Source organism: Centruroides sculpturatus, unplaced genomic scaffold, assembly GCF_000671375.1.
Source record: "Centruroides sculpturatus isolate CEXI.00-Female unplaced genomic scaffold, Cexi_2.0 scaffold3, whole genome shotgun sequence".
Taxonomy (NCBI): Eukaryota; Metazoa; Arthropoda; class Arachnida; order Scorpiones; family Buthidae; genus Centruroides; species Centruroides sculpturatus.
In genome coordinates this window covers 1,323,219-1,395,307 of record NW_019384366.1, presented here as the reverse complement: position 1 = coordinate 1,395,307, position 72,089 = coordinate 1,323,219, and the positions used below count along the sequence as shown (strand labels likewise).

The 72,089-nt window shown below is 28.9% G+C and overlaps 2 protein-coding genes and 1 non-coding gene across 3 annotated transcripts; 2 read left to right on the top strand and 1 right to left on the bottom strand.

Moving 5' to 3' along the window:
- Window positions 1-19,231: 19,231 nt before the first annotated feature.
- Window positions 19,232-35,301, top strand: LOC111642579. Its single transcript, XM_023388939.1, has 5 exons — window positions 19,232-19,497; window positions 19,574-19,723; window positions 20,606-20,709; window positions 34,951-35,029; window positions 35,150-35,301. Exons 1-5 carry the CDS (start codon window positions 19,326-19,328, stop codon window positions 35,299-35,301), a joined length of 657 nt encoding a protein of 218 aa, XP_023244707.1. The 5' UTR covers window positions 19,232-19,325.
- Window positions 35,302-56,006: 20,705 nt separating this feature from the next.
- On the bottom strand, window positions 56,007-60,197 carry LOC111642569. Its single transcript, XM_023388929.1, has 3 exons — window positions 60,188-60,197; window positions 56,493-56,723; window positions 56,007-56,128 (listed from the first exon to the last, which is right to left on the bottom strand). Exons 1-3 carry the CDS (start codon window positions 60,195-60,197, stop codon window positions 56,007-56,009), a joined length of 363 nt encoding a protein of 120 aa, XP_023244697.1.
- A 10,594-nt stretch (window positions 60,198-70,791) lies between these two features.
- Window positions 70,792-70,873, top strand: Trnas-cga. Its single transcript has one exon. It is a non-coding gene; the product is annotated as a tRNA-Ser (tRNA).
- Window positions 70,874-72,089: the final 1,216 nt, after the last annotated feature.

Sequence of the window (72,089 nt, the reverse complement as noted above, 5' to 3'; positions counted from 1 at the left end):
ATGTTTTTTAAACAAAAAAACAATTTTAAGTGACGATAATTGAATTAGAATGCATTTTATTCAATTTTTTTTTTCAAAAACAAATTAACATTATTTTAAAATTCAATAATTTAATATTCGTTCAGAATTCGATTATAGTTTTTTTTCCTTCTTTTTATTATTGAAAAAAATTAATAATAATAATAAAGTATTTTCGTGAAGTCTGAATTAAATTAACTCTTTAAAAGTTTTGATTATCAATTCAATTATCAATAACTGCTCTTAATTATGTTTAAGTAATTTTCAAAGAAGCATAGGTATAAGAAGACTGATTAAAGAAATTCATTTAATGAATTTCAGCGTAATCAATTTTAATCACGAAAGGGGGAAAAAAATAAATAAATTTCGAGTATATATTTTATTCCCTTCATATTTTATAGTATGAAGCCCATCGATCTTTCATTTTATGATCTTAATCCCTTCCAAAAACTGTTATCACTCAGAATGTTTATAAGAACACATCAACAAAAAGTTAAAGTGAAGAAAAAAAACAAAAAAGTAAATGGAACATATCCATTAACGTAAGACGAAGTTAAAAACAATAAAATAAAATGCAATTTCAGCTCAAAGATTGAATTTTTGTTAAAATCATACAACTAATTCTTGATAATAACAAGGGCGAAAACATTTAAATTCATCAACTTATTCGTTTGTTCAATTACCGAACAGTTTTCTGTACTCGTCGAAACTAAGCAATTGCATCGAAGCTTTCATCCAATAATGTTTAAACAGCTCTGTAATAAGGAAAACTAAGAAAGACACGCGAACTATCCATTAGTCACGTTGGCAAACAACATTTCATTAAATGCTCTGGGATGTGACAACAGGGTAGACAAACAATTTCTTTTTTTTTTTTTTAGTCTCTTTTGACGTTTGGCTAATCTTCTCGGCAATTCTTTATAACACGAACTCTTTTGTTTAATTAAAACAAAGCTTCTTTAGATGATGTTTATCGTAATCGAACTTAATGTCATTTAGAATTTATCGAGAATCTCCTTTCGGCACTCTAAAAACGATAAATCGATTGAAAATTTTATAAATGAATATTTAAAATGATCAAGCTTAACATTTTCTGAACAAGGATTGACACTACTTAACTCTCTTCCTGACAATTTATATCCCATCTGAATTGTTCTCAACACATGTTTAATAGAATTTTTCTATTTAAAAAATACAAAATTCATAGATTTTAATAAATTTATAACTATATAAAGATTTAATTTTAATTTTAAATTTGATGATTTATGTTGACATTAAAATCTTAATCGATCTTATAATTGCTTCGAAGTGTTCATCCTTCATACACGAAATTTATAACCAATATTCTATGAATATTTAAAGAGGCTAGTTAAATAGAAGTAAATAAACCGCCGTTTCTACCACATTTTAATGACAATCGATATATAATTCTGTTTGAAACGCTCATTTGTTATTAGTATCAGCTAACTGTATTAGATCCAAGGTAAACAATTGCAGGAAATTTCGAAAAATTTACAATGCGGGTTATACACGATTTTTATATTTATTAACTACGTTTGCACTTTATTTTCTTCTATTTGAATCTCATTTTTTATAGATAAATAATACAATATTTTCAAATGTAAACGATGGTTCTTCAATAATAAAAGCCAAAAAATTATTTATTTCTTTAGTTTGACTTTTCAAAAAAAAAATCGAAACATATAAAACAAAATAAAGGTTTTTTTTATATTCTGCGTTGTTGGCGTTGCTTTTCGGACACGATAACGTTTAGTTGTCTAAAGGGAGATGCTAAAAAAACTACCTCAAAAAGAAAAAAAAAAGAAACAAACGACACGAGATTTGATGGCCGAAGACACTAAATCTGTCAAGCATGGTATTTTCTGTCTAGTTGAAAATACTTCCAAACATAAGAAAAAAGAAAAAAATAACAAAGAAAATTTTGATTTGATCTCTAGCAATTCTGTAAATTTTCCTTTTCCTTAATTAAATTACATAAGAAAAAATTTAATTACAATAGTGAAAGTTATAAATAATTCAAATATTGCTGTTATCAACAAGTAAGAAATCATGCGAAAAAAGTAATAAAAAAACATTTAAATTAAATTTTACAAAAATTAACAGTTTTTTTTTACGAAGAAAAAATTATAAATAAATTACACGAATTAAATTTTTAAAAAGATGTTTTGAAGTCGCGCATTGAGTAATATTTTTGAAAGCTTTTTTTTTTTCTTTTAAAATGTTAAAATAATTAGAGAAATATGTTATTTTTTAAATTAGTTTATATGTAAATTAATAAATTTTTGAGTAAATTAACTTTAAATATATTAATTTTTACTTAAAATAACAAAATTGTGTATATAGTTTTACTAGCAAAATTTTTTTTAAAAATTGCAAATATCATATAAATTAAAGTAGTTTCGAAAGTAATCCCTGTTGAATAAACGGTTTATTGTATTAAATTTTTAAAGAGGGTATATTTTTCCTCGCCAGCAACAATATACGAAGCAATAAATCAGCAATACTTCGTAATTTAAAGAATATCTTTCTAGATATTATGGCAGTTGCAATTTTTACAACGTAAGCCTATAACACCCAGGTGTAATGATAAAAAAATTACTGTTATATCTGCAGTATTGCTGAATAAAGTAGAAACTTTAAGTCGAAGCTTCCAGATTTTCCCAAAGGGAAATGTTCAATCGTCAAATCCAATTTCTTTCTATTCCGATGTGAGCAATCGGAATGTTACAGCAAATCTTCGTTTGACCAACTTCGCAATGATGCCACTTAGAGCCTGTCGAATAAAGGGGTAAAAAGGGAAAAAAAGAAGAAAAAATAAAAGAAAGAAATGTACTTCGATCGAAGTGAGACATTGTCGTTCGATGTAAGACTTGTTCTCTACTTTATTGAATTGGGAATTAGAGATGTTTGAGTGAGATATACGAGAAAGGATAGTTGATGAAGACGTTTTATTTTCATGAGAACTAAAAAATAAAAAATAAAAAAAAAATGAAACTGTTAGAAAACTTTCGAATGGATGTTTATGCATCTTAAATCCTAGAATCGAATTAAAATGACACAAATTAAACTCAGTTTTTAAGTTAGTTTAACGGCCTTTTTAATCTAATTAGTAGCAAAATCAATGAGGATCTTCTTCATTATATGTTTTAATGAATCATTTTACATTCATTTAAACACTTGAAACTTGTTCCGATAATATTTTTTTCCCTCGTTTTTCTTTTTGTTCTATTGGAAACGTATTCGATCATTTAGGAGAGAAAATTTGAGTGAGCAATAAATAGAAGAGTGTTCGAAAAGAATATAGCATTACGAGTAACGTGACAGTGTAGAAAAATGGATTATTGCTAACAGAGACATAGGAAATATTGGCAGAACAAGATGGATTGTCAATAGCACAAATAAAAGTCTAGAGACTTAAAAGTTGTATTAAGCAAATCGAATAAAAACGTATAGTTCAAAAACGTGCTACTTTGTAAATTAAAAAAAAATGAAATTTATCCAGAACAGAAACTCTTTTAATGTATAAAGTATTGAATTTCAGTCGAAAAATTTTTAATGGCCTAATTTATCCTTACTTATTTCGCGTTTTAAAAAAACTCCTAACATATTTACGTTGAAGTTTAACTTATATAATTATTTAAATTCATGAAATTTTTAATGTAAAGATTTTTGATAATTTTTCCTGCTTTCTACAAATTTTTAAAGTGATGTTGGTAATTGATCACGTATAAAATGTGAGCGGTTACCAAATAACATCGAAATCTAGTAATTAACAAATAAATTGGAGATATAAAACGCTGTTTTAAAGATTTTACTAAACTGGATGACAATTAAATAGAAAGCCTTAAAGTAAATTACAATTTTTTCCCCTTTTGTATTCTAAGTAATCTTTTCGATACACTCGTCACGTAAATAAAACTTTTGGTTCGAAGAACGAACTGAATATCCGATTAAAATCTATTTTTTCATCTATTTTTTTTTCTTTTATTTATTTTTTACTGGGAGTTGTTGCAGTTGGTAGAAAAAAAATCGATGGTTTTGGTAGATGCACCTCTCTTATTCCATCATATTTTTCAATCTCGCTCTTTCTGCTGAATACTAATTCGAAATTTCTGACTCAAGCATAAATAAATCAAAAGGAATAAGATAAGATAAAAATATAAAATATAGATTGATTGTTATCAACTTTATATAGATATAGTTTTTTTTTTTTTTTTAGATATTTCTTATACGCGGTTATAAATATTCAATGTTATGAAGGTTTAGCATTTAAATCATGTAATAACTTTTTACTGAAATGTATATATGTATGTGTTTGAGTTTTGAAATTTTACACCTTTTTGTAACGGAACAGAGATTTAACTAACTATAAAAACTGTTGAATAGGCTTCAAGAAACTTCTAAAAGTTGCTACAGCATAGAATTCGAGTTATAGTTTTCTATAAACGAAAAAATGGAGTTTGTTTTTATAACCATGCCCTTATATTGCATAAAATCTTTTAACTTTTTCTGAAAAACTTTCAATTTGATTTTAAAAAAAATTTCGTTAAATTCAGATTGGAGAATTTGCTTAGAGTAATTTTTGAATTTTCTAGTAAAAGAATTTGAGAAAGCGCTAAAATGTCTTCGAGCACACAAAACTTTTTATTTTTCTCTGCATAATTCGAACATGAAAGACAGAAATTACAATTGAACAAAGTTTAAATTTAATCAAAAAAAACGAAAAAAAAAAGAATCAAAAAGTTATATTTGAATTGATGGAATTTAAATAATGTATAACTTTTAATACCATTTGAATTATCCAAACGAATATTCTAAAAGCATTTGAATTATCCGAACGAATATGTTAATTTATTGAGAGATATTTTCTAAATTTGTTTAATGTCAAAAAATAAAGCGTTTTAGATTTTCCTGCAATTTATTGAGCTTAAAAGCCACAAAAATTATAGCCGAATTTATATAACTTGAGTATAAATCATTGGACTTATATGACGATTGTATTTAATACAGAAATCAACTTTGCGTTTGGAGAAAAGAATATTTTTCTTCTGACAGAAAACAATAGGCAAGAGGATTCTTTCTCCCTAGAGGTGGAAATACATTTGGGAATAAGGATTTAAAGTAGAGAAGTCGGAATTTTTCCGGAGCAGTCCATTGTTTTAAGCTTCAACAGTTGACGCTCATATAAGACGCATTTCCAAGGCCATAGAATGAATGAACAAAAAAGTAGTTGGGAATGTAATCAAGAAAGAGAATGTGACGGAAGAAATCCATTGGGGAATCTTCCTACTTTAATCTTGTTGGAAAGAAAATAGAAGGATTTGATCAGATAGAAGATATTATTCTTTCTCTGCCGAGTTAGAAAAATATATTATATCTTGTTTATACTATTTATAAATATTAAAAATTTTCAATATTGTTCACCGATTTTCTTGAACAATATTTTTAGTTTAAACTTAGAATAAATATAAGATTACATATATTCGATTACTTGTTTGATTTTGTTCTGGTCCAAAAATAATTTTTTGATTAGATTTCCTTAGAAGAAAAGGTTTTATAATATATATAATAGTTTTCTTTGTTACATAAACAACAAACGTTGAGAATTTATAGAATATGCCTGAAGGTTTGATTAATTTTATAATATTTTCAAATATGTTTTTGTATACATGAGTATATATATTCAGTTTATATATTCAGTCAGAGGAAAAGTATATATTCAGTTTGAACTCCGTAGCCAACTATTATCGAGAAAACCACATCGTTGATCAATTCCCTTAAAATATTATATTATTTTGAAGTTTTTTTGAAAAATTAAAAATTATTCATATATTAGAAAGAATAATTTTCTTAATTTTATCTTTATCATGAATGAATAAAAGGATACCAATCTATTAAGATTGGTATTCTTTTATTCATTGTTATCCGTCTGTATGATAATATATTAATGATTATTTCCATCGGGTATAGGTACAGTTTAATAACATAAAAATTTTGAATATTTATTTGTAAAATTTTTGAAATTTATATGAAGAAAAATGTTAATTATGAATTTTCCAAATTACTTCTTGTTTCAATCATTCATTATTTAGGACCAAATTCTAAGCGTTGAATGTATTAATGTATGTAATGGAATCTATTACCTTATTCATAAATCATAATACGCCAATTATATTAGCAAATATGCTGCATCGATATCATTATAAATTTAACATTTAAATTAATTTGAAAATTATCTAAAGTTCTCTATTTTAAATTTTTAAAAAATATATTTATTTATTTATTTATTTTATTCAATATCAATTATATTTTAAATCGTATAAATAACTACATTAAAATGAAATAATATTTGGTCTAATGCATATATCAGTGTAAGGTCTTATATCTTATAAGAATTCTTATAAGATATGAGAAATGAATATAATAAATCTTATTTCTTGTGTAATTAGTAAAAAATTATATATAATCATAGAAATGGATTTTTATGCATTACTTATGTACTTATAGCGACATGAACACAATGGAATGTATGACCGATTTTAAATTTGCTTATTATAGTTAAGCCTGATCTATTTATACAAAGGCTCGGCCGGAATGAATAAAAGATGGAAAAAGATGTCCCGTTCAGAAATGCTTAGGAAAAATTACGAGATCCGGATTGAATTCAAATCTCTTGGGATGCTAAAAAAATTATTATATAGCTGTTCTGTCGACTCATAAGCTTTATTCGTGCATTTTTTATCTATATATATTATATGTATGAAGTAAGACTTCGGTATATTCATTTTTCTGGATGTAAGAAAATAATTAAAATAGTAATATGCAAAGATATCTACATTCAGTTTTAACTAATAGTTTCATTTAAATACATGTAACACAGTGAAATATTTTTAAATGCAGATACAGTATTATACAACCGCTCTAATGACAAAACATTAAAAAAATATTTAATCTCTGTAAAACTTGTCTGATACTTAAGACTTATTAGCTAACATATCTATTCAAGGATTAGTCTATAACTGAGAGATTCGTTTTTTATTAATATAAATTTAATAATAATAGTAACAATAAATCAGTTTATGATGAACAATGATAAATATTGTTCGTTTATGGAATAATTGATGATAAAATTCATAAAAATTTTCAAAAAAAGTTACAACAGAGCTACGAAGAGTTTTTTAACATTCTATCATTCATATAATATAGTTAAGAACTAAATTAAAATAGTAAAATAAATGTGACTCAGTTGTTCATTGAAGTACTTAACGATAATGATTTTATATGCTATTCATTAAATTTTATAATTTAGAGGTGTCAATAAGTAAAATTAATTTATTTAATCACAATTTTAGCAAGCAACGCCTTACATAAGTGTAAAAGTTGAAGATATTTTTTACTACTTACAGAAGAAATTGAATAACTTCTTCATTATTGATATATATGTAAGTATTTACACTCAAATACTTACATGAACTTCTTACAAATTTTGTTGATCGTGAACGTTAAAGATACACATACCGAAGTACTTCAATACAATAAATTACTTCGCAATATGCAGAAAGCTTTACTTCATGCATACAAACATACAAAAAAAATCTACAAGCATTATCATAATAATATTGTAACTGAATAATAAATTCCTGCAAATATTTTATCTCATAACTTCAAAGAAATGCAAAGAGCAGTTCATTATTAAGAATGCTATTCTTCAAAGAGCACTCAAATATCATAGTATTTACATTTCAAATGTATTGATTATTATTTTTTTTTAATATATTCGATAGTGTGGAACATTTATGAAATTATTTAATCTCTATTCTTTGATAAAATAATCCATTACTAATAAGTTCCTTTCATATGCTCATAACATAGAAGATAATATTAAAATAACAAATAAATATTTCAATAGTAAACACGAGATTATTAGGTATATTCTGGGAAGATTAAATAAGTCCCTATTGTTTTGTGTTGCAATGAATCCATTTTATATTAATGATAATAAATAAGAACTTTAATATTGAATAGAGTTATGTCATCCTTATTTCATGAATATAGACGATAGCAGTTACACGAATGGACAGAACAAACACTTAGAACTTTGCTCTTTTCTATAATAAACATCTGTAAACATCTATAACTACTACAGTCCTTTTAACAGTGTTAAAACTTATTTTTAGAATTTCTTTAAAATTTTTGCTTTTTATTTTGTTCAATGCAATTTTTCAATACAATTTTGATTGAAAAAAGTATATTGAAATTGTATTCACTCATTTTATGCAATACCAAAAGTTAAATTTTATAAAATTATTTTGTATGTAAAATGTCTCACTTCAAAATAATAAAAAACAATAATAAAATTATTATAAAAATCATACTTAATCAATATTTAAACAAAATTAATAATATTTCTAAAGAAACTTAATTAACGTATCTTTAAAATATAGCTAAAAATATCATCAAAATTTTCATTTTTATAACTTCTTTTATTATCATAGATACAATAATAAATAGATACAACAGTAAAATCCTTACCGTTCATTATGTTCATTACAGAAATGAAACTGTTTGTCGTTTGTAACAGAATTAAATTTTAATTATATGTTAGCAATTTACTGTTTATTAGCACTGTGGTACTTAAAAAGCAGTGTTATAAACAACAAAAAGTTTACACGAAAAACAATAAAAGCTGAATTGGCTAATTTAATAAAATTATGCAATACACTATTATAAAAATGAAACAGGAAACATTATTTTAAAATGTACCACTAAGAAAATCAAATAAAATAGGGAAAAATGAGATAAGTGAAGCTAAAACTTAATAAATTATAGTATAAAATGTCTTTTTTTTCAGTTTTATGTATTATGAATTTTCCTAAATCCTAAATATAATTTATCTGAAATTTTAAACGAATCAAAGTTACCCTAGACTTAAGATAATTTAATATTGCAACATGTATGTAGATTTTTATTTCTCTTCAAACTATATTTTATTAAATATTCGCAAAACTTTTTAATAGCTTTTTCATTGTTCTCACCTTTTCCTACTTTCTATTTGAACTAGAAATATCTAGTGTTAATCTAACATAAATTTCTATTTCATCTTGAATGATTTTGAATGATCCTGAATGATTTCCTGAAATCATTTAAGATTTAGTTTCTTTCATGACTCAACTTATCACTCGGTTACGATTTAAATCAGCAATCAGATTCTAAAGAATTAAATATTAATTTAGTGGAATTTTGTGATCAAAATTATTATTTAATGAAGAATTAAATTAATAAAAATATGTTCTATTCGCTTTAAAAGTTTTGTCTGTGATGTTATTTAGATTTTCTCGAATTTCTGGTTTCTTGTAAAATATCAATACTACCAGAAGTTAAAAAAATTTAAGGGAAAGTCGTATATTACCTGCTGTATATTAAATTTTATACCATGTTAACGGGAGAAAATTTTATAAAAATTGGTTCGTATTAAATTCGCAGTTGTTTAATTCATTTAGTGTTTTGTTTTTATTACAAATTAATGCTGATGGAGAAAATTTGATGTCTTTCCTGACGATTATTCGAATTGAATGAAGCCAAAAATTGAAAAATGATACAAAGTACTAAGCTTAATTTCGAGTAAAATATTTTGCAAAATAATTTTTTCTGTGCGTGTTGCTAATGTTTTCCTGTTATTAAGGAATGCATTTTAGATGTTTGTCATAATTTTTATTCTGTTATATTTTGTTGAAAGTGAAGAGAAATCAGTCAAAATAATATAATATTTCTATGGAATTTTACTTACCAAGCGTAGGCACATTTTGTTTTACAGTAAGTTTTTCTCCGTGAAAAAAACTAAACTGAAATTAAAAAGTTGCAACAATTAATCTTACGACATTATGCTAACACGTGGGATTAGTATGGTGTTAATTAACGCATTACGTTAGCAAAAAAAGAAAGACCAATCGAGTGTTTTTCATTTTATATGCTAATTATACATTACACTACAATTTATAATAGTATATAAGAGTTTCTTGTCTCAATGATTGTTAATGAATGAATCTCAAACACTGTAGTAGATACAACTCATAGACAAAAAATTAGAATATTCACCTAACTGAACGTTTAGTGTACATTTTCTCATGAACAACACAGAGTACGAAACTTTTTTTCGACCCTACATAAACAATGTCTATGTATATTTATTATACCCATTAATCAAACAAATTAATTCAAACGTTTTTTGTTACAAATGGAAATGAAATGACATAAAATAACAGTTTGACTATGATAAAAAATTAGAATATTAGCTAAATGTGGGTTAAATATAGGAAATACAACAAAATAAACTTAATATTTTGTGGCGTTGCCGTTTGCCATAATTAGTGCTCGCAATCTGTCGGGCATGGTGCGGATTAACGCTCTTAAAGCAGTTTCGCACGACAATCCTTCTCAAGTTTCTCTCATCCCTCGCAGTCGTTGCTCGTTCACGTCCACATTTCCGGCGTTTATTAGTTAAAACTTAAACACGGTTTTGTTGTTTCAGTACTCTAGAGACTGTTGACTGCGAGCATTTTACATAATTCAAAATTTCTTTTTGTATTCTTCCTACTTTGTACAGTACAAAGCTTTGATAATATCTTTTGTCACCGATGTCGCGCTTACGCCCCATGTTGTACTGTTATACTGCTCTGCCCAGCAATATGGAAATTTGCATTACTATTTAGTTTTTTATGGCTGTTTGTTTGGTTGTTTTTGGTAATATACTATTTTTTCTTTTTTTTTGTCATTTCATTTCCATTTGTAACAAAAAAACGTTTGAGTTAATTTGTCTAATTAATGGGTATAATAAATATACATAGACATTGTTTATGTAGGGTCGAAAAAAAGTTTCGTACTCTCTGTTGTTCATGAGAAAATGTACACTAAACGTTCAGTTAGGTGAATATTCTAGTTTTTTGTCTAGAAGTTGTATAACAGTGTCTTATCAAACTGTTTATAATGATACAAAAGCAGTATCTATAGCAATTATGTTTTTTTTTTTTTTTTTTTTTTTGCAGAATATAAACTATCTTCAAATTTTAGCTGCATTGAAAAACGTTAAAAACGAATATTGAAGAATTCTAAACCTCCTATTAGGCCAATTGGAAAATGGAAAAGCCGACTAATTCCTACAAAAGTCTTGAAAAATAATCTTTCGAAATTCACCGCAAGGAATTACAGAATGATGGGCTTGCATTTTCTGAAACAGCCTTATTATAGAGATGTTTTTGTGTTAGTTTATTTTTTTTCTTACTCATTTGACACGAAATTTTATTTGATATCAATAAATTGAGTGAATTTAAGCAAATTATATAAACATATATTAGTATTATTACAAAACTAATAGAAGTCATTAAGCAATTTTTACAAGAATTTGTAACTGATCAATCATTTTATCCATTACTAGGCTTATGTCCATTATGGAAATTGTTTTCAAAACTTAAGCTCGCAAATTTTTTTATCAAATAAAAATACGACAAACGAAACAGCTTGTTTGAATATGAAATAAACGATACGTCAATAAGTGGAAGAAGAAAATTCCAAATTAAATTTATCAATGAAGTTATAAATGTTACACTATCTTCTTTAGACGAAATATTCGAAATGTTTAGTATAGATAATAAATAATACTTTTCAATTTCTAAACTATATTCACAGGCTATTTTTTTAAAACTCTTTCCACCTAAGAGTAGAAGAACTAAGCAGTACTAAGAAATGTATAGGTATACTGCTAAGAAAACATTTTCTCGGGTCCATCATGAGTTCAGCCAGACTCCCGCCTTGTGGAACGGGACCTGATGCAACGGAATCAGCACGCTAATAAAAATTTATGAACTTAATTAGACTCTAATTCGTGCCTTCCAGAATGATAGAATAGTTTCTTTATTACATAATCTGTCAGCGTTGATACAACTGGCCAATATTCAGGTTACGGCCCCACATGTAACATCATGTAAATAGAAACAGCGAAAGTTAGAAGTTCGAAGGCAATCAGATAATGCCCTAGTTCTAACCATAAACGATACCAACCAGCAATCCGCCTGAGTTCCTCAAATGACTCGGCGGGCAGCTTCCGAGAAACCAAAGTGTTTGGGTTCCAGAAGAAGTATGGTTGCAAAGCTGAAACTTAAAGGAATTGACCGAAGGGCACCACCAAGAGTGGAATCTGCAGCTTAATTTGACTTTTCATTTGAGGCTAAGGCCCCGCCACATCATGTTGCTGGGTATCAGCTTCAAAGGAAAGGTCGTCTCCTCATATAGGAATTCTGTTTTGGAGTAAAAGACGAAAAGAAAGCGAAGTTATTCGCGAAGTTTTTATATTTTTAAATGATTATTACTCTGAAATTTGCTCAAGTAGTAGCATCTACAGAGTGAGAAAATGGATATTTTCAAAATTAAAACTTATTAAAACATTGGCGTTTAGAGATTAGTCAAAATTATCTCTTTGGACTCAACTATATATCTATTGAACATGAAGTCGTCTATTCGTATTTGATTGATAATACTGCATTTACTAAAACTTTTATAATCAACTTGTGACATACATGCATTTTGTACAGTTCATGTGCATTATTTTCAAAGTTATTTCACTCCGTTGATCATTTAATGTTAATTTAATGATTCATTAATGATCAATTTAACGATCATTTAATGATTTAATGAATAATAAGTTAATCACTCAATTTAATGTCTAATAAAAGTTAAGTTAGATGGGCAATTTATGTGAGAAGTCGATCAAAAGATCATTGGAATCATTATTTAAAAAAAGATTATCAAAAAAAGGTTAGGCATATATTAAAACAGCCCTTGATTTATAGGAATATTTCGGTTGTAACGTAAAGAATATGACTGACAATACAAAATACGTAACTTTTTTAACTTTAAAGAGCACTTCAGACATTTTTAATACAAATAAGAAATATTCTCTATTCTCACCATTTAGGTTCCAAGAATAACACTGGTCAATAAATATTTTATTAAATAAACAATACTAATTCCGATGCGCTGATGAATCTTTGTTAGATCAAAAGGATCTTTGTTAGAGGTTTTCGCTGGGTAAATCTAATCTCAGAATTTTTCTATCGGGTTCCATTTATTTGTAACAAACTAATCCTTTTATTGGTAATTATACCTCCAGATCATTTTGATTAATTACAATCATAATTTAAATAACGTGGTAAGACTTCAAATTAAATGTGTAATATAAAACTTCCTAGCAGTTAATTTATATTATACCGGATTTCATTCTTGAATCCTTTTATCTGCATATCCAAACATTTTGTTAGCTATAAGGCCATTGCCGCGCAGTCGAGAGCTTCCTGTTCCTGTTGCACTGTTGATGCAGCATGGAATGCTAATAAAGAAGATTAAAATAATATCAACATACACGTACCAGCCTGCCATCTTGTGACGAAGAAACGGACCCAAATTGTTCTCTTGAATGTCCCTCATCTAATTAACCAGTCATAATTAAATGATCTTGTATGTGATCTCGAGTTATCCAAAACAACAGGCGGAGTTAGGAGTTCCATATTGAAAGAATAGAATTTTCTACAGAAGATATAAAAATATGTTTATTCGAGAAAGGCAGCTTAAAATAGAACACCTCCCAGGCTAATTCTCTAATACAGGGGTCGCAAACTGGCGTCCCTCGGGTCGGATACGTCCCGTTAAGGTTTCATATCCGCCCGCAGCCTTTATGATTTCGTATCTAAAAATCAATGTTTCTAACATCTTGCGGGTATTAAGACCGAAAACATTCAAACTTCTAACTGTTTACGTGAGTCATAAAGACTTGGCAACAAAAGGATCTTTGTTAGAGGTTTTCTTTTTAGTTTACAGTATGTTTTGGTTTATCGAATAATAATGAATACAACCCACGTCTGATATACAACTGTTTGACTGGTCCTTTGCTGCGTTTAAGTTTGCGATCCCTGCTCTAATATATTGCAATGTTGTCGATGCTGTTCTGGAAGCCTTTGGTATTTGGCACAGTCTCGAAGAATTTTGACTTTTTATAGATTCGTCTAAGAAAAGTATTAAAGCAGCCCTGCTGCATATTGGAAACATGTATCAATACGATCCAGTAACTTATGTTCCTATATAAAGGAAACATACGAAAACATGACGTTTGTCTCGAGTACGTACATCAAATTTGATCTGTATAAATATTAGGGGTAGGGTAAATGACAATGAGTAAGAAAATTTTCTCATTGTCGAATTTTGAGTAGATACAAAAAAATGATGTATTTGTTGTTTAAAGTATACTCGTTACAAAAATATTGGGAGTTAAGTTCCCCGAATCGATGCCTGTGCATAAGTAGCAAACAATATGATCACCACAGATAGAATATTTGTGGTGATTTAAAAGAGATAGCTTTATTATTGAGATTATAGCTGGGTTTCACGTGAAGTTCGATTGCATTCTGTGTCTGTGGGACAGCAGGGACTGTAGGAAGCACGGCATCAAACAACAATAGTCAAAGAGAGAAGCACTCACTGTTGAAGAGAAAAACGTACTAAATGAGCCACTTGTCTTCTCGGAGAAAAATCTACCTTTCACCTCTATACGTAAAACTACCTGGCTTGATGAAGCAATTTGTGAAAGCCGTGGATCGTAATAACAAATCAATAAACTTAAATAAGTTCCTACAGTTAGTGACGCTAAGATCAGGGTTGGCATATTTGTTGGTTCACAAATACTGGAACTAATGGAAGATCCTGCATTCGAAGGTGCTTGAATGAAATAGAAATAGCTGTGTTGAAATTCCTTAAGAACGTTGTAAACAATTTTCTTGGTACAGTAGGGCGAATAACTATGAAGTTATTCTAGTTATGAAGTTAGGGAACTACTGAAGAACTATATGCAACTAGGGTGTTGCACGTCTTTTAAGATTTATTTCTTGGACTCACATCTGTATTTCTTTCCCATCTAGGTTCTGTAAGTGACGAGCGCAGCGAAAGATTCCTTAAAAAATTATTGACTATATAAAGCCATTATCAAGGTGTATGGAGTCTAAAAATCCTGATTGACTATTGTTGGACCCTGTCGTATGTTTCCGGTAAACACATCAGGAAATCCATAAAAGAATACACTTTAGATGAGTATATAATCATTTCGACTTGTGTTTTCATTAGAAATGATTTTTGGCAGCAGAAAGAAATACTCATTACTCGAAAACTAAGCCCGATAAAAAAAAAAAATAGATTTATAGATTTGAAGTAAATGTTAAATTTCAATACGATCCAGCTATGATTTCCTTTCAATAGTCATTAAGTTCCATTTTGTTCCTCGGTGTAATTAGTCAAATCCCAAGAAATTATCATGATTCAGTTATAATAAACATTAAATAATTATCAAAATTAAATTTTATAGAGAACTGAGCAATCGACTCAATTTCGCAAACTGAGTAAAAAATTACCGTATTTCAAAAACGGAATATAAGAAACTACAGTAAATGTGATATCGTATTTCCAACAAACAAAAACATGCTCTTATAGATGGTGAAAAATCGGCATTATATTCCGCAAAGTACCTAAAATGCTTATTATTTTTTTCGAAAAATAACCTTAAATTATAGGAAACTTTTTTATTTTTGATTTTTGTTTTTAACAAGTCGAAATGCCCAATGCAGGCATCGGGACATACTAAATTACAAATAAAAATAATAATATACTGANCTACAAGTGCGCTGCTAGAGTTATGACACTCAAAAATTGCGCAGAGGTTTTACGATCGCAGCGCCACAAATCCCGTAGTGGTGAGTTTGAAATTAAAGTTTTTATCCACACAGATTTCTTGCCCATGCTCGAAAACGTCAGCATTCAAACTTTGGTTGAGTTTGGACTGCTTTAAATTAAAATACTTCTAATCAAAGCTAGACAGCTTTGATTAGAAGTATTTTAATTACGATCTCCCTATATTATACCGATAACTGTAATAGTTATAGATATTATATTTGGTATAGGATTGTAAACAAATCGGTAATTCTGCATAATCATACAGCATTATTAATTAAAGATAGCAATTACACCATGTCTATATATACAGTATATATTTATCGATAATCAAAGTTCAGTGAACTTGTAACAATACGATTTATTTAAGATTAAACAAATTTATAATAGATCTTAAATATTTTTAATTATAGCTTATAAATACTGTTACTAAATTCTTGAAATACCAATTAGTTTTCTGTCTATAAAACTCTTAGTAAATACAATGCATAGTTTTCTGAATTATCTTATCATCTTTACCTTCAAAAACTATAATCAAAATATAATCATGCACAGTAACAGACTGTAATAGTATCATCATTTGTAAAAATTTTATCTGGCATATCCAAAATTAGCAAAAATGATCTTGGATTGCTAATTACATGTATAATCTTCATACACGATGAGAGATTAATTTTAATTTTAGTTATCTTTTGTTACAGTCGTATCGAAAAGCAAGATTATATTACAGGTATTATAATTTATACAGATACTGTATCTGTGAAGATCTAGGAGATGAACATAAAAAGGCAAATAATTCTATTCCAAAATTTACACCACTTAGATCACACGTATTAACTAATAAAGATTCTTTTATTTATAAAAAAAATAATAAAAAGTTAATTTTATTAAATTTATTTATCTTTTTTATATTTATAAAAAGGCGTGTTATCGTTTATAACATCGTCTTCAAATTAAGCGTGGCGCCATCTATGAATGTTGTTTGACATAAATAAAATTCTATTTGATATATTTCTGATTATTTTTTTTATCGAACAGTTCAGTATTTCATTCTATTAATTCGTATTAATAATAATTTATTTTTTAATTTTTTTTACTTATGATAATTCTGACAGGAAAATTTCTTCAGTTTTTCATTGAAATTATTACAAACAAGTCGAAAAGCCCTATGCAGGCATCGGGACATACTAAATTACAAATAAAAATAATAATATACTGACTATTATACTGTAAAAATATAAAATAATGTATATTGTTAATTTAAATAATTGTTAGGGGTGTCCTAGTGGTCATTTTTGGCATACAGTGACAGAAAGAAAGAAAGAATCCGGTTTTTCAGCTTTATATAGTATAGATGATTTAAAACAGTAAATTTATATTAAATATAAATGAAGAAATGTTACACATTATTTATAAATTTTTAGAATAAGCATAAGCAAATTTGCAAGTTAAAATAATTCAGCATTCTTCCTTCGTTCATTATCGTTACAATACTGCAAAAAATTATATGAATATTGGTTATTAAATCATAAATAAATATGAATATCAAATAAAATACCAGTTTTTAAATATTTTATTAGATTTAAATTAAATAAACATTTAACTTGATTTTTTGCAATATAATTCAAGTATGCAGTAGAATTTTCCTATTTCCCATACTAGCGGTTTGATATTTGCAAACATTTTACGTATTCGCAAAAATAAAATTCAGTGATTTGCGGAACGATTAATTACAATAATGAAACAACAAATAAAGAAAATATTAAATGATTTTTAATCCTTTTTATCCTAAACATTTTCTACCGCAATTTGTATTCTCTACTGTAACAGTGGATAGCACTAATTGGCTGTATTCACAACCAAGATTCAAGTGTTAAATTTAGAAGAAAACTAGTAATGTATTTTACAAGTAAATTGTAATTAATGTTTCTTTTTCTTACGAAAATCTAAAAACAGGCTCTAATTGCAAGATGTAAAAAAAAAAGACAAAGAAATAGTTATTTGACAAAAATAAAGTGCCAGATCGTTTTCAGAAAAGTCAGTAGATGTTCTTCACACGTTCTTCGTAAATTAATCAAATATAAATTAAGTAAAAGAGATAAAGATTAGAAATGCAGTAACATCCATCCAATGAACATAAATTGCAGTAATAGTCAAAAATATTAATAGCATTTGGACTAAGAATCAATCATAGAAGAATAGCTCTATTGAGTTGCTTTATTATCCAAGAAAAATTGAAATATATGTTTGATTATTTTAGTTGAAATACTAATCAAGATGTTTTTAAATTTATACGATGATTCCGAAGGGTGATTTGAAAAATTTAAGAAAAGAAATGTTTTGCATTATGTAACGATTATAGACGAGAAATCTAATACAGTATTTAATAAAAAAGTTAAATAATGTGACTTAGATTGTTAGAGGGAACTATTGTTTAACTTTCAAGAAAAGGGAAAAAAGGCGAAAAGTACATTCATTTTTTTCAAGAATAAATAAGTACTGTACTGTACATGCAAGCTAAAAATAAAAAATTATTTGTATAAAAACGTGATTTTATTTTCTAGTCATATATTTTTAGTCCCTAACCTTATTTTTTTCAAGTAATTTTTTGTATTTGAGAAAATTTTGCAGAACTTAATCCGCGAGTAAGAAGCTTTTACCGCAGTACTCATACACTTAACTTTTTGTATTTTTTTCTAATTTTTTTATTTTTATTAATTATATTTATTTTAATAATTTTAGTTATACAATTTAAATTATTATTTGTTCGATCTGTGTAGGTATTATTATTGGAATTGTACAAATAAATGGGCATACAATAATTTGTGAATTGTAAGTAAACTATTAGTATAATACTTTGTGTATATAATACTATGTTTATAGAAGTTCGTTGAATTCGATTTTTCTGCGTGTACAAACATACAAGAAAATTTTACTTTCTGCCATGAGGGTGGCTGTGATCTGTTATAAATGTGATTAGAATGGGTGAGGGATGGAGAACGAAGAGCGGATTTGATTTAAGTTTGCTCTTTAAACATATGACGTCAAATCTGCGATTTTTAATGGAATTTAGAGATACTAGACTTAGTTTCAGACACTATGATTTTGTAGATAAGCTACAAAATCATAGTGTCTGAAATTGCATTTATTTTTATAAAGTTACAAATTTTATTCTGTGTGTAGCGTCTTTGCAATCAAAACAATAATTCTGGTAGACGATCAAACAACAATTATTGCCAATTTATTGCTATTATATATTATATTATATTAACTACCAAAATTATTGTTTGGATTGCAAAGACGTTACACAGAATTTGAAAATACAGCAACCATATCTTCTATATTACAAATTTTAGTTTTTGAATAAATTAATCAACGTTTTATTTTTAAATTATTGTCTTTTTCTGAAGTATTAAGTATAGAATATTTCCATTAAAACGACTGATAGGATATACGGTACGAGAAAACAAATAGATAATATAGTTTGATTTTAAAAACGTATCATTTGTTTTCTAGCTCCCACGATGAGAGCAATGCCTCCTATGCTAAATAAAGATGGTGCAATGCCCTTTTACAAGAATTTAACTGTCCTCCTTCCTGTTGTGATATCTGTTATTGTGCTTCTTATTGTCATAATCACCGTAATCGTTTGTTTACGTCGCCAAACGGATGATAGCAGCAGAGGAAGTAGCGGAGGTAAGTAATCTTCCTAGAAACGGTCACAAAGAATTTTCGCGTATTACATTTATTATATTACAATTGATTGTCGTAGATGGTCAAGGTAGAAAAGAACGGAACAGTGATCAAATGGGATTGACAGAATTTTCTCAAAAAGGCTTAAAAGACAACGATCCCTATGGCAAGACTTGGTATTATTCTTCACCCAAGAGAAAGCTTGGTGTCGAATCCAGTTTGCATCGCAGTAGGTATACAAGCGCAGACTATGAAAAGGGAATAGTATTTTAAACATTGATGTAACTAAATTTCTATTGATGATCCAATTTTTACTGAAAACATGTATATGAATGTTTGGACAATAATAATGGAAACTATCCGAAGAATAAAATGGATGTTTTACTTATTATCACTTATTTTGACGAAGTCAATTTATTTCTGCAAAATGTTTAAAAAACAAATATCATATTAAGAATTTTTTACAGCAAACTTTTTGCATAAAAAGTTTTATTTTGAAATTTAAATAATTTACATAAACAATTTTAAATATTCTGACATTGCAATATGGATAGTAATGAAAATTTGCCACATCAAGTTAAGCAACGATAAACGGTTATATACGATTATATCGTTGCAATATAAAATTTATCTTTGAATTTTTTTATTTTCAAGTTCGTCAATTGACCAGAGATACGATTAAAATCATGATTTGAGTAACAGAAAGCTAAACGGATATTTAGATTCATTTTATCGTGATACAAGGCTTGATTTTATTCATAAAAATATTAAAATATCAAAATTGTAAATGCGACGAATCATATTCCCTTATCACAATTCATAAGATTTCGAGCCATTATTTTGTTTAATTTTTTTTATAAACACCATTTAAAGTTATCACGTATTTTTTTTACTTTAAATAAAGGTAAGTGTAGTGCATATGTAATTTTAAAATACGTAAGAGGTAAGTGCTAAATTTAGATAATATAAATTTCGATATGTATTTTATTATTTATAGTTAAAATTTCGGATGAAATCTTAAAAATGAATTAGTAAGTTTCTTTTTACGAGATAATTAACGTGAGATGATTTATTCGGAGTGTTACAGACTGGAGTCTTTATATTTGCGCAGACGGTTCTGAAGAAAACCACGAATATGCGGAACCATATGCCACTGTCCCAACGCCAAGATCTCTGATAGAAGATTCTGATTGCAGAAGTGTTCTTTCCTTAATGGTAATGTACTCCTTTTGAATTTACATACTATACATTATGTTAAATTGACGAAAATAATAGATTTTTGAAAAATTGTAGACTGAAACATATAATATTAGACCCTGAAAAATTTATAAATGAATCAAATAAAGGGGGTCCAGCTCAGACCCTCGTTGATGCTTTTACGAAACAATATAAATAAAGAGCTGGCACGCTAAACGGGTGATATCTAATATTTTTAAAATCGCATTTTTTTATGTTGCTATTCCCTATTGCGATTTGTTCTTTTTGAACAGTTGGATATCAAGGATTTTTGCAATATGAGTGCTGCTGAAGACAGATTAGTGAGGGCAAGGCTCCTGTCGTGTTTTAGAGAATGATATTCAATTACTTCAGAATTACTTTAATTACCTAATCATGCCGAATTGAAGTCATGCGGTATGCGTTATTATATTAATATTTACTTTAAAAAACTGAGTGTTTTGGTAAAGGAGTATACAGTACCATAAGCACCTCATTGGATTGCATCTGTTTATGAAACAGCTAAAACAAGTAATATATCTGTTGTTACTAGCACTGTATATATTGTTAATCTATGCAAATTAGGTTGAATATAAGCAACATCTCCATGTGAAACAAGTTATATCTAAACAGCCAATGGAACTGCTATGTACACGAAAGCGTCAACTCAACAGTCATGGCTGCATCTATGGTGAGAGAAGATTTAACATTTTTTTTTTTTTTTGTCGATAATGGAAATAAATAAACTAAAAGTTTTTAAAAAGACAGAAACAAAAGTAAACAGAAAGAAAAAGATAAAATATATAATTATTCTTTGAAGCAGAATGCGCTTGATACCGCCTTATCAGCACCAAAGTGCGTCATAAACCATCATTTCGATATTGCAAATTGATAAAAGATGATATATTGGCCTTTCAACGTAAACTTTTTATCCATAGAAGTAAAGTTTCACTTTCCACTTTTACACAATTCTGAGATAAACAGTTTTTCCTTGTGCAATTCTAGTTTTATTTTGAAAAAATATTACGGTAGCTTTTTCCTGTTTTACTTTTTTCCTTTCCTCTCCCATGCATTTGAAAACTTAATTTAAATTTATAGCAAAAATAAACAGTAAAGCTGACAAAACAAAAAGAAAAAAAACTGATAGAAAGTTCTATTTTCATTTTTTAAAACAAGACATGTGTTTTTTATTGTTAAAAAGTCGTTATTGTTTCAAAGTGAGTTAAACTTACTATTGTTAACTAAACAAAACAAGTTATATCACAGTAATTTATTTTCATAATTGAAAATTAAGGCAATACAAACAAAGTTCGAGTCATTTTTCCTCTTTAAATCCTTTTCATTCCGTCTAGGAACCACAAACAGTAGGCGACTTGAAGTAAAACTTCTAAAAATAACAGGCAAACACTATCAAAATTTTCCATTCATTAAAAATGATCTCGACGTCGACCCCTTTATGTAGGCTACGACGTCTACAAACATTTATTTATTAATTTTCAATTATGAAAATAAATTACTGTTAAAATAATCTTGGGCTTATGTATAATTAAATTATATCTTATTTACCCTACAAAATCCAAACTACTTTTCAAAACCAAGAGTGAATCACGCGATCCTGGATAAGGGAAGAAATAATTTTTGTCACCATCGAGTTTAAACTGATGGTTCAAAAAAAAAAAAAAAAAAACGAAGATGCCTTCCATTGGAAGAGATTATTTGGCAACGATTTTCAAAAAGATAGTTCGAACGTAGAACGCAGACACGCGATTAGATTGGGGAGAATTTACGGAGTTTTGTTTGAGAAAAAGTTTTATAAGTATGATTTTTCCGGGGTAGAACACCAGTAATAGGCAATAGTCTATAATAGAAGTAGAGACATAGTAGTGAAACCTATCCCTGCATTCCTTCTTTCTTAGAAGATCAGGGAGTATTTCCTTAACGAAGTGTTTATATCATTTAAATTGTACGGACATATATCTGTGTACCTCGTTTTCAGTATGTCTTTATGTATTCAATAAATTTTATTGTGTTTAACATATGAATTGTCTTATTTCAAAGATAAAATCAAACTTATGACGTCGCCGAGCAATAGTTTGGAAATCGTTTAAAAATTTAATGGAAGTGCAAAATATCACTCAATATAAAATTATTTAATTAATTACCTAAATTTTAACTTCGAGAGAGTATTTCGTTTGTCTACGTAATTGTAAAGTGTGCACACTTACGCTTCTGTAAGAAATTATGATTTTATTCAAATTAGTCAAAGTTGATATAGCTTGTTTTGAATGCCAGCTCTTTAAATACGAGAATTTTTTTTATTATACTGTATAAGAAAAATATTATTTTGTTTTTGTGTATGTTCTGACTAGGAGTGATTTCTGTGACTATTTTTGTAATTCCTTTAATTTTTTGTAACTTTTTCATTTTTGTTAGTTTTTTATTACAATTAATAATCTTTATTTTGTTTAAAATTTTTAGATTATTTTTGGAAAGTTGTTTTTCCTTTTTCGTTCGACATTAAATTTGCTTACGACAAATGAAAGTTTTAATCTACCTATCAACGATATTTTCTATCAAGTTGAAAAGTTTATTTAAATTCCTACATCATCATGAATATGGGGGGTTAATTTTATTAAATAACAAGACACCAGAAAACCCACACAAATGCAAAAAAAAAAAAAACAGGCAATATTCGGTATCTAGTTTATTTCTGTTGTCTTCTGCATGTACTGTACAGTATGTGTAAAAGCTGCATTATAATGTTTATTATAATGTGCATTATAAAAGCATGTTAAACATTAAAAGGGATTCAAATTAAACGTGTATTACCGCCATGGTTTAGTTGAAGTAACGTGAGCAGTTCTAACAGTTCGGCAGAAAACGTTTATTACTTATTGGTTTATAACAAATCTTCTAATTTACTCGCGATAACTGTTGATTATTTTGAACATGCAGTGGATACTCCTACGTGTCAAACAGCTAATTAATTAAGCAAACCAATATGAAACAATATGTTTCTAGTTTGTTTCATGTGAAACAGATTGTCATTGCTTTGCTTACTTATCTGCTTACCACTTAGAATCACCAAATCGCCGTCAATCATAATATGTTCTGTAAAAATAGTAAAAAGTCAATCGAAAAAATTGAAGAAATGTGATGTTTTATACAATAAAAATGTAACGATTTATTTGTAACTTTTTATATATAAAGCTAAGTCTACATAAAGACACGCTGAGTTTTTTTATAATGAAAAACTAAGCAAGTTATCTTCCGGAATAAAAAGAAATGTTAGTGATTGATCTCTCAGTAAAATTCTGTTGTAATATTAAACAGGCCTATACAACAAGTAAAGGTTAATAAATTCTCACTGTCATCCATCTACCTGTCCGTTCGTTTGTCTGTGTTTCCTTAAATTCCAAAACAGCGTTAGATAGATGAACATCGAGAACAGATAGGGACATCTTAGGAGCAGGAGGCCCCGATTAACTATATAGGAACCACTGACAAATCAAACGTCATGTTATTTCAATTCAAAAAATTTTTCCCTTAAAGGTGTTAGATTACTAGCACGACTCGATTGCTAACGGAAAAGTATGATATACAGGGGCAAGCCACTACTAATTTGAGGTGGAGACGATATATTTTAAATGAAATAAATTAAAAATATGATCAAAAATTGCAGCCTGGCATGGTGACGATGTCACAATAAATAATTGCTCGTTCTTTTTAATTTTCACCACGAAGCTTAAAATTTGTTGCTTTTCAAACTCGTGACCTATTAAATAATTCCTTATTTATCTGAAAAATCTTTATTGTCGAACTTCATGCAAAATGCATTTCGGGTTTTTGGCCTTAATCAGTTGTCAAAATTCTGACATATCTACAATTATACAATAATTCAATTATATAAGGAAATTCTTATAAAGAATTTATACATACACCATGTAGATTTTAAGATATTTCTTGATTCTATATTAATCGTGACAGACATTTCGTATAATCAGTATTAAGTCATGTCTCATTAAAATTTAATATATCGTCAAACTTATCTAGTAATATGTTAATGAAGTTAAAATTAAATATTAAAGTTTATGAATAGCAATTTGGGTCTGAAATATAACATTATCCATATATACATTGAAGTTTTTTCAATGTATTTTATTGATAATGTACCTTGCCATTTTATAAAAATGTTAGAATAAACAGTTATAATTGAAGAAAATCTGTTCTTATAATCAATGTTATCAAAATCATATATTAGAAAAGCTTTCAAGACATTCAAAATAAACATTTGAATAGCAAATCAATTTCTTTAATTTTTTTTAAAAAAATTTTCTTAGTTTATTATAAATAATTTAAACCAAGAAATTAGTAAATTAAATAAAGAACCAGAAGATAAATAAATACTTAAAAGATACATTCAAAAACTTAATTACACGAAAAAAGTAACTTATAAATCTGCTTAGATAGATTTTTATGAATGAACGTATTTATTAATATTTATATTATCTTTTTTTCAAAGGATATAATTTATTCGTGAATTAAATAAAAATTTATCATCAACAAGTTAAATTTATAACTTTTTAATGTTAATGAGAAATTTGAAAGAAAACACTATGATATGCAAGTATAATAAGAATATTAAATAATATTAATAGATGAAAATATGAAAAGTAAACAATGAAAATACTTTAAAGAATAAAGTCGATGAAACATCTAAAATATTGATTAAAAATTACTTTTTTTTGACATTTTAAACCTTTCGATCAGTTTCTACCAGACAGCATTTGTGAGTTATAACATCGATCATGATTTTGATACCATTATTCGTATAATTAAATAAGAAGATTGATGTCTGAGATTATCAGTACTCCTAAGTTTCTTATAAATTTTTCAAAAGTTTATACTTAGAGAACTTGAGAGAGAGAATTTTAAATTCAGAAATAGTTTCAGTAGTGGACAGCTCAGGTGGCGGTGTGTAAAATCGATCATCTTTCCACAAGAAGGATCCAAGTTCTAATCACTTTCAGGATGAACTCCGTTTTGAATAAGATCGGAATTCAAGAATTTATTTCTTAGATGGATTCCGGTAATGTAGAAGTTTAAAATAATGGAAAGGATTCCTTTGAAATCATACCGGTACTATTCCACAATGTCACTAGATATAATTCTTTAGAATAAGGAAAATTCAAAAACGTTTATAGATAAAATTTTTTGTTATTGTTTTGGTTATTCTGAATTACAAAATAGCATGAAAACGTATTCGTTTTTGCTTTGTTAAAATATGTCTTGTAATATTGGAATGAATTTTAATTGAAGTAGATATTTGAATGATTTACATAATATAATTATGTTATTCTTATGAATGGATAAGCCATTATGACGATATTTTGAAACAAATAATGAAATTACAATTTATTTTATATTAAAAGTTGTGTTCCATTGTACAATATAATTTTTTAAATAAAATTTTCTTAGTTTATTATAAATAATTAAAACTAAGAAATTAGTAAATTAAATAAAGAACCAGAAGATAAATAAATATTTACAAGATACATTCAAAAACTTAATTACACAAAAAAGAAACTTATCTTACTTAAGTAACTTAAAAGTAAGTAAGTAAGTAACTTAAAAGTAAATATTTTTTCTTACAAGTTAGTATGAACTCATACGACATTTGAATATATATTTTAATTTTAACATAGAATAGGGAAAAGCAAAATGAAAAAGAAAAGATTATTATAGAGATATTCTTCGAAATTGTACAATTAGTTTTTTATAGAATATTTGAGATTTTACTAATATTTCTTTAATACACAAGGACGAAACGGTTTGAGCTATCATTCCCTTAAGATGTTTACTGTTACCATTCCTTAATTATTAAAATAATGTGTATATTTTGATACTTTAAAATTACATTATAGTTTTGTTACATTTTTATATTGTTTAAGTATTTTTATCACTTTAAGTAATTATTAAAGCCATATACTACGTATATATTTTTTATTTTATTACACAGTTTAAATCATCCCTGTAAGATTTATTTTCAGACTCACCTTTGTTAATATATAGGCTACATATTGAAGTTTAATTTATATATATATAAACTACAGAGCGATCCGTTTGGTTGGGGAAAATTTGAAAATTATGTCATAATAAACACAATAATTGTATAAAATTGAAATTCTGCCACAACGGCGAGGTAAAACGGAATATAATTGGATAGTTTTGTCACTTGACAAAAGTAAAAATTGCAGTGACTATGAAGTTAAGTGTTTCTTTGGATTTATTCAAAAGTTTAAGAAACACTTAGAAACTTTTTTTAATGTAATGGCTGTTAAACATGAGTTTTTTCATCTTTATGGAAAATGCTTAATTAAGTACGATTGCCTAATGCGATGGTATTGTATATGTAAAGAAAAGCGGTCAATTATTAAACCGTAAATCCCGGTGGTTATGATTGTGATCCTGAGAAAGAAGCCCGCGTTTTCGCTACATTGGTGTGTAACCCAAAGAAAATTTTGTGACGGTTGTCTTTGGAGTTTAACTCTGCCGTATACACAATATATCAACGCATTGTTGGACGTTATCTGAAAATGTACCCGTAGTGCTTGTACACACTAAGCAATACTGTTACGTTTTAGATATCTTTGGACAATGCATTGACATCATGTGTATAGCAGGGTTAACTCTAATGAATATATAATTTTCGCTTTTGTCATTTGACTAAATTACCCAATGAAATTCTGTCCTAATGGTGAGCTAAGGAGCCTTACCTCACCATTATGACAGAATTTGAAACTTCAGACAACTAATGTGTTTACTAAGACACAGCTTTCAAATTATCACCACCAAACAGATTACCGTATATATTAAAAATTTAAAGTTCATGTTAAAAGCAGAATTGAGTAGTAAATTCCGAACGTTAATATGATAAATAAATTTATTTATTTTGATAGTTCAAAAAATACAATGTTAAGTAAGGATCGCAAGGAAAAACTTTTCAGAAGCCCTTTACAACAAATAAAGAAAAAAGAAGAAGATACACGAACAATCGTTACACACTAATTGCTAAGCGCAGAAAACAAAATGATAATTATTATTATTCTTATTTTCAGGAATTTTTCAACATATTTGTTGAAATAATTTTCTTTAATTTTAAACTCGTGGTAATTGTGCACGAAGAAACTTATTTAATCGTCTGATGAAAGCCTCAGACATGGATATTATATTAATAAACATGTCGACTTTTAAATTAATTTTTTAGTTCATATTACAATATTAACTTTCTTACTTCACTTATACGAGTTCTTAAAAACTCGTCTGAATCAAATTATGATCATATTGCAGATAGCAAACCATATGATAAATTCTGTTAGAAAAATATTTCTAAACCACAGAAAGTGTAATAATATACAAAATATGGCCAATTTAATATTTAAATTACACTTTTTCCTATATTATACATCTATATACTGTACTTGGAAACAGTAGTGCATTTAGAAATAAGGCGCCCTGGGCACACAATATGCAGATGCCCCCAAATTAATAATGCAACTTTTGCACTGAATGATCTTATTTTATAATTAATTTTTATACAATAATTGTATTTTTTACAGATTTTTAAATATCGAAATGGCAAAGAGTACTGCTACTAAAAACTAGTCATTAGTAAACCTCTACCACTCTGTTTTTTTAAAATATATTCGTAGGCCTATATTAATGCTACTGAACTATCTATGCTTATTTTGCTTCTACTTAAGCTGATAATTTGCACTAATTCTTTTATGTATTGTTTCTACATAAAATCATCTTTCATTAATTTATTGCTTTTATTATTTTATTCAATTTTTGCGTTCCCAAACTCTTGCGTTTCTAGGCCTCGGCTTAGTGGACATAATAGGAAATCAGCCGCTGCTTAGTTAGATAAAAGATTATTTTATCTTGGAATGACATCGAAAAGCTGTTTCATTATCAGTGGATAGACATGATGTAATCTTTGTTAATATGCCGGTAGGTAGAAAGGCGGATATTATTTGCCATTTTCAGATATTTAATGTTTAGTAATTAAGATAATTACCTGTATATAATTTTATATTGATATGAATGAGATAATTTTCAAAACAAATAATAAAGGAGTATAATTAAACCTGTTAATATCTCATTTGTTTTCAAATAAAATTGTAATGTTTTCCGAATACTAACGAAATAACTTTTGTACTAATTAACATAATTTTAATGGTTACTTTTATTTACATCAAATTCTTTTTCCTGTTAATATACTGAGTTTCAGAGTATATTTCTTTTAGTTAATAGCTCATAAAGACCTTTCCGAAAGTTGACTGGATTAACAGTTCCTTAGATAAAAGATTATTTTATCTTGGAATGACATCGAAAAGCTGTTTCATTATCAGTAGATAGGCATGATATAATCTTTGTTAATATGGCGGTAGGTAGAAAGCTAATCTGACAAAAGACTCTCTGGAATAGACTTAATTAAGAAGCGAGAAAACAGTTTTTATTTTACAATGGTTTCTAAATTGAGTTGTTAAATGATATTTAAAAAAGTCAAGTAATTTAACAGTTAAATGTATGTTACTAAATGCTATAATGAAATTTTATGTTGGTCTATGTATTTTTTTAAAAATCATACCGGTATTTACTAAAACTGAAAAATGAATGTTCAGATATTGATCTATTTAAATTATATTTATGTAATAAAAATTTGCTTTTTATGAAAAAATTCTAATATTTTTAAATCGTATTGTTATTACGAATCCATTGATGTTTTATTAAAACAATTAAAAATCGGAAAATATGATGAATCGATCTGGATGTGATAAAGGATGAACGTGCTTCTGTAATAAAAATAATGGTTAGTCGTTTGGAGATTCGAGAGCGATACACCAAACAATTATCACTAGAAATGCCAGACATGTAGAACTGTTGTAATAAATATTCGATAGCGACGGGCTTGCTTGTTTCGCTATTGCATACGGTATATCCTGTCGATAGTCACGAAAGAGTCACGAAGCACTTGGCCAATAGCACACAGTGCAGTGTGTGGCACAGAGTGCTTGACATGTAATTTCTGACTAGGTAGTGTTTCTTGTTCGAAAAAATAAATAGGTATAATAATTACTAACTATAGTACTGTGTAGTATATTACGCTGTATTATAGTTAGAAGTTACTATAATTCATCGGGCAGACCATTACAAGTGTTATTGTAGATTTTCATAAAATATAAATAACATCAATATTTTGATGTTTCTTTGAAAGAACACCAACGTATTTCAGTATTTTCTACTACTAACGCATTTTTTTAAGCAATATTATTGAATATAACTAAAACAGGGTCGACAATCGGGTAGTACCGGAATTCACAACAGTAGGGAAGCAGAATGAATGAGACGTTGGAATTACACCATATCATGATCTGGGGAATAATTATGCTTAATTGTTGCACTGAGCCCCACGTTTTTGCAAGAAGTTCCATTATTGCAGAAGGTACAAAGAAAAGGTTTTAAAACCCTATGTGAGGCTTTTCCGAGATGCTTAATACAGATTTTATTTTCATGGAGAGCTTCATTAGTCAATGACTTTCTTGACAGTGAAGATATTATTTATGGAAAGTCCGCCAGCAAGATCTCCGAATCTCTGTCGCGGAGAACGTGTGGGATGTACAGTACAGTACTAGGGAGACGAATTCCATTCCATTACCCTTCACCAAGAATACTATAGGAACTTCAAGCTGCCCTTGTTCAAGAATGGACTTCACTCTTGACAGAGCTGATAAACAAAGTTATAACCAGCATGAACAATTGCTGTGCGAATTATATGCATGCAAGCAGTAACCATACGCCTTATTAATCATTTTCTGTGCGAAATAATTTACGACAATACTTAGAACTTTTTTGTGTTGTTTTTAGTTTGAGGTAATATAGATAAATTTGCTTTTTAATTGTTTTGCTGAATAAATTTTTATACTGTTCTGATTAGTAGTTCGTGAGATATTTTGATTGTGATTATTTTTGGACATTAGTGAATTAAATTACTATAATATGAATAAACTGAAAAATCCAAAATTTAATGTTTAATTTATTATTAATTTATTTATCTAATATTCGATGTTGAATAACTACTATTTTAAAAAGTATTTAGGGATGATGACTTCATTTACAATGCACCAAGCCAACATTTAGAAAACAGGAAATTAGGGCGAAGCTACTCTCGACTTTAATGTACTGTACTCTTGAGAACTCGTGAGATCATTGCAGGATAGTCGAGGGATATAATATCATCCTACTATGATAAATATCCTATTTCACGTCTCATCTTGATCGCACATTTAATTAAAGTTAAGATCTCATTCTCCATTTTTAATCTATCCGGAATCGCAGGCTTACCGATTCTGTTGAAAACTTACATAATTAAATTACAAGCATTCAGAATTATCTTAAATGGACTAAATCTAGGTTTGTTGTATGCAGATTACGATGGTACTATTTTAAGATAGATATCAAATCAATCTTACAAAAGTCTCTCGGATAAATCTTTCTAATAGGAGGATATCTTAGAGCACGGTTATCCGGACGACAAAATTAATAAATGAAATCAATAGCAAAACTGAAGTAATTAATTTTTTTTCTATTTACGAAAAAAAATACTGTATATTTGTTAACATATGTAAGCTGGAAAGTTAACATAACTTCACTTTAGTAGACATAAAATCAACAGCTAACAAAATACTGTAGTTTACATAGAATATATTTGTATATACAGTACACTATTTTGTTAGCTGTTGATTTTATGTCTACAAAAGTAATGTTATGTTAACTTTCCAGCTTACATGTGTTAACAAATATACAGTATAATTTTTTTGTAAATAGAAATAAAGTTTAATTATTAATCTTAAATGAATCTATCAATAGGCCTAACTAAATTTTTTTCAGTTTTGTTATTAATATTATATGTATATATAGGGCCTATATAGGCCTATAAATCTACATTGGCTTTATCGCTCATATCTAGATTTGTCATCACTGTTGAAGTGAAATATTTAAACAAAAACCGACTTCTTGAAGAAAAACGAAACTATTTAGTCAGACGATGTGACTAATGTCAGACAAATCTGAAATTTTGTAAAAGTAAAATATATTGAACATTAAGTGTATCAATGGTTAGTCATAAATACCTAATAGAATGTTGTTGAGTAAGTGCGTTAGATCTTAAGCGTCTGCTTAAATTCTAACGTAGAATATTTGTCTGTTGAATGTCTATCGACGTCTGAACGTAGAATGTCTGTAGAGCAGGGGTGTCCAACCCGCGGCCCGCGGGCCGCATGCGGCCCAAGGCAAGTTCCAATGCGGCCCAATAAGGAACAGTGGCATACCATGGGTGTCAGCCGCCCGGGGCAGAGGAAAATTTCGGCTTTCCCCTTATTTAAGTATTTTAATTTAAAAGACCAAAATTCAGTTTTGTCACAGAACAAGCAATGAAAAATTCGGCGGTAGTGCAGCGACTTGTTTAAAATAGTTCTATTGAATATTAGTGGAGTATATGAATCGTATAAGCAAAAAAAAAAGGGGGGCAACAGGTACCGCAGGAATTTCTTGCTTAAAAAAATTGGTGTTTCCTCGACTTTCATTAATTACAGACCCAAATAAAACAAAAATTTGTATTTTCAAATAAACTTTTGTTTGTTTCCTTTATAATAAATGAAGTTATTTATTTCTAAGTAAAAATTGAAAGAGTCTGTAGAAGTAATTTTTTAAAATATCCTTGTTGGTGATAAAATTTAATACTTATCCTGATACTTATTACTATAATCTAGACGTGTTAATCCTTAAATATACAAGTATATTTAAGGATTGGGTCACAAATATATTATATGTATTTGTGGCCCAAAACTCCATGACTTCTTCTAATGTGGCCCAGAAGAACAAAAAGGTTGGACACCCCTGCTGTAGAGTCTGCTTATTTTTAATGATGTTTAATGTTGTGTTTTAAACAAGGATTTTTCTTTCATTTTCATATCGCTTAGTTTTTGTTGAACATTTAATATTATTTAAAATTTTATAATTTATAATTAATTAATCCTTATAAATAATTTTGACTAATATTATTTACAAAGAATTAGACTACTATAAATTTCAACACAGATGTAAAGAGTGTTCAACGATGAGAAATGCTGTGATGGATTTGAAAAACTGTTAAGGGGAGAGTCATTAGTATATAGGGTCGAAAGTACTCAATTTTATTTCGCTATACAAAATTAACTATTAAAGATTACCAAGACTTTATACGAGAAAAAATCTCACCGAATTTTATTTAAACAAATCAGCACATTTCTCTGAGTACTCCAGCAGTCATACTGACAACATCAAAGCGGTAGACAATTTCCTGCTATATACGCTGCAGCGTGTCCTGTCTCACAGCGGCGATGGCTGCGATGATGGGCTCCCGAAGATCCTAAAGGTCTCTGACCGAAGTTGCATAAACGGTATTTTTACGTAACCCTATATAAAGAAATCTAAGGTGAATCAGATCGAGAGATCTTGGCGGCCATGCTATCGGCATACCAGACCAAGACTTGCGCTTGCTCCTATGGTAAAGCCATGACTAGACAATAATACTCACGATTCGACTTCTTCGCTATCTTGCAGTGCAAAAAATCTTTATAAAACTTAATGAGATCTTCCATCATATATCACTTGTAGTTTTTACATATCTTAAACCATTCATTTTTATGGCGAATTAAAATTGGGTACTTTCGAGCGGCACATCCTGTATATCTGAAGCCAGATATTCATAGACATAAAATATTTGTTTCTTTTACAAAGTTGATTTTTACTGAGACCTACAAGTTTATGTCGATATTAAAAATCATATAATAACAATATATTAATAAAGTTAACAATAATAAATAAAGTTAAATGATTCTATCAGAAATTCAACATACAATTGTAATTCTGAAGTATATTTTTGAAGTAATATTGTTGTAATATTGTCATAAATTATTGATTTTCTTTTTTATTTAGTACATTAATTTTTTCTTGTTTGTTTTTTTTTACTTTATGTAAGGATAAATGTAAAAATAAATAATTTTATTTTAATATTAAAATTCGTTTACTTTTCTGAAATTGCGGAAAAATCAAAATATTATCATTATGAGAAACTTAAAATTGGAACTCTGGATATTGAGATCGCAGATTTTTGAAGAAACGTATGGCTATGCTGTTTAACACGTAGAGTGATACTACACAAAATGTTGATCTACGTAATCTCACCGAACAATAACGGAGAGAATTACTTGTTATTATATAAGTTTAATGTTACTTTATAATTAAAACTTGTTAGATTTTCTCTCTTACAATATAATAATTATGAACTTTCGTTTCTTCCGTCTCAGTGGTAGCGTGAAGTGTGGGTCGAACTTTCAACAGTTGGGCACGCTTTTACTTAATACCGATCACTCCTTTTCTTTCCTTTAATGCATGTGGAAAACAAGTCAGAAACAAACTATTGCTCTATGAAGTGTTCGAAGATTATAAATATTCAGTAAAACTTATCAATAGTCTTAACTGATCAATATAACTAATACAAAATTGTTATTTAGACATTTTATTTAATTTGGAAAATTGAAAATTTTGGCTAAATTAGAAATATTTTTTAACAAACGAAGTATTTTTTAAATTTTATTTTGTTATTTAATTTAAAGTTTTTCTTTACATTGTAAATGGTAAACTTACATCAAAACTTTGCATATTGCAGCACCCACTTAACAATTTAAGCAATTTTGAGCATCTTCAGGACAATTTTGTTTCTTATCAATTGTCTATTTGTTTGTACTGATTTGGGATTAATTTAGCAATAATTTTTCTATATTTACGTTTAAAATAACAACAAAAATCGCATTATGTTTTCTAAACACATCTTTATATTTTCTTTTTTAAGTTCATTAATTTGCTTTTAATAGTTACTTCACAATAAATAATAATTTAATATGTATTTTGTGCTGTTTACATTCTATTAGAAAATGTTAGAATTGATAAACTACATTAAATAATAGATAGAATGAATGGATTTAATTTCATTATAATTTTTTAAAAGTTGTCAGAATAAAGCAGAAAATAAAAGGTATAAACTATAAAAAGCTATGATATACCTCAATGATTATTTTTCAGTATTATTTATAAAATGAATAAATCGAAGGTAATGTTATATTTAATATTTTTCAGGGAAAAAGCGATGGTCATTATGCTACAGTAAAAAGAAGCCCTCCAAGAATCGTTTCGAATTTCTCTCTTGTAACATCAGGTAAAATATTATGTTAATATTTTAAATTAATTCTTGTTAATGCTTAGTAGACAAATATCTATATATAACAACTATTAACGTGTGAATTAAACTATTTACGAAGATTTATTCGTGTTTTAGGCGATGCAAGAATTTCTAGGCAAGTGCCTTGCACCGACAGACAGGACAATTCTGGATCCAGCCAATCTGCAGGTAGCGAAGGCAGGCCAAGTAGTTTGTCCAGTGAGGGTTATAGGCCTTTTAGACAAGGTTCAATATCTATTTTTCAATAATATAATAATTTTAAATAATGCATTAAAGTTATTGATGAAATATTTGGAAAAAGCTTGAAATTATTAAACTATTTAATTAAGTTCAATGCTTAAAAATGTCAGCAGTTCGTTAGGCGAGAACCAGAAGGTTCTATCTACATTTTTTTTTCGTTTTTTTTGTTTGTTTTTTTAATCCGTTGTTTAACTAATTATCTTTCTGTTAATACTACGTTTTGTCATTTTATGAATATTAGAGGCCTAAAGGTACGTTTTTGGCAAGAAAATTTGGTTCTTCTTGCAAAAGATAGCAAAACTTCAAATTTTAGATTCGTCTGCTTTAAAATTGTCTCTAAGTTAGATAGAAGTTCATCTAATTCTCATTTCATGATCTCCTGATCTGCTTTGATGCCTTTATTGAAATAAAAAGATTCCAGTTGGTTTATGAAATCGCATAAAATAGCAATTTATAAATTTCATGATAATTTGTTATTTTATTTATAAGCATGCAAATGGAAGCAATTTGGAATCTTGCACTTGAATGTATCATTTCTAAGGCTTTCGAATTTGCTTTCAAAACTATTGACGTCACTTGTAAATAATGAATGTTATAGCTAACAGTATTTAAATAAAAATACGGAGATAAAAGCAAATCTATATGATATAGAAGGGAATAAATAAATTTTTCAAGATAACAACAATGAGACATTGCAAAAATTAGCATACTCGTAATCAACCGTTCGGTCTGGAATAAATATAAAATAACGAAAATGACAATTTTCAAAATGAAAAGTTACGAAGCATGTTAACGTAATAAGAGTTAACTTACTAAAATTAAAGAGAATGGTAATTAGTTAACTTACAAATGTAACTCTTGATACTTAATTGTGAATACGACGACAAGTTATATGTTGTAAACAAACGTTAGATGCCTATCGACATTTTTAGAAGCGTTTTACTTTACTCCAGACTGATCTTTAATTCTTGACTATTGGAAATTAAATAAATTATTTATCACGATAACATTCATTACGTTACAAATGTTGATATTAAAGCCATTTTTACGTAAATTGAAACAAGACACTTAGATTGGAACTATTCTTTGTTATTTCATAAGTCTTAAATCTTATCAAATATTTATAGTTGAATTCAAATAACTTCCACTGAGCAACATCAAATAAATCAGAATGAAAAGAAGCTGCTTTAAATTCTTGAAATTAAATTAATTTTAAAATGCAACAAAGTATAAATAACAACTTTTCAACGCAGNCTGCGAAAAATTCGTTGAACTTTGTAGCCATCATTAATGTAATTAATTTTTATGGCCGTTGAATAAGAAATGTTTCTTTCACAAGAAATGTATAAAATTACAGTGCTGTATTAGACTTACGGTACCTAATTTACATACTGTACAGACGATAGTAAACTCAATTTACCCGCCTAAACTCTCCGTAGCGTGGCGCTGGACGGCGGAAAGTACTTCGGCTGCTCGTCCACTATTGGTCTAGATTCGACCAACCTGTCGCGACAACCATTAGTGCTGAGAAATATATATGAAATGGTAAGTATATAAAGTACGAGTATTCGCGTATTTTAAATTCTGAGAAATAATATATTCACTTCTTTTTTATTTAATTTACCCCCTAATCGAGTCTTATATTAAATTATAGGTAATTTATCAGCTCCTACAACTCCAAATATCTCGATGTCATTATGGCTTTCCCGAACAGTTCGTGCTTCCAGTTTTCATGGCAACGTCATGATTATCCCTCCAGTTTTGGAAAAAGGGACGAAGAGGGAAGATTTCGCGTATTTTAAAATGGTGATTGTATCTATGTTGATCAGCCGTTTAATACGGGCATCCTTCGAAATTTATTTATATTGTTGTTCCTGTTAGATTTATATCCGTACTTGCTGATCCATGGATATGAGCTTCACCATTCTGGAAGAGAAATTTCCCAGCTTTGACATCAGCTCTTTGGAGTAAAAAAGCTTGAGAATATTTTTGTGTTACCCTGTTAGTTATGTTTGAAGAATTTCAAGTGTTTTTTACATGACTGCTTTTAATGGCAGACAATTGATCTTTCTTGACGAAAACTAGAATTTTATTGGTGCTTTTTTATACTGCTAAAGTATTTAATGTCTTATTTGTGTTATAATATCTAACAGGAATATGTGTACATAGTTTAAAATGATACTGTATTATTGTATTGTAGATATATCTATGATATACGTTTATAAAAGAGTATTGGAAATTAAAATTTGTCTAGATGACTTTTTGGGACTTTTTGAAAATATTTAAATTATTTATTAATGATTTTTATAATTTAGAAAAAAATGTATATTTTGCTTTACAAATAAGGTCAAAAAAGTAACAGAATATTTAAATTGATAAAAATATTAATTATCCCATAGTGGGCTTTAAATTCACTCTAAACTAGAGTGAAAATTTTGAATTATTTAAAAAAATCCAATATTAAGCAAACTTTCGCGTGAAATAATCTCATTTCATCACAATATTTTGATTTTGTATGTTAACTTTTATTATTCAGATTGAATTATGCAAAAATCAGTGATTATATAAAGCCAGTAGCGTAATTTTTCCGATAAATTTTGCTTTCCATTACCTTACAACAAGGTTTACGATGCGTAACCAATATTTTATGCATCATTGAAAAGTTCAGGTCAATTTACAGTATATAGTTTTCGTTATAACCTTCATTTATGGTTTAGTACTTTTTAGTTTCTTAGCTTGCTTGTAAATAAAATACAATATTCAAACAATTTAGCCTTTAAAAATAAGACACTAAAAACTTATTCATTATGATAAAAATGCCATAAAATTGTTTTTATAATATTTTATACACATCCAAATTTTATTATAATGATTTTGTGATAGCTAAAATTATTTAAGAGAGTCAAATAAACTATAAATTACTTTAAAACTGTAAATCTGTTATTTATATATTTTAACTTTAGACAAAGTCTGTTTTAACTCAATTCTTGCCTCAAGGTATGTTAGTTTATTTCTCAATGTTGAAGTTCTTTTCCAGCACTCTAGTCACAAACCGTATTTAAAAATCCAGTTGTCCTCGTCAATTAAATGAATTCATAGATGTTGAGAACTTAAAAATTTTTTATATATCTAGAATGTTGCAACATAAATATCAAAAACATACGCTTATCCCATAATAAAAAAATTATAGATTAAATTTCCAACTCTTTGTCACATATCATAACAACTTGAAATCCAATTCCATGCACATAAGGCGTTATACCAGGGATGGCCAACACGTAGACCGCGGTCGACCGGTCGACCGCAAAGGTTTTGAAAGTAGCACGCGAAGCTAAAGTTGAACAATTTGCTTTCACTTAAATTAATGTTTAAAAATCTTAATTCGATCATTTATTCTTACAATAATACTGTGCAACGTACCAATACTGTTTGTATTTGTCCCGATGAACAATGCAAATAAATGTTAACGCATGCGCATATAAAAATCCTGAAATTGTTTGTCCATATTCATAGTCGTCCACAGACTATATTTTACCAAAAAAGTAGCCCTCTAAGGGATAAAAGTTTGGCCACGACTGCGTTATACATTTTGGGTTTATAATCTTATGGTATTTTGTAAATTTTATTGCAGATATTGTAAATACAGTAGACCCCCTATAACGCGTAGATACGTTCCACGTTATACGAATTTCACGTTGTAGGAATCCTTAGACACATGAGTCAATCGCAGCCCGACACGTGTGAAGTTTACGGACTACGGCTGTTTGAAAAGTTTTCTTCCATAAAATTAATCGATTTTAGACTAATTCGACTCAATATTTTTAAAATACGTATAATTTTTTGGAAATAATCCGTATAAACTATGCTCTAAACAAAAAATTGTAGTATTACTTACCGAGAGTGCACCGTTCGACGTCGCCAATGCTTAAGCTTGTTTCGTCGCGGAGCAGCGCACCAAACGGCGGCCGCGATTTCTGTTAAGTTATTTTTCTGCGAAAAATTCGTTGAACTTTGTAGACATCATTAATGTAATTAATTTTTATGGCCGTTGAATAAGAAATGTTTCTTTCACAAGAAATGTATAAAATTACAGTGCTGTATTAGACTTACGGTACCTAATTTACATACTGTACAGACGATAGTAAACTCAATTTACCCGCCTAAACTCTCCGTAGCGTGGCGCTGGACGGCGGAAAGTACTTCGGCTGCTCGTCCACTATTGGTCTAGATTCGACCAACCTGTCGCGACACGAGTCGGCGACGACGTTTTACGAGTCCCTTTTAGCGTCTTTATACGAATACTGTCGCAATTTTTTCGCCACGTTATAGGAATCTCCGTTATAGGAGCCCACGTTATAGGGGGTCTACTGTAATTGTAATTTTCAATTATTACCTCCTGGGATTCATATAGAAAAAGAATTCAAATGAGATTTTTCAATTTGTTGCTATACGTTCTCTTTTGCGAAAAAGTAGTTTACATGATGCAGTCATTAGAATAAATTTAGACAGAACTGACTTGGACTAAGATTGTGAATGACACGTAAGTAATTTTAATCTTTATTTGAAATCATATAATGTCAATGCAAAAGAAAATATATTGTTAATTCGAACCTTTTAAGTTGAGTGTAAGTAGTTTTCTACCATTTTATCCTTGGTTTTGGTTTCGTGCTGAAACTAAGTGTCAGGGTAGAATCGTGTAAGAACACGATTCCCGCCTTTTTTTTAAACTGGTAACGGACAAGAAAGACCGTTGAGGAGGCGACCGTTTGTGTTTGAATTGGCGGCGCATGCGTCTCAGGTCTGAGACGGTTAGCCAGGGATTGCGTCATGCCGCGGATCTTCGACAAAGCAGCGACCGGCGATTGGTCGGCGGAGAATCACACCACACGGCATATTTGCATAGGGCTACCACCTGGTAATCGCTGATTGGTCGCCCAGCCCGCTGTCCACCGCTAAATAATGTCGATGTGGAAGAGGAAGATTCAAGTTCGGTTTGGAACTTCAAGTTGACATTAAGTTCGTCATAGATCTGCAAATGTGCATCAAAGGTCGAGTCAAGTCTGGATTCATCTCGTTGTCTGTTCTTCAACCGCCGGAAGGTTACTTCTAGCCAACAACTCGTCGATTCGTCGTAAGGTGTCTTTTCGACGAACCAGATCAGCATATTGAACTATTTGAACTTTTTAATGTTATTGGCGCACCGAGTTTGTCGCTAATTGTGAACTACAAACATTTTAAACTTCACTCTAAGCCGAATGTTCGATATTTTAGTTTGTAAAAAGAGAGTGGCCAATAAAAATAAACGAAATTGGCTACAGATGGCATGGATATGAATGAAGTTAATAAAGAGAATTCTAATTTTATACTTAAGCTGGTTAACTAAAGTTTACGGAAATAAAGTAAGAACTCGCGAAACGTCTTATCTTGAATAACTCAAATGTCAATAAATGAATGTATTTTTAAATTTCGTATAGGTATACACATGGGCGTTCACAGAGGAAAAACAGAGAGCACTTGTCCCATGGGATCAAGCATCCAGTAAAAAAATTGAAAAATTATAATCGTAAAAATGATTGAGATATGTAACCTTTCGCCTTCGCTTTGAAGTAACATCGTATTCTACAATCAAATTGTGAAAAACCCACAAATTAAATAATTACATCAATAAATCTTTATTTAATTATTTGTCTCCAAGCTTTTTCCCATGGGAAGTTTTCTGCGGACGTCCATGCAGAAAGAGGGAAGAAGCCTTTATTTAAGTTTACAGTGAGAAATTCACTCGCTGGTGACAAGATATAGGGGAAAGTGGTGCAAGATGGGGACGTCTGTTTATTCGTGGTTAACGCGCTTTCATCTAGCTGTTATTTGGGGAACTAAATATCAACCTCAAAAGGAATCACGGAACGAGAGAACGTCCGAATCGCTTTCTATGTTTGGAAATAAGACAGTTTTCCATGTTTCAACAATACAGTAATACCCCGAACTTACGCGATAGGTGGGACCCAGCGGTAACCGCGTAAGTCGAATTCGCGTAAGTCGGGGTATAATTTCGCATATAAATACATACAAATAATTTTTAATTGGGGCCGGAGACTAAAGAAAACAATAATTTAGAAAAAAATGTTTAATAAAATCTTAGATAATACATATGTATAACAAATTAGGCCTATATTATTTTACAATTTTTCACATTTACTTGATTATTACGCCATAATTTTAACATTGTTTCCATCTCAGCGATAATACTGTGACGTTTACGAATGATGCTTGAATTTAAAGATTGAGCATTTTTCACAGCTTCGAGAATTTTTTCTTTGCCTTTTATAATTGTTCTGACCGACAATTCCGGTAGATCAAACTTCTTTGCCAATTCACAAATTTTCATTTTTGTATCGAAGTCTTTAATAATGGGTACGTTCGTAAAGTCAAACGAGTTAAACGCGTTAGTAACGAATCGTTCGAAAAGTCTAACGAAATAGGAATAACGATGACTTCATTCTCGCTTAACTCGTTCGACTTTACGAACATACCCAATGTTAACTTTACATTCCAAAGATAAAGTTTTTCTTTTCTTGTTTGATGCAGAAGAATTAGTTCTACTTCGTTTGGATGACATAGTAGAGTCTCTCGAGTCTCCGTAGATATAACAAACACAGAAATAAATAACACAAAATAAATTGTAGCTATGTGTGGATTCCGCGCGACACATCCGAACATGTAAGCTGAACAATAGTGTGGGGGGAGTGAGTAATCAAGGGTTGCGTGGCGCTCAAACAAAAGACGAATCGACGAGATTTGAAAATCGCGTAACTCCGGGTTCGCGTAAGTCGGGGTAGCGTAAGTCGGGGTATTACGGTACTTCATCTAATTTTACGCCCGCTACGAAGTTTCTACGAAGTATCATTGTGAACTTTTACGTTACGTTTTTGATGAAGATATTATGGTATTCGAAGTAACCTTTAAGACTGTAATTGCTTAGTTTTGAAATAAAGTTAACCTGTGTTTGCAGTCAGTGTGGAAAGTGTACGTTGGGGCAAGATGGTGGGGGTAAGATGGGATACCCCATCTTGCCCAAGGTTGGCCATGAATTTTGCTGCTGGCTAGAGGCTTTATTTTATTTATGAAAACATTTTTTAAATTTAAATATTATCTTAACAAGAAATAAAATGTGTTATCTCACATTTTATTTGAAATAAAAATTTTTTTCCACGAAAATATATCGTCTGGTTACAAAATAGCGAAACTGAGCATGCGCGAAGTGACGGTATCGTCTGGTAAAGTAAATACGAGTAAGTTCAAACTTTTATATTTATTTATTCGGAAAATAATTTATTAATTTTTTCTCTGAGCTTCGATATGTTTTATGATTAATATTCATTGCGCTTTTGCTTCGATATATTTATCGTTAATGTTCCATTAATAAATAGGTCTTCTAGTTAGCATATTGTAGGTTATTTGATGTCTTTTAACTGTAGAATGCCTCTATTGTGGAGGGTTATACTCTGCATCTACGGAGTGTTGGGCTAAATGTAGCCGTTGTGATAAATGAGCACACTGTTCTTGTGCCAATATTGAAGAAAACGACAGTCTAACCATTTTAATTTGTCCTTCTTGTATATAAAAATAATATCCCCATCTTACCCCATAGGTGGGGCAAGATGCATTTACATGTAATTTTAAAATATTAAATTTTCTTGATTTTAAAAACATTTTTCAAAAATTAAATTTTGTACTATATATTATCAAATGTTGTAGTTGCCGAGAGTAAAAAAATTATTATTCTGTCATCTTATGACTTTTCAAACCTTAACGTTCTCATCTTGCTCCACCTTCCCCTACATGAATGAACATTAGAAATAATACACTCCTTTCGGTTTTTTAACTCTCCTCCTGGAAGCACTAAGGGAACCTATTTTTAGCAATCCCATTTTGCGTTCGGCCAGGTCCACAATGGGACGCTGGATAGTGAGAGACAGGGTTCGACATATCAAGACGAACCACTCCCCAAATATTCCCGTGGTTTTCGACCCGACCGAATTACATCCCCGATCGCGCAGAGCGGTAGGCTGCTATACTGACCGCTCGACCATCAGGCTGTGGATGTATTTCGAATGTGACTAAATCATCATCGGTGATCGGCCGAATTACTGGAACCGTAAGGTGTTCGCCTTATCGTTCTAGTAATTAATCTCTATGGGAGACCCGAAATAGAATCCGAACTGTTCAAAAACCCCCAGGAATTTTTCGGTGGGTAGTCTGTTCCAGTATGTCAGGCTCTGCCCTCGCAAGAGTTGCCAATCCTAGAATAAAATATTTCATAAACGTCGCTTACATTATTCATAGAAAATCGTAGACAAAAATTTTAATTCCCTAGAAAAAAATCAGTAAATTCAAATTTTCTGTATTTTGTAAAGTTTAAAGAAAATGATTAATTAATATTTTCAAAATGATTCTGGGCCTAAAAATATTAGAAATAAATTAATTAAAATTGTGATTTGTTCATTTCTGAACACAAATAAAAAACAAAACATATTAATAGTAATTTTTACAGAAACTATATTTTCAAATTGCAGACATAGGCCTACTTTCCCATTGTTGTTCGTTTGTCTGTTATCCTTCATTAATCTGGAGAACGGAGTTAAATGGAAGTTAGATGGATAGAAATTCGTATGTAATTAGGGGCCAGAGGCACGGATTAATTATATACGAAGTTCCAGTCTGGACTGGAAGTCAATTATTTCATTTCAAATTTTCTTCAGAACGGAGTAAGATAGATGACCGGCATGACTAATGTTATCAGATGAAGTATGATGTACAGAGGCAAATCACCAATAAAATCTAGATCAGATGTGGAAAGCTTAGGTGCTGGAGACTCCGATTAACTATGTATGAGCTTCCTGTCTAAACCAAAGTCACGTGATTTTCAAAATTAAAAGATGATTAAAAACTGAAGCTCGACATTGTGAAGATGTTACAATAAATAATTGTTCGTATGTACTAAATGAACTCCTTGAATAAAATTTGTCCAATATCGTTGAGAAAATTCAATTAGAACAGTCTAACTATAGACGCTTTTTATATTTTAAGTTATGTCTTTCTATTGTGTCATCCTACATATCAATAAATATTACTGTAAGAAAGAACTTAAGGTTCATTGTTTTAATGAATCTTAAATACTATAAAGGAATTCATTCAAACTTTATCCTCACTTGAAATATACTTTTGATTGCATGTTGGTAATCATTTTATCCTTGATGACGTGTTCTTTCTTCATCAAGCATTATTTTAAGAATATCAATGCGACTGTTTGTACTGATTCTGTTCTTTATTTTATTTTCTAACGTTAACTGCAGAAAAAAAAAGATCTTTAGCCGTACTACTGTCTGGCAAAATTAATATATTATGTATGAGCTTTGTTCATAAAGGGAAAAGAGACCCAAGTAAGCCATTTTTAATGAGTTACTTTGTTACTATATTCAAGTAACAAAGATTGATTAATGCAAAGTAGATTATAAATACTTTTGGAACAAAGTATTTTGAAGAAAATGCCATTATCTTCGAGATAATTTTATTCATTTTCTAATTACACTGGAAAATTTCATAAAAAGTGATATTAGAAACTGTATTTTACTTTTTATTATATTATCTGGCGTTATAAAATTCGTATTTTAGTTCATTTCTTCGGAAAGGAAACCTTAAATCAATTTGAGCAAGTATTTTTTTGATAGAATATTAGATAGGTACCTCCAAATTTGTTTAACTCAATCTCGAGTATGTGTGTGAATATCGAAATGCCATTTAGGTCCACTAGATACAATTCTATTAGAGATAATAAGTTAAGCTGATATGTATATTTAATTTTATATAGAGCAACCCCGCCAAATAATTCCTTTAGACAATGATTTCTAAAATTGATGTGTAAACAAATTCTATTCTAAAGTATAATCAAAGAATTGCAAACAGAAAAATAGAAAAGTATATTTATTTAAAAGCAGTTAGATAGAATAACAGAACAGAACTGTAGGTACAATTTATTTAAAATATGCAAATTATTAAATATTATTTCTACAGACTTATTTTTTAGATTAGAGATGTGTAAAAATAAAACTAATTTTAAAGCATTTCACTGCTCCAATATTCGTTTCACAAGTACGAGGGCGGGTTTTTTAATCTCGGATGGTCCATAAAACAAAGACATGTGTAAATAACAAAATGAATTTATTACCAAAAGTTAGGTACGAACATGGTTACTTTTCGACATAATCACCGTGAAGATTGAGGCATTTGTCATATCTGTGGAATCCTCTCTTCATAGAATGTTGCCGCCAGTGACATGAGATGGGCCTTAACGTTGTTTTGAAGATCGTCATTAGTGTCGAACCTCTGCCCGCCTAGCCAAGTTTTCAGTTCAGGAAAGAGGTGGAAATCTTCACACATTAAAGGTATTGAAGACTTCCTTTCAGACCAACTTTCAGACTTCCACCCAGCTTAGAATTTTTTAAACACCCAGCGTATAGCCCCGATTTAGGCCGAGAGACTTCTGTTAGAATTGTTTTCGAAGGCATTATTTGTTATTCAGGGGTACATTCTTCATGGCCTCCAAAAACCACGATGTATGCATTTTCTTAAGCTCTGCTGAATTTTCCGCTTCAAGCTTTGATTAATTTAAGCCTATAATTATTGTTATCTCTTTAAATTTGCTCATAAATTTTCAACTGGCTGAAACTGGGACATGCTATAAGGTTTTAATAATTAGAGCATTTAAGGATTCCATTTGTGACCAAGTTAATTTATCCAATGTTTTATTAGCGTAATGGGAGCTGACGAGATAAGATCAGATGTTACTTTCACTTCCATGTTTTCATTAATGGATTATGACTTTCTGTAACGATCAGCATTTGTACCCAGACTCGAAAACTGTGGGTTGGATATTTTTTATTCTCTGATGACTAACCACAGCATTACCTTCTTTGGATACTTAGATTTCATAATATGACATGTAAGATGCTAAAAATAATGTCTTTGACACTCAATGTGAAATATATTTCATCATCCATCATGCATGTTATCTTGATGGCAGAGAATATCTTTTGTACAAACTGCTTCAGCCGTCCTTTTTGCGCTTCTTTTTTAGCTTAACTCATGTCTGCTTTTCTTTTACAGCTCATTTCTTTATTCCCATGTTTTGCAAAATTCTTTTTTACCATATTTTTTTATAACATTTAAATTTTCTGCGTAATTCCTAAAACGATTTTTCTACACGACCCGCAGTTACAGTTTCCTTAGAATCGATTTTGGTTTTATTCGATTATGGAAACGCGACACATGGGCAATTTGCTGAAAGGGGAATTCCTCCTGGGAGGTCTTTTATGGGACTGGCCCTATTTAGGTGTTACTAAAAACGTAAAGAAACCCGAAAAACTCCACATGATCAATGGACGCTAACCCATGACCAACAACCAGTGTTTTATCCATTCGGTCATTGGTAGGCTGTTTCTTTAGGATTGTTTAGAGTAGATTTGCGACCAGTTACAAGTTTTCTATCAATGGTTTTATTATCCTCTAATTTTCTAAGAATGCTATTGACGGACTATAAACTGAAATTTATAGTAACGAACTGTTTTACAATAACTGATAACTGATTTCTCTATGCCTTATGTTTGATGTAAAATTTACATATAATATTTCGACGTTCTCACTCTTTACCATCCACCATTTTTTATGGAAGAACACAATTTGAACCATGTTTTTATACGTATTATTAAGTCTTGTGCAAAGCATGTGGCACGTGAGCAAGCCTAATTACATATGATTTTAATTGTTTAAAGCAATTATTTTACTCAAATTTTTTCACCATATGTTGTATGCAGTTCGTTGAGAATACTGAGAAAATTCTCTCGATTCAAACTTTGATGATTATTTGATGGTTTGGTTAATGAAATCGCCAGTAAATGTTATTGAATAATAAGGAGTTGGAATCTGCAGAAGAACTCATTGAAGCCGCTATTAGTATACAAGCGAGTTTGAGTAACACAAAGAAAGATATTAAAATACACATTATCATATCCACAATAAACAAATTGTAAATAAAATAGATGTTCGAACGACCAGTACAGGTGAAGCTATTGCTAATAAACTATACAAATTAATGAAGAAATGGAATATAAAATCTTCCTTTGACAATGTTAAATATTTCAATTGCAATCAAGTTGGACACATAGTCCTCAAAATTATCCAGAACTCTCTATGAAAACTGTTAAAAGTTAATTTTTTGAAGGTCAATGTATGTATGTATGTATTCAGAAGAAAGTACAGTATGCAGAACGTCCTCGGTCTAGTTGTGGTTAAGATATTCCAAGATAAAACAGTGGAGGCGCTGATAATTACAGATGCCAAATAGTTTCTTATTGATATTCTTGTGATGCCGAACGAGCAGAAACTAAGTAAAATGAAGAAAGATTCTAAATTTCTAACTTTGGTTTGGTCATGTGAAGTTATAGGCAGTATTGCCCTTACCTCCAGCACCAAGCAGGCGAGACTTAGTCTAGACCCCGCGCTTTCAAATATTTTTTTTATTTAATGATTAAAATAAACTGTTTATTTTATTTTAATCACAAAAGACACAGTCTGTCCAAAAATTATTTTTTGAAACCACCATTTATTCTGATCATGTGTTCCAGAACACCTTCGACAACCCGACCTTTCTTTGTAGGCTACTAGGTCGTCAGGCTAAAACATTCTTTAAAAAAACACACAAAAAATTTATTGTTTATTTTATAATTAAAAATTAATTGTTTATTTTATAATTAAAAAAACAGATATACTGTACAATTCTCTAGGATCTATAGAAAATGAAAGCATTTTAAAAAAGTTTTCTACTTGAAAAATTATTAAAAGATTAATTATATTATACGATCGTTTAATATTAGTAATCGTTTTTTAAAATATTATCATCATTAAAGTAATCGTTTTTTAAAATATTATCATCATTAAAGTAATCGTTTTTTAAAATATTATCATCATTGCATGTGTTGTATCAAAATTATCTTTTATCATCACAAGGCACAAAGTGATACAAAATGGTTTCAAGAATAATTATTGTAAGAGCTTGTTCTTAATTATAAAATCATTTTGTGTCAGAATCGTTTAAAATGACTATTCATAATAGAGAAGTTCTAAGAATAACTATTATAATCGTTGAATTATGACAGAAAAACATTATGAAATAATTACAGAATAAATACATATAACAAATAATATTATTTATTTAAATGTTGAGATTCTAATTAAGATGTAATTGTTGAGATTTTGTATGATTTAACAAATTTATTAGTTCTACTGTATTTTCGAACTCGAACTATACATACTTTAATATACATAGTATACTTTCCCACTATACATTCCCACTGTATCTCTCTGTCTGTCCTTCGCTAATCTCAAGAATGGAGATAGATAGATAAAAATCAAGAAAAGATATGAAACAATTAGGTACCCGAAACTCCAATGTACTATATAAAAACTTCGGGTCTAGAACGGAAGTTAAGTTTTAAAATTAAATGATGATTAAAAATTGCATTGTGACGACGTCACAAATAATTGCTCGTTTAATCTTAAATTCAGTTTATTTTCTATCAGTTTAAAGCGCTATATAAATAAAAATGTTTAAATATATTCGTATATATTTTTAATGTTTTTTTAATTTAATAATGTTTTAATAATTTATAGTAATATTGTGCCAGGATAAGATTATGGCTTAGCGCTTTTGTCTAGAAAGCATCTTACTAAGATTAACGTAGTAAACTTCATCAATTAATTAGTTTCGTATTGTATCATTATTTAATTTAAAGGGTATTCTGAAAGGATTTTCTTCGGAAAATTATCTTAAGTATATAGATAATATTAACACAATTGACATAATCTATGCATTGAATACGTTGAATAACAATCACAACTGCTCATTTATAACTCTTCCAGCTAAATATTATCATTTCCTATAGGAAATGTTGGCATTTAGTTAGAATTAGAATGCATTAACTGATAGGAAATCTGTTCAATACTTCAAACANATTATGAAATAATTACAGAATAAATACATATAACAAATAATATTATTTATTTAAATGTTGAGATTCTAATTAAGATGTAATTGTTGAGATTTTGTATGATTTAACAAATTTATTAGTTCTACTGTATTTTCGAACTCGAACTATACATACTTTAATATACATAGTATACTTTCCCACTATACATTCCCACTGTATCTCTCTGTCTGTCCTTCGCTAATCTCAAGAATGGAGATAGATAGATAAAAATCAAGAAAAGATATGAAACAATTAGGTACCCGAAACTCCAATGTACTATATAAAAACTTCGGGTCTAGAACGGAAGTTAAGTTTTAAAATTAAATGATGATTAAAAATTGCATTGTGACGACGTCACAAATAATTGCTCGTTTAATCTTAAATTCAGTTTATTTTCTATCAGTTTAAAGCGCTATATAAATAAAAATGTTTAAATATATTCGTATATATTTTTAATGTTTTTTTAATTTAATAATGTTTTAATAATTTATAGTAATATTGTGCCAGGATAAGATTATGGCTTAGCGCTTTTGTCTAGAAAGCATCTTACTAAGATTAACGTAGTAAACTTCATCAATTAATTAGTTTCGTATTGTATCATTATTTAATTTAAAGGGTATTCTGAAAGGATTTTCTTCGGAAAATTATCTTAAGTATATAGATAATATTAACACAATTGACATAATCTATCATTGAATACGTTGAATAACAATCACAACTGCTCATTTATAACTCTTCCAGCTAAATATTATCATTTCCTATAGGAAATGTTGGCATTTAGTTAGAATTAGAATGCATTAACTGATAGGAAATCTGTTCAATACTTCAAACAAACATTTCTATCAATAAGTTTAAACTGTGATTTCAACTGTAAAAGTGATTTAAAAGGTATTGAAACAATTTTGTTTTAGAATATTTATTTTTATTTATTTTAAATTAAAAATTTTCTACGATTAATACTTGAATGATTTCTTTTTAATATTTTATTTTCTAATAAAGGAAAAAGTTTAGTTTTAAAATAGTGAGTTGGTAAAAAAAAATTGTAATAATTTGCTAAATTTTATAAACTTAATTAAATTTACCTTAAAAAACTCACTTGTAATTTGTTCTTAAGTTTTGTTTTTTAAAATAAATTTTATATCAGAAATGAAATTATTTAATAAAATTTTCTCATTCTAGAGTTTAATACTTACGTTTTACACTACCAGATGGCAGTGCAAATCAATATAATTCAATAGATTTTTATAATCTAACGAATTATATTTATATTTTTCGACATCTAAGAGTATTTTATCAAATTTTAAAAAGCAAAATAAAAATTTAAAGTTTTTATTGTAATAAAATAATATTAATTCATGTATTAAAATTATATTTAGCTTACATGTATAAAATTTAAAAATATAAAACATTTAGTATTAAAATAAATTCATTGATTAGAAGAAAGACAATTTTGTAACATGGAATTAAAAAATTCCAAAAGCAAAAAATAAAAATAATTTATCACATATTGTTATTATCTTTTCCAAAATAAATAACTTATTATTATTGAAGCTATCAATATACAAACTCAATAAATAAATAAGTAGAAAACATTTCTAATTATAACTTTGTCCAATAATCCTAAATTATCGAGGTTATACGATATTATATGAGTTATAATCTCATGGATTCAAGAATATGAATCTAATATTTCGTTTATGAAAGCCGGATAGACGAAGTGATAAAGACAGCATCTTGCTGCTCTGAGAAACTTGGTTTGAGTCCATGTTGCTCAGAAAGTTTTTTTTGATGATTATTCAAGAAAATTTGCTTAATAAACTGAATACATCGATCTTGTCGTTTATTACTGAACTGACGTGATGGAATTAACGATTAACTTGCATAAAAAGACCATTTTAGTAGCTTTAGGAAGAAAGAATTCCTTTTAAAGGAAAAAAATTGACTTATGTTTTTGCAAATATTATTTTCGTTTATTTTTAAATATTTCATTCTTCAAAAAAATTGTAATTATTTATTTCGCATTCATTCAATTCATTTACTAATAACATCTAAATCTATTTACAATATTTATATTGTAATATTCATTTAAAACGATATTTTTATTTTTTGTGTTTAAAACCGGTTTTAACTGTTATAAATTATATTTACAGTTTTTGTAGTATTTTTGTAATTGCTTTCTTTCCACATAATAATTATTTATCATCAAAATATGGATCCAGTTAGAAAACCTGGAATTAACTCTCCAAAAATATACATGATATATTTAATTTAGAATTTGTTTAAAATATATTCTTGTAAAAATATAATTTATGTATTTAATAAAATACAAGCATATTAAAATTTCATCTGTATAGAAAAATTATATTTTTTCCTATTAATTCTGCATGAATTATTCTTAAAATTGTTAATGTTCTGTTCTCATTAACATTCTTTAACATTAGAAAAACATTTAAAAAACTAACTTCAGCAAGACTATGATTTCAATTTCTTAATATTTAAAATCCATTGTTAAATTTCGCAAAATATTTATATTTATATAAATTAATTTTGTTTTTAAATTAATTCGTATCTACTAAATTATATTTATAATTAATTTCAATCATTATAATTATATTTTTCATAAGTTAATTAATAAATAATATAATTTTGAATTAAAATGAATCAAAAACAAAATGTGCAATTGCAATTAATGATGATGATTATGCAAGACAATGTTATAATTTACGGTACTAAAACTTTTATTAAATAATTTTTAAAATTAATTAATAAAATCTGACTTTAACAATAATGGTAAAAGTTCTTTCTTGGAGAAATCATTTATCTGAAGCTATCTGACATAAAAAAAACGTTTAATCCCAATTGAATACTTGTTACATCTGGTAGGTTATAACATAACATTATTTTTTAAAAAATCTACTATAAAAGATAAACGCTGCAAAAAAAGTAGAAAGTGCTGTTTAAGACACTATGTCAAACTGTGACAAGAGTGATTAAACGCAATTGATTACTTCGAAGTAAAAAGATATTTTCGTGAGCATTAAATCAAAGTTACTTTGCTGTTGTTATCTCTGGCAATAAGCTATATATTTTTCTTAACTTAATGGAAGGCGCTAAACTAAATATCCTTTGCAATCTTTTCTATGTTTCTGAATATCTTTCTTCTTAGTATTAATCATCCTTTTATTTCTTCAATGCATTCTCATCATTGTCTATTCTAAAGCTTAAGGAAAGAAAACTGTTTACTATTTCAATTTTTTCACTATCATCAAAATTATCAGGATAGAATTTTATACATTTACCTTACTATTGATTAGTATTAAAAAGTGGAAAGTGCAAAATCTAGTTTATTTTTTTAATAATTTTCAGTCTTGTTACTTACTTACTATAAACAGAGTAATTTAAATTGTTAAAACTATCTCCGATGTGAATAGAAATCTCACTTTGGATCTTTTCATTCGATATATTTGTAATATAGGTTATCATATCGTTTTTTAACATTTTAAAGTAAGTCAGTAAAATTTCTGAAAAAAATCTGCAGACCACTAAGTTACTAGGCCTAATTTTTTTTAAAAACTTATCTGGGTATTAACAACATTTGGAACATACTGTTCCCTTTACAACAGAATAAATCTAAAAGTGTGTTTTGAATACACGCGGAAACATAATTAAATTGGAAGTAAATTATTTAAAATAAATCATCATTAAACAAAGTTTTGCTCTATAAATTTAAGTCGGCTCAAGGACCACCTGTCCCATCATCTCGTACCACAAGTTGACAAACTCTAGGTTAACAGATAGTGATACTTTCTTTTTTGATTTGAAATATTTTGCCTGCGATACACCTTTTCCTTTACTGAAAAGATTCTAAGAGCAAATATTAATGTAAAACTTAATAGGCTCTATATTCTATTGTCGACATGATAAAAGATCTTGTCATTAAATAGAACCCGACTTTGATATTTTTTGTTCTCTCATTGTATATCTGAAATTAGGTATATGATTACGCGTACCATCCATCTTCCTTATAATTAACTCGTTCACTTGGAATGTTCTTCAACTTTCTTTTTATTCCAGAGAGTTCTAGTTTCAATACTATTGTCGAAACCAATTTTTCATCGTCAATCACAATATTATAAAGAGTTATTTCTGATATATAGAGTTTTTAAGTAAGATTTAATAAATCATCCAATGCAAAGACTAGAAAAATCCTTTACTTAAATAGCTGAAATAAAAAGCAATCAAATGATGGATTAATCGAGAAAAATTCTTGAAAGATGAGAAGAACAGGCTAGAAAATTAAGAATTTTCTTATTTACGAATAACAAGAAAATAAGCAAAAGTGCAGTTTCTGCGATCTAATTTTCATTTTTCTTTTCAGAAAATAAAATTTTATATATATATATTTATCTCCGAAGAGTTTCATATTTAATATTAGCTCAATAAAAATTATAAGGTAAATTAAAATTTCAACTAGAAGACGAAAATAAAAAAATCGGTTTATGATATTCCAGTAAAAATTTTATCAGCTTTATCAGTTTTTATAGTGTTTAATCATACCATATTCAGATTTCTATGTGATTTAAATTACATCATTATAGAGAGAAGTTTTCAAAGTATTTATTTTTAAAAATATTCTTAATATTAAGCGGTTATAGTTATACAAATTTAAATATATATCTTACATTCGAAAACTTGCATATACAATATACTGAATTGAGACTAAGAAAAAATTTTATTTTAAGGAATAACAGTAGTAATATAGCGTTATGTCAAATCATATGTAAATAAACGTAAGAATTTTAGTCTGGTGGATTAATAAAATATTTTAATAAACAATGAACTAAATTTAGATGTGTCAGAACAAGACGGATAAATAGAAAATAAGACAAATCCACAAAGTCATTATTTTGATAATACATATCATTTTTATATAATCGTATAGTTTTCGTCATATATTTATTATAAGTTTTAAATCTTTAAATGTAGTCCGAAACACGATCAATTATAATTTCCCGGAATTTGAGAAATAACTATTAATAGAATTATATTTTACTTTCCACGTTAACTTCTACCCGCCAGTGACCTAGTGACTAAAAACCACTCAACAGTGATAGTTTATCGTAGGTTCGCACTTGACCAATGGGCTAGCCACGTGGAGTTTCCGGTTTTCTTAGCTTGTCTAACTCCTAAATTGGAGCCAATTTTATATAGAAAATTTTTCCGGAAGGCAAATCGCCCATGTGTTACTTTTAAATCATCAATCCAATTATCATCAATTTCTAATGAGAAAATTTAGCAACGAGTTTCTTAACTTTCCCGGCAACATTTAAAACTACTTGTGGAGTCATCTGTTATAAAAAGTTTTTAAAATAAAATATCATATTTTTAATTACTATAAAATGGCAAAAGACTTTAATTTTCAGGATAAGGATGAGTTTTATAAAAAATTTTACTCTTTATTGGCATTTACAATCATCATTAATCTGACCCATCGAGACATGACATATGACCGCCTTTATCTTCCCACCCCATCGACCTTTAACCACAAAAACTTAATGGCATCAATTCCCCTAATACACAAACTGCCCTACAAAATTTCAGAAATTTTCAACAAAAAGCACAGGAGTTATTAAACATCAAAGAAGGTAAACAAAATCTTGCCCCCCACACTAATATCCATACATACAGAAAAAGGCCAGACTTTTTTTTTGCATTTTTCAATGTTTCAAGATCCCTTGAATAAAAAATGAGAGATTATGGGGAGGTGGTCATTTTTTGACTGATCGCCATACTTTCTCTCTGTTATACAGTATATAACAGAGCCAGGAAAATAAAATTAATGTGCCAATAATTTGCAAATAAAATGAGTTTTTTCCAGGTGTTTTTAATTAATAATTGTTATAAAAAACGTTTACTCACACCTGGTCCCTTTTGAAAATTGTCACCAAATGCCACTGATGTGAATACAAGTTTTCAAATTTCTGTATGGAAGTTTTTTAACAAGCAAGATTACATAAATAACCTAACTGGTGGGAGCTGGAAAAATGCATTTTAGGAAGGTCTAAAAACTATAACTATAGATAACAATTTCTTCATAACTAGTGATATAATAAATGAGTTAAATAATCTCAATGTGTGAACCCTTAAATCTTTACTTCTAATTTTGGTAAAAAAAAATTTCAGAAAGTAATGCTGTTGTGTATAAAGAAAACAAAACACTATAATTGTACAGTCCAGCTATGGCTAAAGTGAATTTTATGGCTTATTAAGATAAGTCTTCAAACTCACTGCACTTTTCAATTACATCACATCTTAACCACAAAAATTCTCTCAAATGACATCACTGTGTAGATAGGAGGGATAATTACTGAAAATTTATCAGCTTTCAAGTAAAAGTGTCTATTCAATCCCTGCTTTAATAGACAATGAATGTGAGGTGAGAGTATATACATGTATTTGATTTTGGCGATGACAGAAGAATGTTTGTGGTGCACAAAAGATTTTTCAAGTCTAAAGTCACTAAATGAATACATATTTGTAATTTAAAACTGACATAAAACCTGCACCCCTTTCAAGCACAGATAATCTTTGTCTTTCAATAGAAATATTTCAAATCAAATAACATTTTTTTATTATAGAAATAAGTTAAAAAAGTTACTTGAAGGAGTTTTATGTGGTGGATCACAGATAGGTTTGACAATCCCATTCTTCTGATTACTTTCTTCAGGAACTGTCTTCCAAATTCTCTCTTTTTCTAAATTCAAAAAATAATATATGATACTATCACTAAAGTAATAAAATGAAATTTGTTTTAAAAAACAATTACAGAAATCAAATTAATATTCTATCAAATTTTGGTAAACCACTGACAGAGCTTCTATTATTAAAATTGTGCAAATATTTATTATTAGTAATTTTAACATTGGACACAATTTCATTTTCAGTACAACACAAATTAAAATAGGAAAAAAGTGATCATATTATGAATAGTGATCAGTGCAAGATAATTATTTCATGTATGGTTTTTAAATTGTAACACTTAATATTGTAAGTAATCAAAACTCTTAATCATGTATTTATGTTAATATTAAATATATCATGATTTTGACCAAATTTACCTTTTTTCTTATCAGGAACTAAAGGCTTTAAATCTAAAAGCCTAAGGACTCGAACCTTTTCTTCGTAATCTGCCGACAGTCTTAAACTCTCTGTTACTTCTTTGCTAGGAATGGGAAGAGGTGAAGAGACATCTCTTTTTTCTTGTTCTTCTTCTTCCAGTTCAACTGGAGGACTGATACTACGTCTACCAAGAATCCTTCTACGTTTCATAAATTTTTGAAATTCCAAGTCTAGTAATGGATAAAAAATTTATGTCAATAACTAATAAAAATATTAGATTTATGATATCTAAAAAAAAATNAGTTTCTTAACTTTCCCGGCAACATTTAAAACTACTTGTGGAGTCATCTGTTATAAAAAGTTTTTAAAATAAAATATCATATTTTTAATTATTATAAAATGGCAAAAAGCTTAATTTTGAGGGTAGGGATGGGTTTTATAAAACATTGTAAATGATAATAACGAGTAAAATCGTCATTAAGTTCGATTCTACAGGAGATACATACGATCTCCATTCCATAATTTCTCCACCCCTCGACCTTTAATTACCAAAATTTGATAGCATTAATCTCCTAATAAACAAACATTCCTGCAAAATTTCAGAAATTTTCGACAAAAAGCATAGGAGCATAGCTTTAATTAAAGAGGGTGAACAAAATTGTCCCCTCCACACACACACACACACTATCATCCATATATAGAGAAAACACAGCCCGAATTTTTTTTTTTTCATTTGCCGACGCTTCACGGTCCCGAGTCTAAAAATGTAAAAATTTGGAGAAATCATTTTTTTGACAGATCGCAGTACTTTCCCCTCTGTTATATATTGTATATTATTTATAGTAAATAATGTATATAAGTATGTTTACACTTTCCTGGCTTTTATATAACAGCCAGGAAAGTAAAAACATAGTAAAAACAGAAAGTAAATAATGTCTTGCTATCAATGTAAATGGAAATAATACTATAAAATACAATTTTTTTGTCAAAGTCACTGAAATTTATATATTGTAGCATTTACATTTATCAGATTAGTATAGTGGGCATATTAAAAACTATTTTACTGTTAAATTTGTACTGTATATTTTATTCTTCTCGAAGCTAGAAAATTTTTCTAATTTGTATTTAGTAAACATCAAATTTTTTTATTTATATTTTTGTACTTATATTCATACTTCTGTAAATAAAATTCGTTTAATAATGCTTCTTGGAATTGCGACCGTATATGTCTCTCTCTCTCTGTGTATATATACAGGGTAGGAAAGAAAGTCATTTAATACCCTTGCTACTGAATATAGAATGTACCCAAAAATACGTACATACAGCACATCATGTAACGTGCATAATTCTGTAACCGTTGATGTAGGTCAACAAAATCTTTCAGCAATCAATTCCTTGTGAAATTATGACTGTAAATAATGTGTTACATAACTTTCTTCCCATTTACAGTTTTGGAATTGCATTCAATATGGCCGCTATCAAGATGGCGGCCGTGCGTGTAACACACGTCAATCTGTTTCCTCTTGATCTAATGTGTTTCTGACATGAGCGAATTAACTTTGGATAAAATCTATATTCTATAGCAGGGGTGTTAAGTGACTTTCTTTCCCACCCTCTATGTATATATGTTGTCGAAAATTATTTTTTAAAATTATAATTTACAAAGTCAAGGACAACGAAGTTTAATTGTGCAAAATTTATTGAATGTAATCAGATTAAGGAATGTGGAAAGAATTTTTCGAAGTTTACAGACTCCAGTTTTGGACTCGGACTTGCTCATCCCTAAAAAGAACTATCGAACTAAATGCAACCAAATTTGGTTTGCATACTTTCCTTACCTTTGGATTTCGATTTCGGAAATAAAAAGTTTAGTTTCAAAATTTCCAATATGGCGAAATTTGGTGCTAATGTTGCCGCAGTTAGTATATTACGTAAGTTGGTGACAACTTGAGTTAATAAAGGTTGAAAAGAGTGTTTAATGTGGATTAGCGATAAGTCATGGTGCTTAAATTACATGATCGCACTGGATAAACTTTACCATTAAAGCAATAGATAATGAAGTACTGTACTCGAGGAATTTTGATGTCTAAAGACCTTGCGATAAAATCCTTTACTACTTTAAGGAAAAAGATCTAAAGTTTTGAAGAAATAAGAACTTTTAATCAGGGACGGATCTACATAGGGACTAATAGGGCTTAAGCCTTGGACCCCGAGTATCAAGGGTCTACAAAAATTGAATTATCATCATAAATTTTAATATTTTTTCATTAACAATGAGCACTTGTCGTATATTAAAAAATAGTTAATAGGTTAAGTAAAAATGGGGTCCCATTGGACTTCAATAAGCCCTAGGCCCAGAAAAACTAGGTCCTCCCCTGCTTTTAATGAGACACTAGGAAGGTAACATAAACCAGTGAAAATGGCGAAAATGAAAGAGTCGCAAATAGACAATTCTCGAGACAGTTATAGTACGCATATTGTATCACGGTGATTGAGCATACCTTACTCTATAGGGCGGAAAATTTTGCGGCATTATCCCTTATAGAACATCTCTTAGTAAAGAATTGCTTTCTGGTAATTATTCTCAGCGAAAATCATTTGACATGTCATTCATAGCTCGAGTGATGATCGATGGTACATGCTTCTTGCAAATTCTATGGACCAATAAAACTCATTTTTAATTGATGTGTGAACAGTCACAACTGTCGTGTTTTTATAAAGTCTCCAATCTCTACCTTATATCTAATTTCTTATATAATTAAAGTCCAAAATTTAACAAAATGATATTTACTAACGATGAAATTTAATGTTTGCATAAACTACAAAGTTAGTTTATAATTAACAAGGCTTTCATTATTAAAGTTTAATTAACTCTAACGCGTTAAGTGATACAACAATAAAGGGAGGAAACATTTATCTAATTCTGAAAAAAATTAGTAATTGTTTCAAACAATAAAAGCAAAGGACTAAAAACTTCTTCGACAAGAAATACTTCTTACTTTTTAAGTTAAATCTACCTTAAAAAAACAAACTTTTCTTTAATCAATCCCCAATTCGTTACAATCGACTGGAAATTACACCTCAGCTCTCCTTTCTCAGTATTTTAAGCACTGAATGTCACATCATATTTCTAATGTCATTGCTGCTCATCTACACATTTTTTTGCTAACAATTGTTTTACTATTCTTTTACAGAATATTTTCCCGTAAAATATTTGAGAAAATATTATTAACATTAGGTTGAATAAATTACTCTGTAACATAACGGTGTAATGGCCTTTTTAAATGAGGAGGGATGGATATCCAAATTCCATGATAGTCTATATTTTCGTCAGGATTCCAGAGAAAAAGTATGAAAAATTTGGTGCAGATCGGGAAAACAGGAGTTAATAAGGGGGAATGAAATTTTTTATCAAATCGTAGATGCTATTTCGACTGGAATTTGCTGACATAAGCAATAATAAGTAGAGGGCAAAGCTGTCAGTTTTTTTAAAATTGAGATTAGTTTGAATAGAGGTTAGAGAATTTTCTTCCTTTTAACAAAACAAATTCTTTAAAATAAGAAAAAAATTCAAACCAAATACAGTATATCGGCTCCAAAAATTAAAATAACGTTTGAGCTCAATTACTTGCATTTTGTTCGGAGATAATTCGCACGTTTATCAAAAAAATCCCTTTCAGCAACCAAAAGTTACCATGGTGCATGTTTACGGCATCCTTCATCGCTCTATCGTATTTTATTATTTTTTCTTTTAAGAAAACACTGTACCTGGGCAGTGACATGTTCAGTAGGTTTGGAGACAAGCTTTAAAACATCATCATCCCTGTACTTCATCAAGGAAATTCTTTGGATACCACAGTTTCTATAGAAAATGGAGCATCCCTCATTTTGGCGTTAATGTGCAAAAGGTTATTGCACCAGCATTTCATGAATGAATGCAAGTGGTTAGCCGCTAATTTCCAACAATATGGCCACCATAGTCACTAAACTTTATTCCTTGTGATTTTTGGTTATTGCGTACTTTAAAGAGCCATGTTTATCATAATGATGCTTCTAACTTAGCTGTCCTAAAAAACAGAATTTCGCTACGTGAGAGACAATTGCACCCAAGTCAGTGAGATTTCGTCGTCGAGTGCGTTTGTTAATTAAATGCACGCTTTAGAACAGGAAAATGCATGATACGTATAGTGAAACCGTTAGTCTTGTTTATTGGCTAGTTGAACATTTTTGTATGCTCAATTTGACATGTGTAAAATTACCCTATATGACATGCTAACCTATGAAGCGTTAAAGGTTATGGAATTTGTACTCGTCGCACTAAATTGCAATAAAATCATTTCCTTTGTGTCTCAGCATCTCTTTATTAACTGAATTACAACCTATCTAATATGCAAATTGCAGCGATATCAGCGACAAATTTTCCCCATATGAAAATTTCGAAATTAAACTTTTTATTTGCGAAATCGAAATCCCATGGTCAGGAAAATGCACACACCAAAATTAGTTGCATTTGGTCAAATAGTTCCTTTCTACACAGAGCTCCAAACACCATCTGTTTAATTATAATCACTTTTTATACCGATTGTATTTAAAAATTCATTTATTCAGATAAACGTAGAAAAACTGTAAATAACCGAAAAAAAATTTTCTTATTCTCAAAAGAAGGCGTTTTTTTCAATTTCGCAACTTTTTTACAACTTATTTTTAATATTGTTTTATATATTAAAAGGTTAAATAGTAATTAAAATTTTTTAATTTATTGAACAATTTATATATCGATTAGGCCTAAATCATTTGAGTTATAAGTAAAGTTATTTTTTATAAATGATATCACGAATACAGTAGACCCCTATAACGCGGATTCCTATAACGCGGATTCCTATAACGCGAAATTCTTATAAAACGGAACGTATTTACCGCGTTATAGGGGATCTACTGTACCTGTATAATAATTAAGAGTTTTTGTAGCTAAAACTAAATTTATGCAAAAATTAATAACTTTAAATTGTAAAATGTTTCTCTTAAGAAATTTTAATGCATGTTAAAAGTATTATATTAGAGTCACATGTAATTTATATACTGTATAATTTATGTAACTTTTTATATAAGTATCAAATATAAATGAAAAAAATTTATATATTCTACAACATATATACCTGCTTATTTTAATTATTAAATTATTAATATATACAAAAAAATGTTATAAACGTGATATAATAAATTATAGATAAGTGTAGATAAACTAAACTGCATTACTTTACATGATTTATCCATATCATTTGTTGAAAATGATACGATAATATTTATAATTGAAAGAACAAGTAAGATAGATTAAGAGAAAACTTACGATGAAAAGTAAATAATTTTGTCGTAAATTAAATGCTATCTTGGAGTAAAATTCTCTATATAAATCTACAGAAATGATCGTGACAAATTACAATGTCTATCGAAAATTCCAAATAACTAAAAAGTTCTATCTTAATTTTAATAATTAAGAGAGTAGATAGATGAAAATAATTCCTGTGATAAACATTGATATGTTAATAATACAGATAATATTTCTATTAAAATCAACGATTATAATAATCATAACAATTACAATGATACATTTATTCATTTTACACAGTTTCAATAACAAATGCAAATTTCAGATAACTAATACGAATTAAATTAGAGTATTTAAATTATTCATCAATAATTATCTAGTAAATAAATATTTATAAACTCATAATATCTTTGAATTATAACAATTTGACAAAGAAAAATTTTAAGTTAATCTAATCCTTTAATTTATATAAAAAAATTTTTTTGATTTTTAACACCAAGAACTGCAAACATATGTTTTCTTTTGCAAAAATTTCCATATTTATAATAATATAAACACTAGTATAAAAATGAAAGCAAGTTTAATATCATACTAAGTGTAGGCGCTGTCCATAAATGATGTCCATAAATGATGTCCACACTGAAAGGGGGAGGGAATTACGACAAGGGGGAGAGATTGAGCTTCAGTGTACATTCGTTTATTTCATTAAATTTTATACAGTTTATGCATTTTATTTTATTTATTTTAAAATTTCTTGTATGTTTTGTTTATATTTATTGTATCTATCATTCATAAATTGATAAAGATTTTAAAGTGGGTTTTGTTGGACGTCCGAAGAGGAGAGGGGTTACGGAAATTTGGACAAACTGGAACAAGAGGAAAGAGTAAAAATTTTAAGAAAAATGCGACATAATTTATGGGCAGCTCCTATATTTAGAAAATATTCGTTTTATAATGATTAGCACAGGTCTTAATCCTTTGCTTGTTCTCGCACAAATAACTCATATCCTCCACCTATCCGGTCCTGCTTATCCGTTTACTAACCCCTCTGGGCTAATTGTCCCCTTATTAAGGCTAGTTACGAAGAGTAATGTCTTAATTCCTCCAAATCCTATTTACTACTACTAATATCATCTCATTTCTCAGAAAGGACATTTTACAATTCTCATTTAGGCCCATTTCACACGATCTGAGTATTTGCCCGTCCAGATAAAACTCTGAAATTGAATGTTACTCGGATGAGTAGTAGTACATTGCGAGGGCATGAGACTTTTCACATGGTGAAATCTCCATTCAGACGACAAATCTGCTCGGATCTCCTTGCTACTAACTCATGGATCTGGCACTGAAATTTGTTCGTCTCTCAACTCACAGAGCACCGGAACAAATGCCTGTCTTCATTCGTTCTGGGTGATTAGACGTCCGGGCGCCTTCAGTTAGCTTCTGCTCCACAGAGTTATGTTTGTCAGTTTTATCAGGCATCATAGTAACGTAAGATTTTGTAGCTTTTATTTTTATCCTGAAGTAGTTGAAGAATTTGGCGCTATCTGCTCTGAGTTCTTCAAAAAGTACATAGTAAGCTCCAACAAGTAGTTTTCCCCCCCCCCACCAAAAGGTGAATCACATTTGCCTATTGCGTCTATTTTTCCATCTACATCACACTAAATAAAGCACGGAATTTCCAATGCACGTTATCCATTGCATTAGACTTTAGAGACTTTTCATTTTTAATTGGAAAACGATGTAATTCCAGATGTGAATAGACATCCGGCCTATACACGGACGAAATCCGGGTGCTAACACCCGGATTGTTTGATAGGGACTTTAGAATTATCGTTGCTCCTGCACTGATACAATTTGACATTAATTATAAGAGCAGTTTTACATAATCAGTTTTCGGTAGTGTAGACCAAATTTTTTAATTTCACATTATAATGTACTATTTTCATAACTTTACATGGTTATTTTATTATGGGATTCTTGCGATTTATAGAAATCTGAAACAGGATGTAAAACCAATTCTAATATACTTGGGGCTACCTACCAGTCCGATCATCGTTTTTTTTCATTCATTGATAATATTGTCGTTGTCCCTTGTAAGTTCGTGTTTTTCAAAAAATTGTACAGTACATCCATATTGAATTCTTTATAGTCTTGAAAATAGCCAGGTTACTTTTTCATTTGTTTAAGACAGAACATTCAAATGGGCATTATAACTGCGATGTCATTCCACCGCCCAAAGTACTGTACAGTACAAGTCCCCTTTATACACAAGATAACAGGTAATAAATATTTATTTTAATCTGCGCGCTTTCCTTCGATTAATTCATTTTCTGCAGGATGATATGAAGACCTGGTATAGTGTTCGTTCCTTTATCATTCATTCACCTTTTGAAATTCGGATGAGGTAAAAGCAGCTTCACAGTCACTACTCATACTGGCAATTTCTCAAAGTAAAGTAAAACACGATATGCATTTTCTTTCATTGCCTACGTCAATGTTACTCTAATACCTTCGTCTATGATTAGAAGGAAAGATTTAGTAAGACCAGATTCCACGCTCCGTTTGCTTAATTCAGAGAAACCAATGCCCAGTTTGAAATGGGTTGGATGAATATTTTGATACTATCGTGGATTTTCGATACGGATTTGTATTTAAATTTGATTTTTTGGCAAGATTTGATATAGTTCTTTATCATCTCCTTCACGTTTTCCCTTAAATGTAGCTTTATATTAAGTCCATAATAAGTTCGCAACATACTGTCGTGGCTGTCACTGTACGGGTCATCATGATACCGCTGTAGTATATTTTTCATATTTACTGGCATCATGCCACGCCCATTTCCCTGTTTTTGGAAATTTATATGTGCGAGGATGTAGGCTATTTTGTGAGTTTTAAACTCAGAACAAAATTTTTATTATTTATCATTATTTCCCTTCCTCCAGTTTCGTTTTTAGGAGGTAGAAGTTAGACCTTTTGACCTATCAATGTACTGCGTCACGTCGAAAGCAGTAGGCTTTCAAAGACATTTAGGACGACAGATAAAGTTCTCCCCTCACATCCGGGGATTATTCATTGCCACCTTCGTTTTAATGTACAAATAACATTCCAATTAACTTAATCCTCAACTTGTTACATAATAGAGGGTAACAAAAGGTCACCGACAAGACTAGACCGAACCGAACAAACCCCCCCTCTATTCCGTTCGATGTGAACGATGAGAAAACAGATCAAGATGACCATAAAAGGCAACAATCATTACTAAGGTGCAAGACTAACTCTGACCTTAGTCACCTCTAGCAATTAATTCCGTTAGTTTGACAACTGTTATCAAATTTATGAGCGGGAAGAAGTGACAATGCCGGATAGAAGAAGTAATAAATCTACAGAAAGATTTGGATGTTTGACAACTAACATAAGCAATCCCGGACAAGTCGAAATTACATGGAATTGCATCAGAATGTTCGCCGATTTTCTTCCCTCTCCGTTGTGGGTATAAAGAGGGCTTGGACACAGTCCTCCGGGAGAACATCAACTGCGGACATCATCAGGAGTCAACAGGCCCATACCGCCATTCCCTCCATCGTCACCCTTGCCTTCCCGCTATAATCGCCGTCTGTCTCTCGATGAACCTGACCTGATTGAAAAGAGAGGACCTCCGATCCGGGTGCGTTCCAACGACGACCCATACTAGGAAAGTGGAACCCGTGAGGTAACCCATATCCAAATTTCGACCCTCTCTCTTTCTCATCACTCTCGCTCTCTCTGTTATAGATTGAACTTAGGCTAGTTGAACTTAGACGATATTGTGCCTTATAGAGGCTAGAAATTAGACGACTTATCGACGACCGAATATCTTGTCGCGATATAGAAATATTTTGGATTATTCCCTTTTTGTAGCCTTTTGATTTGTACTCGTTTGTATAGCTTTAGATAATTAAATATGTTATTCTTGTTTAACCTGTGTAATTATTCGGAAACCTGTCGACGTACTTGCGATCCTCCCCACTCACATTTTTAGCCCTCCGAAAGCCATCCTCTGACAGAGCCGCTGGTAAGTGGGGACAACGAAGCCCCTCGGTTCTCACATATGCATTAATTTGTTAATAGCAATATTCGTACAATTCAGGCATAGACGGTAAATTGCATAAGCATCCATTAACCCGTTTCCAGATCTAAGGTTGAATTTGATCCTTCCTTTTGACTCTTTAACAGACAAAAATATTAGTGCTGATAAACAATGGTTCCATAAATGACTTTGTACTATAATGCTTTGGAAGTATTTAATTCCTTGATGATTGCCAATCATTCTTTCACGGTAGTTGAGTACCGTTAGTTGATCTCCGCATGACTGAAGTGTGAGATGATAACCGATGACTCTATGTTGTCTGTTACGAACCTCTTTCAGATTTCGTTGGTACAAAAAGATCCACTGCCCACATAGGAGTGTCAGTACAAAGCTCAAAATCGAGGTTTCAATGGGGAACTAGGTGGATAGAATTGGATGTTATTCGTTCAACAAGTTCCTGGTAGGCATATTCATATTCCTCTCTCCAAACATAAGATGAGTTCTTTTTAAGTTATCTAAAGGTCTCACAATCATTAGGAATACATGAATGAAAATTACCTGTCGGTCCGGTGAAACACGTAATTTTATGGATTTTATAGGTTTAACATCGATCCACCATTTTCAGCCGATTTAATGGCTGTGATCTTATCCAAAAAGCTTAATATTAAGAGTATTAAATTCTGACTTACTGACTCGTGAGATTGATAGCAAACCGCTATTAGAGAGCTTCTGAATTACTTGATAGGCTAATCGGGCGTTACTTATTTCATTTTCAGCACCAATTCTCTATTGTTAATTTTTCCTTGTCCTAGAAATCTTACATTTTGCCAGTTGAACTCGCTAAAGCAATTTCTTTGATTTTTAGAAGTTGTTTTTTAATCTTCGACTGTTCGTAAGATAGAGTTGATAAATTTTCTTTTTCACAATGCCTCGAAGCGAATTATCACATTAAGTCTGAACTTTAAGGATACCAAACGTAATTACTCACTATTGTCATAATACTGAAGTCTTATCAAAAATTAAATAAAATGAATAATTAACCGAAAATATAATCTCAAACATTTGTTTGAGAGATTGTGATCTGTATATTTAGACTTTATGGCCACTCTGTATATTCAAAAATCTTGACGAAATAAGTATCCTATATAAATTTAAGAAATGTTCAAATCAGCTTTATTAACTTTTTATTATTAAATTTTCTGTCAAAATTGTCTTATTAAATCAATACATAATTTTAATATTAAGAAATAAAAGAAATTTCAACGAAATTATTAGGGGAGATCGGGGCAACTTCGGCATGCGGGGCAAGTTTGTCAAGCGCTTTTTTTTAAAAACAAATTAAAAGGAGACTTTGGTTATAGGTTAGGCAGTTGAGTTTTATTGGTGGCTTGTTGAGTGTAGTGTTTTTATTGTTCTCCAACAAGCGTAGTTGAATTATCAAGCAAATTTTCATTTTCGTTCAATTCCATATAATATTTTTTTTCCATTTATATTGAATTGGCAGGTTTTGTTATAATTCCATGATAACGAAAGTTACTTTTCCTGTTAGAAGGATGTAACTTCAACTTATTCACGTGGCCAGATCGTGGCTTGGCATTCTGTTCTCAGGGTTGTACTTAATGTTTCGAAATCATGACTAGCGGGGTAAGATCGGCAACATAAAGCCACATTAGAAGCAAAGGATAAAAATCAAACAGATGATAAATGAAAACATGTTTGCATTTGTTATTCATGTATATATGTCTTTGAACTTGCATTTCGTTGTAATAATATTAAATGGGTGTTGGATTTGTATTTCTTTGTTTTAATAGTGAATTCCAACTTATACATTGTTAATAACATAATTTTATATACGTGCCTATCTTGCCCCATTACTGTTGCCCCTATACCAGGGGCAACTTTAATAAAAATAATTAAAATAATTACAACTTTACAAAAAGAGAGAAGTTGCCGATCTTGCCCCTATACCCGGGGCAACTTCGTCAATTTCTCTCTTCTTGTAAAGTTGTAGTTATTTTAATTATTTTTATTTCCAAACTGATTTTAACCAGTTCTATAGTAAGGAAACATTCCAATAGACAATAAACAAAGCTTTTTTTTCAGTTTACAGCAGTATTTATTACACAAAATTTAAGTAAAGCTTAACATGCCGATCTTGCCCCGATCTCCCCTATATTTTGAGTCTATAGTTTGAGAACGATAAATTTGAGTACAGCTTTAAAACTAGACAAAACATACGACAAATCTTAAATTAGCATACTTACAAAAAATCTTTTAAAAAGTCTTAACTTTTAAAAGTTAACTTTTAAAAGTTGCTTAACTTTTCCAGTAACAGAACTACCTGTGGCGCCATATGTTATGGTGTTTTATTTAAAAACTTTTTATATTTTTAATTATTATAAAATAACAAAAAGCTTGATTTTGAGGGTATGAATGAGTTTTATAAAAATTATAAATGCTAATAATAAATAGAATCTTCATTAACTCCGACCCTATTAGAGATATGACACACAACCCCTTTATCTCCTCCTCGACCTTTAACCACCAAAATTTAACTGTGTCAATCCTTTTAATATACAAACCTCCCTGCAAAATTTCAGAAAATTTCGACAAAAGACACAGTAGTTATTAAACTTCAAATTGGGTGAACAAAATCATGGCCCCTACATATACTAGCATCCATACACACTGAAAACTTTCACCGAATTTTTTGCATTTCTCGACGTTTCAAAAATGTGAAAATCTTCGGAAGTCATCTTTTGACCGATCTCTATGCTTTCTCTCTGTTATACAGGCTATAACAGAGCCGGAAAAGTAAAAGTTTCCTTTAAAAAGTAATGAGAAAATAAAAGTAATTGTAAGATGGGAACTTGAAGAGAACTTTGAAAAATTTAAACTAGTAAAATGCTTTCCGCTGAATTTATCGAGTTAAATAAACCAAATGAAAATTTAAAAAGATATATATATATATATTGAAAAACTTTTGAAATTATAAACTAACTATTCAAAAAAGTTAAGATAAATAAATAATTTATAAAAATTAGATTTATATCAGATTAATTTCTCTACTAATGATCAGTAATGAACTACTAAGTATAAAATACGTCCTAGTTCATTAATACAGCTTCAAGCGTGAGGTTAATTTCTTTAATTATCTTCATAATTCTGTAATTGTAACTATATTTATTTTTAAGTAAATTGCGTAAAAACAAAAATAATTGAAATACAATCATCATTAATGGGGATATTTTGAACACATGATCATACACATCGTAAATATTATCAATTATATTTGCCAATTTTGTGGAGAAACAAAATATACTTCATTGTAATATCAAATAAAATTAATATATTTATAAATAAATACTTTATATTTAGAAATATTAAATTTGTAAAAATTTATTTAATAATTCAAATAAAACCAGGAATGATTTCAAAGAGAAATTTTAAATTTTTAAAGATTTAATGCAGATATTTGCCCAATTTATTGTGGTAATCTCTATGCAATGAAATCTAAATAAATTATTCAACCGAAAAATATTTTAAAATATTAAATATCTATAAAAGAAATTTAGTTATATATAGTTTTAATTTAGTCACAGGTTAAATTTGTTAATTATTAATTCTAATCTATAGATTAACATTTAAGTACTAAATCGAATTTTCTATTTTCTTAACTTTATATTCTCGATTAATTATTAATTTCAGACATTTTATTAGAAAAATATTTATTTGAATAAAGGTGAGAAAAGGTATTTTATTACCAATTTGAGGTAACAAATAATGTAAGAAATAAATAATAAGAATAGATGTAAGAAATTTGATGTAAGATTTTTATTCAAATTTCTTCTTATATATTTATATATAGTCTGGGACATTGTTACTTTTATTAACAAAATCTTACTTTAAGTTTTATTTTAAGTGCTTTTAGATTTATTGTAAATTTGTATATTACTTTTTAATGTTTTTATACGTCTTGAAAATCACGCATCATTTTAAGTGAACGTATAAATATCACAATGAAATTATATTGTCACGTCACGTCTTTTGTCATAACAATATAATTTTGTGGTGGCATGCATTTCAAAAAAATTAAAAAAAAAAGAAAACTTACAATTTTTAAAATATTAAAGAATGATATAGGACTAAAGAGATCAATCACTTATACCATAGATTAAATATAGATAATGTCAAATAAATGTATGTCAATGGAACCGATGGAAAAATAATGTAGTATTTGTCATATTAATTTCAAATAAATTTCTCTAGTCGATAGGAAAAAAATCGATAAAGGAAACTTCAGGAAACTTCGATTTAATCGATTTAGCACAATTTCATTTTAGTGAAATATCAAGAATCATATTTTAAAACTTATTATATCAAGTTTAAATTCATAAATAGGTTCTTTAAACACATTAATAATTCAAACTGTTCTATAAATTAAGTAGATTTATACATTAGAAATGATGAATTATCGATCAAGTTGACAGATAACGAAATATTATTTAAATATAGAATTAAAGTTAGTAACACTTAATATATGTAATTTTTTTTATTTTAATTCTTTGTTTATGCATATAAATTATTTACACAGATTTTCCATTAAAATTACTTTTAAACTGTTTCATTATATATACAAATCTGCTTTTGAATTTAAATTAGATTAGAATAAAATTGAACTGTAAAATTCTATAACAATTTTTTTATTAAAAGAAAAACTTAAATCTTTTTATACCTATTAAAATTTTCGGATATTTTATGATGTATGTCTGTGTATGTATGTATGTATGTATGTATATATATACTGTATATATTAATGATTAATTATTAATAATTATTCCTGAAGGGTTTTGTATCTTTATTTTTTAAGACTTAAGAGAATTGTTTAGAAATAGTCACACGTGTAGTCGTGGCCGAGTGGTTAAGGCGATGGACTCGAAATCCATTGGGTTGTATCCGCGTAGGTTCGAATCCTACCGACTGCGGTCGACGTTTTGCTCTCTTACTTGTTAGTGCTTTCAGAGCATAAATAGTTTTAAAAAATCCGTTGAAAGATCAAAAATTTGTTTGGACGGGTCAGACAAAACCACAAAGGATACCAAAAAAAAAAAAAAACTTTAGGAAGTTCATATATCAGCATTATTATACATTATACAAAACGAAATTTTTATTTTTCAAGTTAAAAAGTTAAATTTTTGTTATTACATTGATAAAACAATTTTTTGTGTTCAGTATTTTAAAATTTATTTAAAATCATTATTTACTTAAAATATTCTCAATTAAATCGATTTTTATTTATTTTACAATTTATTAACGTATTAATATACATTTTTTCTATAAATGAAAATATTTATAGAAATGTTTTAATTAATTTATAAAATTAATTAGATTTAAATAATTTATAAAAAAGTAAATCTAGTAAAAGTAAAAGTAATAATAAGTATAAAGTAATAATAAAATGTAAGAGTAAAAAAATTAATTAGTAACGAGTCTAAACATTACTCATTAGACCAACAAGCAAGCCAGAATGGTGATTTTTCAGTGTTTTATATACATAACCATTGCAAAACTTTTTTATAAAACATTGTAATCGTAGATTTTGAAGTATGCCTATTGCTAATATAAAATATACTTTAAAAAATTTATAAAAATAATTATCAAATTTGCCAAATATGATCTATATATAAACATATTTATAGAATTTTAAAATAACTATTGACTTCAAGAGTCCATTTTATCTTAATACTTTATATAGAAGATATGAATTTCAGTTCATTTCTTATCCAATAAGAAGTTGAATATTTTAAATTTGTAATTTTGTGTACAGTTTTTTAAGTTATTTTTTAAATTTCATTTTGTATAATGTATATTAATGCTGATATGTGAACTTCTTACAGTTTTTTTACTCTAAATTTACATATTTATTCATTTAATTAATTATAATTTTAAATAAACTAATGATTAAAATAATGTAAAATACTTTTTAATTCTGTCAATAACTTCATTTTTAATTTAATTTTTTCTTTTTTAAATTTAACAAGGAACAACAATTAAATTTGATAAATGTGAATAGAAAATCATTTTTAAAATCCAATAATAAATCATTCGTTTTCCATGATAATTATAGAATATAGAAACAATATTTTCTGTAAAATTCCATTGCATTCGCTTGCTTTCAAATAATGTTAAAGTAGAAACTGT

Coding starts and splice junctions, on each gene's coding strand:
- LOC111642579 (XM_023388939.1), top strand. CDS start 19,326: ATGAGAGCAATGCCTCCTATGCTAAATAAAGATGGTGCAATGCCCTTT. Junction 19,498..19,573: donor CAGCAGAGGAAGTAGCGGAG/GTAAGTAATCTT, acceptor TGATTGTCGTAG/ATGGTCAAGGTAGAAAAGAA. Junction 19,724..20,605: donor CGAATCCAGTTTGCATCGCA/GTAGGTATACAA, acceptor ATATTTGCGCAG/ACGGTTCTGAAGAAAACCAC.
- LOC111642569 (XM_023388929.1), bottom strand. Junction 56,129..56,492: donor AGTTCCTGATAAGAAAAAAG/GTAAATTTGGTC, acceptor TTTTGAATTTAG/AAAAAGAGAGAATTTGGAAG.